The sequence below is a fragment of the Amblyomma maculatum genome, chromosome 3 (assembly GCF_055883805.1).
Source record: "Amblyomma maculatum isolate TAMU_Amacu chromosome 3, ASM5588380v1, whole genome shotgun sequence".
Classification (NCBI taxonomy): Eukaryota; Metazoa; Arthropoda; class Arachnida; order Ixodida; family Ixodidae; genus Amblyomma; species Amblyomma maculatum.
The window spans coordinates 206,875,829-206,947,917 of NC_139346.1; the positions used below are offsets into that span (position 1 = coordinate 206,875,829).

General features: G+C 43.9%; 1 protein-coding gene across 1 annotated transcript; it reads left to right on the forward strand.

Annotated features, from left to right (window-relative positions):
- The first annotated feature begins 37,461 nt into the window (after positions 1 to 37,461).
- On the forward strand, positions 37,462 to 44,684 carry LOC146197525 (uncharacterized). The gene is made up of 2 exons (XM_084599416.1): positions 37,462 to 37,926; positions 43,169 to 44,684. The coding sequence occupies exons 1-2, from the start codon at positions 37,504 to 37,506 to the stop codon at positions 43,916 to 43,918; spliced, it is 1,173 nt and encodes a 390-aa protein (XP_084455542.1). The 5' UTR covers positions 37,462 to 37,503; the 3' UTR covers positions 43,919 to 44,684.
- The last annotated feature ends 27,405 nt before the right edge of the window (positions 44,685 to 72,089 follow it).

Here is a 72,089-nt window from a genome sequence, read left to right on the forward strand (position 1 = left end):
TATTTTCGCATACAAAGAGTTTGCTGCTTTGTAGCCGAGCACAAGAATGGCCTTAAGAGCAGATGAAGGGGTAAATTGTTAGCTAAAGGCTCTGCAAGACATGATAACAGCGACGGCAGCTGCTTCAAACAAAAGCCGCCTGCATACCAAGACATGCTCGCTTAGCCCGGAATTTTTCATGGCATCGCAAATTTGAGGGAGATAATTACGGAAAAACAGGCAACAGTGTGTTTAAATAGTGGTGGCTGCCGCTGTCAGCGGAGCCATGAGCATGACTCAAAATATTGCGCTCCACTTACTTATAAGCGAATATTCCCTTGTCTATAAATGGCGCCCATAACACAGCGGAAGGCAGTTTTTCGAGCCGAGATTTCCTCTTTGTGTAAGGCTTTAAATACGCGTATACTCTTGCGCAGTATGAACAACAGCGTTGGAGAAACTTACACCACAGACTGGCTCTTCTAACACGGCCTCTGCATAACACGGAAAATAAAATCGCAGACCGCTAAGTTTACTGCGTTAGGTAACTATGTAGCAATAGCTGAGTGTGGATATAAGTTGCCTTTTCGGTCAATCTGGCCACAACAGGGCCAAGTATTTAGATACCACTCAAAATGCGAGAAATTGCGGCAGGGGCACGTTTAATTAAGTTATTGATTTCCTCAAAGTAGAGAGCGATAGGTTCTTTGGGATGGGATGGAGCGCGGGGTTGTAAAACCCGCATGTCGGAGAACAAATTGGTTGGCTCACATGTGTTAGATTTAGCCCGTCGCCTAAACAAGTGGCCGTGTTAAAATTGGCTTATTTGTGACCGTTCGAAGTGAGAAACCTCAGCGCTGTCTTACGGCATCCATTTAAGTCTGTTGCATAAGAAACGCACTCGTAAACCTGGGTGCAAATGAATCCGAGAAACGCAGTCGATCGATGCTCGTAGAGACTGTACCCTTGTCGTATAAACTGACTCGGTGACAGAAGCCTCAGAAGAAATATGGCTGCGACAAAGACTTCATAAAACTGGTGGGGAGCGTTCCAGTGATCAGTTAACACGAGGAAAAAATTAGCTGTGGTTTAGCTGTGGTTAAACCTGAATGGAAGCGGAAGCTTCGTTTGCCTGCTACATTATTCCGCTATTACCCCTTACCAGTGCAAGGTGCTACATTATTGGGGACACTTAAGCTCAGCCTTTAAGGGTATGACGCGAGAGCGTAAGCTACCAGCCCACATATTAATTCACGCTTCAACCAAGCCGTATGGACATGCCTGCGTGTTTTAGGAGTAACATGAATGCAAAGGGCTCCACAGTATATTTTGTGCTTCCTTCAAAATGAACAATTCAACTCGCCAAACTTTCAACCTTACTACTTCCACAGTATACTCTGTTAAATTTCATAATGCAAGAGTCCTGGCAGGTTGCTTTTGATATCATCCTCCCATATGAAAGGAGAGGCCTGAGTTGGCGCTCTGTCAGGTAGCCGCTAACACTGGAGCACCCTTTGCTTCTCGTCGTTGACCATTCTCATTCGGGTGTAGAAGACTTCTAATGGTATGGCATCGTCTATACGTCAAACTCCTGTGCATACCGCCGTCACAACGTTCGAACGAGCCTTATGTCCTAGCAACTCGCTGTTGTCGTTTGCCTGTGCCAACTACCGAGTTATTGGTCTTCTTCTTCCTCTTCTTGCGCTTCCTCTTCTTCTTCTTCTTCTTCTTCTTCTTCTTCTTCTTCTTCTTCTTCTTCTTCTTCTTCTTCTTCTTCTTCTTATTATTATTATTATTATTATTATTATTATTATTATTATTATTATTATTATTATTATAATAATTGCTCACCGCATTGCTCAGCGGGCTATGCGCACACTCGGATTCGTTTGCAGACTTTCGAGAGAGTTCCATACTCCACTTCCGTTCCTAAAACTGTACCTGTCCATATGCCTGCCGGTCTTGGAGTATGCGTCGGTTGTTTGGAATGGCACTTGCAAATCGAACTTGGACAAGGTTGACAGAGTACAAAAAAAAATTTTACGGATATTTCATTATCGCTTTCCTTGTGCAACTTCCCCCTCTCGCTCCACCAGGAGCACCCAACTGAATCTTCCTTCCCTTCACTGCCGTCGTATCAGACTTGATATCATATTTCTGTACAAACTCCTTCATGGCCACATTATGTGCCCTCAGCTCTTAGAGTACATCCTACTGCGCGTTCCGCGAAAGAGCATGAGGGAATTCAGACCATTTCAGGTTTCTCCTCTTCATTCCCACTCCCCTCTGGACAGGATGCAGTGGTTATTTAACTCTTTTTGTCCTCACCTTGACATCTTCCAAAACTCGCTCTGTTCATTTACATTGGATGTTCGTAGCGTTGTATTCTAAATAGTACTTTATCACTTAAAACTCCCACTTTCTAGCCTTAAATTGTATTTACTTCACTTTTTGCTTTTTCTCCTGTTCAATGCTGTCTGTATCGTGAACTACTTTTTATCCGTTTCTTACTTATATTTCAACTTTAAACTTTATATTCGAATCTTACTGCCCCTTGTTCAATTTTACTTCTTTATTGTATTATTCTGTATTTCTAGCCTGTGTTTTAAGTACCATGCACTTGTTGCGCCTGGAAGGGTTGTTTATTTTATGTATATTTCTATATTACTATAATCAATGTCAGTTATTTGTTGTTGTTTTTTTCTTCTATCTACCGTTCTTTTTTTTTTCTTTATTTCCTGGTGTGCTAAAATATTCTCTCACTGTGTATATAAGTGATGCTACTCATTGTTTGCTTACTTTCCGTGATACTTTTCGTCTGTCATTTCATGTATTATTTATTTCTTTTTTTTTGTGTTCTCTCTGTGTGTGTAAACATGTTTGTGCTTTTTCATTTTTGTTTCTTTTTTTTTATTTGTGCTGCAGCACAAAGACCACATGGTTGTTCCTGCGCACATTAAATAAAGATTGATTGATTGATTGATTGATTATTATTATTATTATCGGTAGACCTTACCAACCATCTAAAATCAGTTAATATTACTCCCATTTTCTCCCGGCAGCTGAAAACAAGGTACGACTCCTACTCGTCCTTCCATATTGAAGTTGATGAAGAATCCTACAGTAAGCTTGTTGAGCCTTCGATGTGGCCGATGGGTTGCATATACAAGGACTTTCGTGGGAAGCTTTACGACGATATGCTTCATCCCTCTGAACTGACGCAAAATTGCAGTGGCCCCTAATTTGGATATCTATTATCAAAACGCCCGAGGTCTTCGGACTAAGGGATCAGAATTTTTTTCTAGCGTCTTGTCCTCTTGTTATACCGCTGTTGTGGTTACCGAAACCTGGCTGTCAAGTGATATTCCTTCCAATGATTTCTTTCCAAATAATTACTCTGTTTTTCGTAGCGTCCGCCCTGAAACAGGTCCCAAATCAAGAGGAGGTGGAGTGCTCATTGCTATTGACAGTTTTGTGAAGTGTGTTCGACGTTCCGATCTGGAAACTGTTGAAGAATGTGTGTGGCTCGAGCTCACTTTAAATCGACATGAAAAACTTTTACTTGCAGCTTTCTACATTCCTCCGAATCTACCTCCTTCAGCCTATGATGATGTTCTGCTCTCAATCGAACATGTTATAACCCGTCATAGCAAACACAAACTTCTTATTTTAGGTGATTTTAATACTCCTGGTATCAACTGGAACTCACTTATTTCTTCTCACAACAATCATTACATATTAAGTAAGTGTAACGCTCTACTTGATTTTATAGCCTTTAACTCTTTGCAGCAACACAATTTCATTGAAAACTGTTGCGGTAATATTCTTGACATCTGTCTATCGAATTTTGAAAGTGTTCGAGTCTCGAGTTCAGACATACCGCTGACTCGCTGTGACAAATTTCACCCTCCTCTTCTAGTTACTACTGCTGTCTCTGCCTCACCTTCTACTAATTCAGATCGGGTGGGGAATTCGCCCCGTTTCGCGTATGCACGTGGTGATTATGTCGGTCTTTTCAATTTCTTCTCTTCCGTCGACTGGTCCCTTTTAAATGACATTAATGATTCAGATGGACAAGTCAGTCGCTTTACAGAAATAGTTCTTGATGGTATGCGTCGGTACATACCTTTGCATACTCCTACGCGTAGGAAGTTCCCTTTCTGGTTTTCAAGGGAACTAATAACGGCGTTAAAGCTCAAGGAACGGGCCCATCGTAAAGCGAAACGCCCTGGGTTTCACAATTGGGCAGATAAGTTTCGCCGTGTGCGTTCTCTTTGCAAACGCTTATACAAGCGGGACTACGACTCCTATCTTGAGTCTTTAGAGAGGAATGCCTCAAATCGTCCTAGTCAGTTCTGGCGTTACGTTCGCAAGCGTTCCATTAAATCAGATTTAAGTATCAGCTTAGTTGACTCTCAGGGTTCGGAAATTCGGGATGTTGCCGACAGTTTTGCACAACATTTTTCCTCCGTTTACAAACATCCACATTGTGATTCCGTTTGCCTCCCATCTGGTGCACTATCTAATTCCATTCTCTTTGACGAGGAGTTGATAACTGAGAGTCTTAAGCGTCTGAGACCATCTTTGTCTCCTGGACCTGATGGCATTCCAGCTGCCATAATAAAAGCCTTCAGTTATATCTTCGTACCAGTACTGACTGCCATATTTAATAACTGTTTAAAAAATGCTGCCTTTCCTCGCGTGTGGAAAATGGCACGCGTGTTTCCTGTCTTCAAGTCTGGAAACAAATCTGATGTTTCCAATTATCGTCCGATTTCTCTTCTATGTGCAACCTCTAAGCTTTTCGAATTAGCTTTGCACAGCGTACTTTCCTTCCATCTCAAACATATCATAGTACCGAATCAACATGGCTTCATGTCGGGCCGCTCTACTTCTACCAACCTAGTCACGTTTATGACGTATGCCTCTGCAGCAGTCCTTCAGAGGGGTCAGGTTGACACTGTGTACTGTGATTTGAGCAAAGCTTTCGACGTTGTTACTCACTCACTACTTCTTGAAAAACTTCTACTCTCTGGCGTTGAAGTCTCTCTCGTAGCCCTCCTACGCAACTATCTCCTTGATCGCTTCTGCTTTGTCAGTGTCAATGGACAGACTTCTTTCGTTTACCCTGCAACGAGTGGAGTTCCTCAAGGTTCAGTACTAGGCCCGCTTCTCTTCTCCGTTTTTATTAATGATGTTTCCTCGGCTATAAAGAACTCCTCGTTTCTTCTTTATGCTGATGATATAAAAATAGTCAAGGTAATACATTCTTTTCAAGATTGCGTGTTGTTGCAATCGGACATATCTGCTTTTTCTGATTGGTGTGCGATGAATCGACTTACCCTCAATTCTTCCAAAACTAGGGTTGTGTCCTTTACTCGTAAAACACATAGCTTTCTCTACCATTATTCTGTGAATTCTGTGCTGTTGGATAGGGTTGATGAAATTAATGACCTTGGTGTACTTTTTGACCGCACCCTCAGCTTCTCCTCTCACACTAAACGCATTGCTCAGCGGGCTATGCGCACACTCGGATTCGTTTGCAGACTTTCGAGAGAGTTCCATACTCCACTTCCGTTCCTAAAACTGTACCTGTCCATATGCCTGCCGGTCTTGGAGTATGCGTCGGTTGTTTGGAATGGCACTTGCAAATCGAACTTGGACAAGGTTGACAGAGTACAAAAAAATTTTTTACGGATATTTCATTATCGCTTTCCTTGCGCAACTTCCCCCTCTCGCTCCACCAGGAGCGCCCAACTGAATCTTCCTTCCCTTCACTGCCGTCGTATCAGACTTGATATCATATTTCTGTACAAACTCCTTCATGGCCACATTATGTGCACTCAGCTCTTAGAGTACATCCTACTGCGCGTTCCACGAAAGAGCATGAGGGAATTCAGACCATTTCAGGTTTCTCCTCTTCATTCCCACTCCCCTCTAGACAGGATGCAGTGGTTGTTTAACACTTTTTGTCCTCACCTTGACATCTTCCAAAACTCGCTCTGTTCATTTACATTGGATGTTCGTAGCGTTGTATTCTAAATAGTACTTTATCACTTAAAACTCCCACTTTCTAGCCTTAAATTGTATTTACTTCACTTTTTGCTTTTTCTCCTGTTCAATGCTGTCTGTATCGTGAACTACTTTTTATCCGTTTCTTACTTATATTTCAACTTTAAACTTTATATTCGAATCTTACTGCCCCTTGTTCAATTTTACTTCTTTATTGTATTATTATGTATTTCTAGCCTGTGTTTTAAGTACCATGCACTTGTTGCGCCTTGAAGGGTTGTTTATTTTATGTATATTTCTATATTACTATAATCAATGTCAGTTATTTGTTGTTGTTTTTTTTTTCTCTTCTATCTACCGTTCTTTTTTTTTTTCTTTATTTCCTGGTGTGCTAAAAAATTCTCTCACTGTGTATATAAGTGATGCTACTCATTGCTTGCTTACTTTCCGTGATACTTTTCGTCTCAGTTTCATTTCATGTATTATTTATTTCTTTTTTTTGGTGTTCTCTCTGTGTGTGTAAACATGTTTGTGCTTTTTCATTTTTGTTTCTTTTTTTTTTATTTGTGCTGCAGCACAAAGACCACATGGTTGTTCCTGCGCACATTAAATAAAGATTGATTATTATTATTATTATTATTATTATTATTATTATTATTATTATTATTATTATTATTATTATTATTATTATTATTATTATTATTATTATTATTATTATTATTATTATTATTATTAATCAACATGGCTTCATGTCGGGTCGCTCTACTTCTACCAACCTAGTCACGTTTATGACGTATGCCTCTGCAGCAGTCCTTCAGAGGGGTCAGGTTGACACTGTGTACTGTGATATGAGCAAAGCTTTCGACGTTGTTACCCACTCACTACTTCTTGAAAAACTTCTACTCTCTGGCCTTGACGTCTCACTTGTAGCCCTCCTACGCAACTATCTCCTTGATCGCTTCTGCTTTGTCAGTGTCAAGGGACAGACTTCTTTCATTTACCCTGCAACGAGTGGAGTTCCTCAAGGTTCAGTACTAGGCCCGCTTCTCTTCTCCGTTTTTATTAATGATGTTTCCTCGGCTATAAAGAACTCCTCGTTTCTTCTTTATGCTGATGATATAAAAATATTCAAGGTAATACATTCTTTTCAAGATTGCTTGTTGTTGCAATCGGACATATCTGCTTTTTCTGATTGGTGTGCGAAGAATCGACTTACCCTCAATTCTTCCAAAACTAGGGTTGTGTCCTTTACTCGTAAAACACATAGCTTTCTCTACCATTATTCTGTGAATTCTGTGCTGTTGGACAGGGTTGATGAAATTAATGACCTTGGTGTACTTTTTGACCGCACCCTCAGCTTCTCCTCTCACACTAAACGCATTGCTCAGCGGGCTATGCGCACACTCGGTTTCGTTTGCAGACTTTCGAGAGAGTTCCATACTCCACTTCCGTTCCTAAAACTGTACCTGTCCATATGCTTGCCGGTCTTGGAGTATGCGTCGGTTGTTTGGAATGGCACTTGCAAATCGAACTTGGACAAGGTTGGCAAAGTAGAAAAAAAAAAATTTACGCATATTTCATTATCGCTTTCCTTGCGCAACTTCCCCCTCTCGCTCCACCAGGAGCGCCCAAATGAATCTTCCTTCCCTTCACTGCCGTCGTATCAGACTTGATGTCATATTTCTGTACAAACTCCTTCATGGCCACATTTTGTGCCCTCAGCTCTTAGAGTACATCCTACTGCGCGTTCCGCGAAAGAGCATGAGGGAATTCAGACCATTTAAGGTTTCTCCTCTTCATTCCCACTCCCCTCTGGACAGGATGCAGTGGTTATTTAACTCTTTTTGTCCTCACCTTGACATCTTCCAAAACTCGCTCTGTTCATTTACATTGGATGTTCGTAGCGTTGTATTCTAAATAGTACTTTATCACATATAACTCCCACTTTCTAGCCTTAAATTGTATTTACTTCACTTTTTGCTTTTTCTCCTGTTCAATGCTGTCTGTATCGTGAACTACTTTTTATCCGTTTCTTACTTATATTTCAACTTTAAACTTTATATTCGAATCTTACTGTCCCTTGTTTAATTTTACTTCTTTATTGTATTATTCTGTATTTCAAGCCTGTGTTTTAAGTACCATGCACTTGTTGCGCCTGGAAGGGTTGTTTATTTTATGTATATTTCTATATTACTATAATAAATGTCAGTTATTTGTTGTTGTTGTTTTTTTTTCTCTTCTATCTACCGTTCTTTTTTTTTTCTTTATTTCCTGGTGTGCTAAAAAATTATCTCACTGTGTATATAAGTGATGCTACTCATTGTTTGCTTACTTTCCGTGATACTTTTCGTCTCAGTTTCATTTCATGTATTATTTATTTCTTTTTTTTTTTTTTTGTGTTCTCTCTGTGTGTGTAAACATGTTTGTGCTTTTTCATTTTTGTTTCTTTTTTTTATTTGTGCTGCAGCACAAAGACCACGTGGTTGTTCCTGCGCACATTAAATAAAGATTGATTATTATTATTATTATTATTATTATTATTATTATTATTATTATTATTATTATTATTATTATTTTCTTTTGTTTTTCTTTTTTCCAAGATGGCGCCCAGTAAGGACGCATGTGCGCTGTGCTCCCGCCCGTTTTTTGGCAAGCAGCAGTTTTTACGATGTGCCGACTGTGCGAAACGTGTTCACACGAAGTGCGTCACCTGGGCGGATGACGAGCTGCAACTTCTGAAGTCCGGCTCTCGGCCATTCTTGTGTAATTTGTGTGCGTCGTCGTCGTCTGACGGTGTTAGGCTTAGCGACGGTGGTGCTAGAGTCCCTGGTGCCCCGCTCCTGCCCAGCCACCCGACCGGTTTTCCCCCTTCAGCCGCGACCGGCGAACATGGCGGTGAGTTTGCCTCGCTACGGGCTCTCCTCCTCGACGCGCTTGAGGGAATCTCTTTTCTGAGCGATGAGGTTGCCCAGCTACGGGAAGAGAACGAGCGCCTTCGTGTAGAGAACTCGCGGGCTTTCGTACAACAAGCCGAGGTTATCGCCTCTCTACGTGCCGATGTTCACGGCCTACGCCAGGAGCTTGTGCGGTGCGCTGCTTCGCAGTGTGAGCGTCCTCTCGTCGAGCGTCCTCTCGTTGTCTCCGTGGGCAATCCTACCCGTGAGGAGCAGCCATCGGTGGACTACTCCGCCGCTCTTCATCGAGGGATGACTCCTGGAGATATTACCTGTTCATCTTCTGCCTCTGCTCCTCGCCGTGCGGTTGACTTACCCAGTGCGATGAAGAAGCACCGAAGTCGAGCCATTACTGGCGCGTCGAGCTCATCTGTCCTGAACGTTGCCATTTACCAAAAGAAGCGTCCGAAGACTATTTTCGTCTCTAAACTCAGTCCCGATACTACATCGGTAGACCTTACCAACCATCTAAAATCAGTGAATATTACTCCCATTTCCTGCCGGCAGCTGAAAACAAGGTACGACTCCTACTCGTCCTTCCTTATTGAAATTGATGAAGAATCCTACAGTAAGCTTGTTGAGCCTTCGATGTGGCCGATGGGCTGCATATACAAGGACTTTCGTGGGAAGCTTTACGACGATATGCTTCATCCCTCTGAACTGACGCAAAATTGCAGTGGCCCCTAATTTGGATATCTATTATCAAAACGCCCGAGGTCTTCGGACTAAGGGATCAGAATTTTTTTCTAGCGTCTTGTCCTCTTGTTATACCGCTGTTGTGGTTACCGAAACCTGGCTGTCAAGTGATATTCCTTCCAATGATTTCTTTCCAAATAATTACTCTGTTTTTCGTAGCGACCGCCCTGAAACAGGTCCCAAATCAAGAGGAGGTGGAGTGCTCATTGCTATTGACAGTTTTGTGAAGTGTGTTCGACGTTCCGATCTGGAAACTGTTGAAGAATGTGTGTGGCTCGAGCTCACTTTAAATCGATATGAAAAACTTTTACTTGCAGCTTTCTACATTCCTCCGAATCTACCTCCTTCAGCCTATGATGATGTTCTGCTCTCAATCGAACATGTTATAACCCGTCATAGCAAACACAAACTTCTTATTTTAGGTGATTTTAATACTCCTGGTATCAACTGGAACTCACTTATTTCTTCTCACAACAATCATTACATATTAAGTAAGTGTAACGCTCTACTTGATTTTATAGCCTTTAACTCTTTGCAGCAACACAATTTCATTGCAAACTGTTGCGGTAATATTCTTGACATCTGTCTATCGAATTTTGAAAGTGTTCGAGTCTCGAGTTCAGACATACCGCTGACTCGCTGTGACAAATTTCACCCTCCGCTTCTAGTTACTACTGCTCTCTCTGCCTCACCTTCTACTAATTCAGATCGGGTGGGGAATTCGCCCCGTTTCGCGTATGCACGTGGTGATTATGTCGGTCTTTTCAATTTCTTCTCTTCCGTCGACTGGTCCCTTTTAAATGACATTAATGATTCAGATGGACAAGTCAGTCGCTTTACAGAAATAGTTCTTGATGGTATGCGTCGGTACATACCTTTGCATACTCCTACGCGTAGGAAGTTCCCTTCCTGGTTTTCAAGGGAACTAATAACGGCGTTAAAGCTCAAGGAACGGGCCCATCGTAAAGCGAAACGCCCTGGGTTTCACAATTGGGCAGATGAGTTTCGCCGTGTGCGTTCTCTTTGCAAACGCTTATACAAGCGGGACTACGACTCCTATCTTGAGTCTTTAGAGAGGAATGCCTCAAATCGTCCTAGTCAGTTCTGGCGTTACGTTCGCAAGCGTTCCATTAAATCAGATTTAAGTATCAGCTTAGTTGACTCTCAGGGTTCGGAAATTCGGGATGTTGCCGACAGTTTTGCACAACATTTTTCCTCCGTTTACAAACATCCACATTGTGATTCCGTTTGCCTCCCTTCTGGTGCACTATCTAATTCCATTCTCTTTGACGAGGAGTTGATAACTGAGAGTCTTAAGCGTCTGAGACCATCTTTGTCTCCTGGACCTGATGGCATTCCAGCTGCCATAATAAAAGCCTTCAGTTATATCTTCGTACCAGTACTGACTGCCATATATAATAACTGTTTAAAAAATGCTGCCTTTCCTCGCGTGTGGAAAATGGCACGCGTGTTTCCTGTCTTCAAGTCTGGAAACAAATCTGATGTTTCCAATTATCGTCCGATTTCTCTTCTATGTGCAACCTCTAAGCTTTTCGAATTAGCTTTGCACAGCGTACTTTCCTTCCATCTCAAACATATCATAGTACCGAATCAACATGGCTTCATGTCGGGCCGCTCTACTTCTACCAACCTAGTCACGTTTATGACGTATGCCTCTGCAGCAGTCCTTCAGAGGGGTCAGGTTGACACTGTGTACTGTGATATGAGCAAAGCTTTCGACGTTGTTACTCACTCACTACTTCTTGAAAAACTTCTACTCTCTGGCGTTGAAGTCTCACTCGTAGCCCTCCTACGCAACTATTTCCTTGATCGCTTCTGCTTTGTCAGTGTCAATGGACAGACTTCTTTCGTTTACCCTGCAACGAGTGGAGTTCCTCAAGGTTCAGTACTAGGCCCGCTTCTCTTCTCCGTTTTTATTAATGATGTTTCCTCGGCGATAAAGAACTCCTCGTTTCTTCTTTATGCTGATGACATAAAAATATTCAAGGTAATACATTCTTTTCAAGATTGCGTGTTGTTGCAATCGGACATATCTGCTTTTTCTGATTGGTGTGCGATGAATCGACTTACCCTCAATTCTTCCAAAACTAGGGTTGTGTCCTTTACTCGTAAAACACATAGCTTTCTCTACCATTATTCTGTGAATTCTGTGCTGTTGGATAGGGTTGATGAAATTAATGACCTTGGTGTACTTTTTGACCGCACCCTCAGCTTCTCCTCTCACACTAACCGCATTGCTCAGCGGGCTATGCGCACACTCGGATTCGTTTGCAGACTTTCGAGAGAGTTCCACACTCCACTTCCGTTCCTAAAACTGTACCTGTCCATATGCCTGCCGGTCTTGGAGTATGCGTCGGTTGTTTGGAATGGCACTTGCAAATCGAACTTGGACAAGGTTGACAGAGTACAAAAAAAATTTTTACGAATATTTCATTATCGCTTTCCTTGCGCAACTTCCCCCTCTCGCTCCACCAGGAGCGCCCAACTGAATCTTCCTTCCCTTCACTGCCGTCGTATCAGACTTGATATCATATTTCTGTACAAACTCCTTCATGGCCACATTATGTGCACTCAGCTCTTAGAGTACATCCTACTGCGCGTTCCACGAAAGAGCATGAGGGAATTCAGACCATTTCAGGTTTCTCCTCTTCATTCCCACTCCCCTCTAGACAGGATGCAGTGGTTGTTTAACACTTTTTGTCCTCACCTTGACATCTTCCAAAACTCGCTCTGTTCATTTACATTGGATGTTCGTAGCGTTGTATTCTAAATAGTACTTTATCACTTAAAACTCCCACTTTCTAGCCTTAAATTGTATTTACTTCACTTTTTGCTTTTTCTCCTGTTCAATGCTGTCTGTATCGTGAACTACTTTTTATCCGTTTCTTACTTATATTTCAACTTTAAACTTTATATTCGAATCTTACTGCCCCTTGTTCAATTTTACTTCTTTATTGTATTATTCTGTATTTCTAGCCTGTGTTTTAAGTACCATGCACTTGTTGCGCCTTGAAGGGTTGTTTATTTTATGTATATTTCTATATTACTATAATCAATGTCAGTTATTTGTTGTTGTTTTTTTTTTCTCTTCTATCTACCGTTCTTTTTTTTTTCTTTATTTCCTGGTGTGCTAAAAAATTCTCTCACTGTGTATATAAGTGATGCTACTCATTGTTTGCTTACTTTCCGTGATACTTTTCGTCTGTTTCATTTCATGTATTATTTTTTTTTTTTGTGTGTTCTCTCTGTGTGTGTAAACATGTTTGTGCTTTTTCTTTTTTGTTTCTTTTTTTTTTATTTGTGCTGCAGCACAAAGACCACATGGTTGTTCCTGCGCACATTAAATAAAGATTGATTGATTGATTGATTATTATTATTATTATTATTATTATTATTATTATTATTATTATTATTATTATTATTATTATTATTATTGTAGCACTTATTCGATCCGCACGACGGCAGTACTTTCAGCAGCAGTTCCAACGATCTTATAAAAATCCTGCAAAAATGTGGTCTCTGATTAAACACCTTCGGGGAAACGATGGGAACCTGTCTTGTTCGGACGTTTCGGTAGACGAACTTGTGTCGAAAGGTGACGATTTCAATAAGTTAAAGATCCCCAGGTGGTCGAAATTACTCCGTAGCCCTCCACTACGGCTCCCCTTTCTCTCTTTCCACTTTCACTCCTACCTTCATCCCTTCCCTTACGGCGCGGTTCAGGTGTCCACATAACAAGTGTGACAGATACTGCGCCTTTCCCTTCCTGTGAACCAATTATTATTATTATTATTATTATTATCAATAAGTATTTTACGCTAGCGGCCGAAATGGCAGCAACACGGCAAAGCTTTAAATGTACTCTAAAACATTCTTCATCAGCTTCCGCGTATCTTCCAAGGCTATCAAAGGAGGATCTTTCCAGGCTAGTGTTTAGCTTCCGACAAAACAAGCCCGCCGGAATAGATGGTATATCCGCTGCACTGATACAGCGGAATTTTCCCGCTCTCTCGGACATACTGCTTTTCTTAATTAATGGGTTTTTGGAAAACGCTGTAATACCTGAAGATTTGAAAACTGCTATCGTAAAACCGCTGTTCAAGGGTGGACAGAAGAATGCTATCGACAACTACAGAGCAATTTCTATCCTGCCGATTTTATCACATATACTAGAGAAATTCCTATTTGAATCTATGACCTCCTTCTTAGACAAATTCGGTGCCATTTCAACCCGTCAATATGGGTTCATTAAGGGAAGAGGTACTACATTATTGCTTGAGGAATTTGCTGATGAGTTGTACGCTGCTTTCGATGAAAATACGTTTAGCTGTGCTCTTTTCCTATACGTTAAGAAAGCCTTTGATACGGTTAATCATACTATTTTATTAGAAAAACTGTACCTTCTGGGCTTTCGAGGTCCTTTTTATGCTGTTTTAAAGAATTTCTTATGCGGACGTTCACAAGTAGTCAGAATTAACAGCCAAATGGAACACAGTGGAAAGCTCCCTGTAAAAGCGGTTGTACCACAGGGATCCATTCTATCTCCATTGCTCTTTAATATATTTATAAATGATCTGAGCTCAGTAACATCCAAGTGCTCGATTTTTCAGTACGCTGACGACACAGTTCTGCTCACGAAGCATATAAACTACGAGACGGCAGTGAATATGTTGCAGGAAAACATTAATTATGTCATGAAATGGTTTTCCGATAATGGAATCTCGGTGAACATAAACAAAACGAAAATGATATGTTTCAGAAATCCTTTAAAGACACTACTTATAGATCGACAAGTATTCTTGCATGATCATGATTCCCTCCCCTGTTGTTGCAAGCCAATAGAATATGTTAACTCGATCAAATATCTCGGTGTTGTTTTTGACAGCAGCTTATCTTGGCATGACCACTTGGCATATCTGTGTGCTAAGCTGCGGAAAGTTACGTGGTTACTCTTCAATATGAAGTCTTTGGCGCCGATGTCAGTAAAAAAAACTATAATTCATGCACTCGCGTACAGTGTTCTCAGATACGGCATTACTACATTTGGGCCATATCCTTCACGCTGGCATTGCCGTATTGATAGTATATTAAAAAACATGAAGAGCATTGCATACAATTGTCACATACCATCCGGCACGGACGTCTTTCAGTTCCTAGGCCTTCCGTCATTTCATTCTCTTTTTGTGCAGACCGTTGTTCACCGGCATTTTTGGAATTCTGACTTTTTAATTATTAATACTCCTGAACAGAAGTTAAGGAAAACATTACGTTATTATATACTACGAAGTGTAACTAGATACGGGAAAGCAAGGCGCTGTGCTTATGTACCTGATATCTTTAATGAGTTACCGGATGAAATTTTTGCGGTAACTTCTATGCGTAGCCTAAAGATGCATCTGAAAGCCCTTTGTTGATATTTGTATTCTTTTGTCAGAGTGAAGTTATGCTTAAAAATATATTGGTTAATTCATTTATTTTTATATTGACGTCTACTCTGGGTTTAGAGTTGAATTTCTCAATACTCATGCTGTTAACCTGTTTTTTCCACCTTTTTTTTTTTTTTTTTGCTCTCGCTTGGGTGTAGCGAGAAGCGTTGCTATATCTACTGCCTTTTTTGTAGTCTTGGCCGTAACTGCCGGGCCCAGTCCCTCAAGCCTCTTGTTGGCTTATGACGGGCCTGAACCATATTGTATCATCTACAAAGTGGCAATAATAATAATCAATCAATCAATCAATCAATCTTTATTTAATGTGCGCAGGAACAACCATGTGGTCTTTGTGCTGCAGCACAAATAAAAAAAAAAGAAACAAAAATGAAAAAGCACAAACATGTTTACACACACAGAGAGAACACCAAAAAAAATAAATAAATAATACATGAAATGAAACAGACGAAAAGTATCACGGAAAGTAAGCAAACAATGAGTAGCATCACTTATATACACAGTGAGAGAATTTTTTAGCACACCAGGAAATAAAGAAAAAAAAAAAAGAACGGTAGGTAGAAGAGAAAAAAAAAAAAAAAACAGATGACTGACATTGATTATAGTAATATAGAAATATACATAAAATAAACAACCATTCCAGGCGCAACAAGTGCATGGTACTTAAAACACAGGCTAGAAATACAGAATAATACAATAAAGAAGTAAAATTGAACAAGGGACAGTAAGATTCGAATATAAAGTTTAAAGTTGAAATATAAGCAAGAAAGGGATAAAAAGTAGTTCAAGATACAGACAGCATTGAACAGGAGAAAAAGCAAAAAGTGAAGTAAATACAATTTAAGGCTAGAAAGTGGGAGTTATATGTGATAAAGTACTATTTAGAATACAACGCTACGAACATCCAATGTAAATGAACAGAGCGAGTTTTGGAAGATGTCAAGGTGAGGACAAAAAGAGTTAAATAACCACTGCATCCTGTCCAGAGGGGAGTGGGAATGAAGAGGAGAAACCTGAAATGGTCTGAATTCCCTCATGCTCTTTCGCGGAACGCGCAGTAGGATGTACTCTAAGAGCTGAGGGCACATAATGTGGCCATGAAGGAGTTTGTACAGAAATATGATATCAAGTCTGATACGACGGCAGTGAAGGGAAGGAAGATTCAGTTGGGCGCTCCTGGTGGAGCGAGAGGGGGAAGTTGCGCAAGGAAAGCGATAATGAAATATCCGTAAAAATTTTTTTTGTACTCTGTCAACCTTGTCCAAGTTCGATTTGCAAGTGCCATTCCAAACAACCGACGCATACTCCAAGACCGGCAGGCATATGGACAGGTACAGTTTTAGGAACGGAAGGGGAGTATGGAACTCTCTCGAAAGTCTGCAAACGAATCCGAGTGTGCGCATAGCCCGCTGAGCAATGCGTTTAGTGTGAGAGGAGAAGCTGAGGGTGCGGTCAAAAAGTACACCAAGGTCATTAATTTCATCAACCCTATCCAACAGCACAGAATTCACAGAATAATGGTAGAGAAAGCTATGTGTTTTACGAGTAAAGGACACAACCCTAGTTTTGGAAGAATTGAGGGTAAGTCGATTCATCGCACACCAATCAGAAAAAGCAGATATGTCCGATTGCAACAACACGCAATCTTGAAAAGAATGTATTACCTTGAATATTTTTATATCATCAGCATAAAGAAGAAACGAGGAGTTCTTTATCGCCGAGGAAACATCATTAATAAAAACGGAGAAGAGAAGCGGGCCTAGTACTGAACCTTGAGGAACTCCACTCGTTGCAGGGTAAACGAAAGAAGTCTGTCCATTGACACTGACAAAGCAGAAGCGATCAAGGAGATAGTTGCGTAGGAGGGCTACGAGAGAGACTTCAACGCCAGAGAGTAGAAGTTTTTCAAGAAGTAGTGAGTGAGTAACAACGTCGAAAGCTTTGCTCATATCACAGTACACAGTGTCAACCTGACCCCTCTGAAGGACTGCTGCAGAGGCATACGTCATAAACGTGACTAGGTTGGTAGAAGTAGAGCGGCCCGACATGAAGCCATGTTGATTCGGTACTATGATATGTTTGAGATGGAAGGAAAGTACGCTGTGCAAAGCTAATTCGAAAAGCTTAGAGGTTGCACATAGAAGAGAAATCGGACGATAATTGGAAACATCAGATTTGTTTCCAGACTTGAAGACAGGAAACACGCGTGCCATTTTCCACACGCGAGGAAAGGCAGCATTTTTTAAACAGTTATTATATATGGCAGTCAGTACTGGTACGAAGATATAACTGAAGGCTTTTATTATGGCAGCTGGAATGCCATCAGGTCCAGGAGACAAAGATGGTCTCAGACGCTTAAGACTCTCAGTTATCAACTCCTCGTCAAAGAGAATGGAATTAGATAGTGCACCAGAAGGGAGGCAAACGGAATCACAATGTGGATGTTTGTAAACGGAGGAAAAATGTTGTGCAAAACTGTCGGCAACATCCCGAATTTCCGAACCCTGAGAGTCAACTAAGCTGATACTTAAATCTGATTTAATGGAACGCTTGCGAACGTAACGCCAGAACTGACTAGGACGATTTGAGGCATTCCTCTCTGAAGACTCAAGATAGGAGTCGTAGTCCCGCTTGTATAAGCGTTTGCAAAGAGAACGCACACGGCGAAACTCATCTGCCCAGTTGTGAAACCCAGGGCGTTTCGCTTTACGATGGGCCCGTTCCTTGAGCTTTAACGCCGTTATTAGTTCCCTTGAAAACCAGGAAGGGAACTTCCTACGCGTAGGAGTATGCAAAGGTATGTACCGACGCATACCATCAAGAACTATTTCTGTAAAGCGACTGACTTGTCCATCTGAATCATTAATGTCATTTAAAAGGGACCAGTCGACGGAAGAGAAGAAATTGAAAAGACCGACATAATCACCACGTGCATACGCGAAACGGGGCGAATTCCCCACCCGATCTGAATTAGTAGAAGGTGAGGCAGAGAGAGCAGTAGTAACTAGAAGCGGAGGGTGAAATTTGTCACAGCGAGTCAGCGGTATGTCTGAACTCGAGACTCGAACACTTTCAAAATTCGATAGACAGATGTCAAGAATATTACCGCAACAGTTTGCAATGAAATTGTGTTGCTGCAAAGAGTTAAAGGCTATAAAATCAAGTAGAGCGTTACACTTACTTAATATGTAATGATTGTTGTGAGAAGAAATAAGTGAGTTCCAGTTGATACCAGGAGTATTAAAATCACCTAAAATAAGAAGTTTGTGTTTGCTATGACGGGTTATAACATGTTCGATTGAGAGCAGAACATCATCATAGGCTGAAGGAGGTAGATTCGGAGGAATGTAGAAAGCTGCAAGTAAAAGTTTTTCATATCGATTTAAAGTGAGCTCGAGCCACACACATTCTTCAACAGTTTCCAGATCGGAACGTCGAACACACTTCACAAAACTGTCAATAGCAATGAGCACTCCACCTCCTCTTGATTTGGGACCTGTTTCAGGGCGGTCGCTACGAAAAACAGAGTAATTATTTGGAAAGAAATCATTGGAAGGAATATCACTTGACAGCCAGGTTTCGGTAACCACAACAGCGGTATAACAAGAGGACAAGACGCTAGAAAAAAATTCTGATCCCTTAGTCCGAAGACCTCGGGCGTTTTGATAATAGATATCCAAATTAGGGGCCACTGCAATTTTGCGTCAGTTCAGAGGGATGAAGCATATCGTCGTAAAGCTTCCCACGAAAGTCCTTGTATATGCAGCCCATCGGCCACATCGAAGGCTCAACAAGCTTACTGTAGGATTCTTCATCAATTTCAATATGGAAGGACGAGTAGGAGTCGTACCTTGTTTTCAGCTGCCGGCAGGAAATGGGAGTAATATTCACTGATTTTAGATGGTTGGTAAGGTCTACCGATGTAGTATCGGGACTGAGTTTAGAGACGAAAATAGTCTTCGGACGCTTCTTTTGGTAAATGGCAACGTTCAGGACAGATGAGCTCGATGCGCCAGTAATGGCTCGACTTCGGTGCTTCTTCATCTCACTGGGTAAGTCAACCGCACGGCGAGGAGCAGAGGCAGAAGATGAACAGGGAATATCTCCAGGAGTCATCCCTCGATGAAGAGCGGCGGAGTAGTCCACAGATGGCTGCTCCTCACGGGTAGGATTGCCCACGGAGACAACGAGAGGACGCTCGACGAGAGGACGCTCACACTGCGAAGCAGCGCACCGCACAAGCTCCTGGCGTAGGCCGTGAACATCGGCACGTAGAGAGGCGATAACCTCGGCTTGTTGTACGAAAGCCCGCGAGTTCTCTACACGAAGGCGCTCGTTCTCTTCCCGTAGCTGGGCAACCTCATCGCTCAGAAAAGAGATTCCCTCAAGCGCGTCGAGGAGGAGAGCCCGTAGCGAGGCAAACTCACCGCCATGTTCGTCGGTCGCGGCTGAAGGGGGAAAACCGGTCGGGTGGCTGGGCAGGAGCGGGGCACCAGGGACTCTAGCACCACCGTCGCTAAGCCTAACACCGTCAGACGACGACGACGCACACAAATTACACAAGAATGGCCGAGAGCCGGACTTCAGAAGTTGCAGCTCGTCATCCGCCCAGGTGACGCACTTCGTGTGAACACGTTTCGCACAGTCGGCACATCGTAAAAACTGCTGCTTGCCAAAAAACGGGCGGGAGCACAGCGCACATGCGTCCTTACTGGGCGCCATCTTGGAAAAAAAAAATTAATAATAATAATAATAATAATAATAATAATAATAATAATAATAATAATAATAATAATAATAATAATAATAATAATCAATCAATCAATCAATCTTTATTTAATGTGCGCAGGAACAACCATGTGGTCTTTGTGCTGCAGCACAAAAAAAAAATGAAAAAGCACAAACATGTTTACACACACAGAGAGAACACAAAAAAAAGAAATAAATAATACATGAAATGAAACTGAGACGAAAAGTATCACGGAAATTAAGCAAACAATGAGTATCATCACTTATATACACAGTGAGAGAATTTTTTAGCACACCAGGAAATAAAGAAAAAAAAAGAACGGTAGGTAGAAGAGAAAAAAAAAAAAAAAACAGATGACTGACATTGATTATAGTAATATAGAAATATACATAAAATAAACAACCATTCCAGGCGCAACAAGTGCATGGTACTTAAAACACAGGCTAGAAATACAGAATAATACAATAAAGAAGTAAAATTGAACAAGGGACAGTAAGATTCGAATATAAAGTTTAAAGTTGAAATATAAGCAAGAAACGGATAAAAAGTAGTTCAAGATACAGACAGCATTGAACAGGAGAAAAAGCAAAAAGTGAAGTAAATACAATTTAAGGCTAGAAAGTGGGAGTTATATGTGATAAAGTACTATTTAGAATACAACGCTACGAACATCCAATGTAAATGAACAGAGCGAGTTTTGGAAGATGTCAAGGTGAGGACAAAAAGAGTTAAATAACCACTGCATCCTGTCCAGAGGGGAGTGGGAATGAAGAGGAGAAACCTGAAATGGTCTGAATTCCCTCATGCTCTTTCGCGGAACGCGCAGTAGGATGTACTCTAAGAGCTGAGGGCACATAATGTGGCCATGAAGGAGTTTGTACAGAAATATGATATCAAGTCTGATACGACGGCAGTGAAGGGAAGGAAGATTCAGTTGGGCGCTCCTGGTGGAGCGAGAGGGGGAAGTTGCGCAAGGAAAGCGATAATGAAATATCCGTAAAAATTTTTTTTGTACTCTGTCAACCTTGTCCAAGTTCGATTTGCAAGTGCCATTCCAAACAACCGACGCATACTCCAAGACCGGCAGGCATATGGACAGGTACAGTTTTAGGAACGGAAGTGGAGTATGGAACTCTCTCGAAAGTCTGCAAACGAATCCGAGTGTGCGCATAGCCCGCTGAGCAATGCGTTTAGTGTGAGAGGAGAAGCTGAGGGTGCGGTCAAAAAGTACACCAAGGTCATTAATTTCATCAACCCTATCCAACAGCACAGAATTCACAGAATAATGGTAGAGAAAGCTATGTGTTTTACGAGTAAAGGACACAACCCTAGTTTTGGAAGAATTGAGGGTAAGTCGATTCATCGCACACCAATCAGAAAAAGCAGATATGTCCGATTGCAACAACACGCAATCTTGAAAAGAATGTATTACCTTGAATATTTTTATATCATCAGCATAAAGAAGAAACGAGGAGTTCTTTATCGCCGAGGAAACATCATTAATAAAAACGGAGAAGAGAAGCGGGCCTAGTACTGAACCTTGAGGAACTCCACTCGTTGCAGGGTAAACGAAAGAAGTCTGTCCATTGACACTGACAAAGCAGAAGCGATCAAGGAGATAGTTGCGTAGGAGGGCTACGAGAGAGACTTCAACGCCAGAGAGTAGAAGTTTTTCAAGAAGTAGTGAGTGAGTAACAACGTCGAAAGCTTTGCTCATATCACAGTACACAGTGTCAACCTGACCCCTCTGAAGGACTGCTGCAGAGGCATACGTCATAAACGTGACTAGGTTGGTAGAAGTAGAGCGGCCCGACATGAAGCCATGTTGATTCGGTACTATGATATGTTTGAGATGGAAGGAAAGTACGCTGTGCAAAGCTAATTCGAAAAGCTTAGAGGTTGCACATAGAAGAGAAATCGGACGATAATTGGAAACATCAGATTTGTTTCCAGACTTGAAGACAGGAAACACGCGTGCCATTTTCCACACGCGAGGAAAGGCAGCATTTTTTAAACAGTTATTATATATGGCAGTCAGTACTGGTACGAAGATATAACTGAAGGCTTTTATTATGGCAGCTGGAATGCCATCAGGTCCAGGAGACAAAGATGGTCTCAGACGCTTAAGACTCTCAGTTATCAACTCCTCGTCAAAGAGAATGGAATTAGATAGTGCACCAGAAGGGAGGCAAACGGAATCACAATGTGGATGTTTGTAAACGGAGGAAAAATGTTGTGCAAAACTGTCGGCAACATCCCGAATTTCCGAACCCTGAGAGTCAACTAAGCTGATACTTAAATCTGATTTAATGGAACGCTTGCGAACGTAACGCCAGAACTGACTAGGACGATTTGAGGCATTCCTCTCTGAAGACTCAAGATAGGAGTCGTAGTCCCGCTTGTATAAGCGTTTGCAAAGAGAACGCACACGGCGAAACTCATCTGCCCAATTGTGAAACCCAGGGCGTTTCGCTTTACGATGGGCCCGTTCCTTGAGCTTTAACGCCGTTATTAGTTCCCTTGAAAACCAGGAAGGGAACTTCCTACGCGTAGGAGTATGCAAAGGTATGTACCGACGCATACCATCAAGAACTATTTCTGTAAAGCGACTGACTTGTCCATCTGAATCATTAATGTCATTTAAAAGGGACCAGTCGACGGAAGAGAAGAAATTGAAAAGACCGACATAATCACCACGTGCATACGCGAAACGGGGCGAATTCCCCACCCGATCTGAATTAGTAGAAGGTGAGGCAGAGAGAGCAGTAGTAACTAGAAGCGGAGGGTGAAATTTGTCACAGCGAGTCAGCGGTATGTCTGAACTCGAGACTCGAACACTTTCAAAATTCGATAGACAGATGTCAAGAATATTACCGCAACAGTTTGCAATGAAATTGTGTTGCTGCAAAGAGTTAAAGGCTATAAAATCAAGTAGAGCGTTACACTTACTTAATATGTAATGATTGTTGTGAGAAGAAATAAGTGAGTTCCAGTTGATACCAGGAGTATTAAAATCACCTAAAATAAGAAGTTTGTGTTTGCTATGACGGGTTATAACATGTTCGATTGAGAGCAGAACATCATCATAGGCTGAAGGAGGTAGATTCGGAGGAATGTAGAAAGCTGCAAGTAAAAGTTTTTCATATCGATTTAAAGTGAGCTCGAGCCACACACATTCTTCAACAGTTTCCAGATCGGAACGTCGAACACACTTCACAAAACTGTCAATAGCAATGAGCACTCCACCTCCTCTTGATTTGGGACCTGTTTCAGGGCGGTCGCTACGAAAAACAGAGTAATTATTTGGAAAGAAATCATTGGAAGGAATATCACTTGACAGCCAGGTTTCGGTAACCACAACAGCGGTATAACAAGAGGACAAGACGCTAGAAAAAAATTCTGATCCCTTAGTCCGAAGACCTCGGGCGTTTTGATAATAGATATCCAAATTAGGGGCCACTGCAATTTTGCGTCAGTTCAGAGGGATGAAGCATATCGTCGTAAAGCTTCCCACGAAAGTCCTTGTATATGCAGCCCATCGGCCACATCGAAGGCTCAACAAGCTTACTGTAGGATTCTTCATCAATTTCAATATGGAAGGACGAGTAGGAGTCGTACCTTGTTTTCAGCTGCCGGCAGGAAATGGGAGTAATATTCACTGATTTTAGATGGTTGGTAAGGTCTACCGATGTAGTATCGGGACTGAGTTTAGAGACGAAAATAGTCTTCGGACGCTTCTTTTGGTAAATGGCAACGTTCAGGACAGATGAGCTCGATGCGCCAGTAATGGCTCGACTTCGGTGCTTCTTCATCTCACTGGGTAAGTCAACCGCACGGCGAGGAGCAGAGGCAGAAGATGAACAGGGAATATCTCCAGGAGTCATCCCTCGATGAAGAGCGGCGGAGTAGTCCACAGATGGCTGCTCCTCACGGGTAGGATTGCCCACGGAGACAACGAGAGGACGCTCGACGAGAGGACGCTCACACTGCGAAGCAGCGCACCGCACAAGCTCCTGGCGTAGGCCGTGAACATCGGCACGTAGAGAGGCGATAACCTCGGCTTGTTGTACGAAAGCCCGCGAGTTCTCTACACGAAGGCGCTCGTTCTCTTCCCGTAGCTGGGCAACCTCATCGCTCAGAAAAGAGATTCCCTCAAGCGCGTCGAGGAGGAGAGCCCGTAGCGAGGCAAACTCACCGCCATGTTCGTCGGTCGCGGCTGAAGGGGGAAAACCGGTCGGGTGGCTGGGCAGGAGCGGGGCACCAGGGACTCTAGCACCACCGTCGCTAAGCCTAACACCGTCAGACGACGACGACGCACACAAATTACACAAGAATGGCCGAGAGCCGGACTTCAGAAGTTGCAGCTCGTCATCCGCCCAGGTGACGCACTTCGTGTGAACACGTTTCGCACAGTCGGCACATCGTAAAAACTGCTGCTTGCCAAAAAACGGGCGGGAGCACAGCGCACATGCGTCCTTACTGGGCGCCATCTTGGAAAAAAAAAATTAATAATAATAATAATAATAATAATAATAATAATAATAATAATAATAATAATAATAATAATAATAATAATAATAATAATAATAATAATAATAATCAATCAATCAATCAATCAATCAATCTTTATTTAATGTGCGCAGGAACAACCATGTGGTCTTTGTGCTGCAGCACAAAAAAAAAATGAAAAAGCACAAACATGTTTACACACACAGAGAGAACACAAAAAAAAGAAATAAATAATACATGAAATGAAACTGAGACGAAAAGTATCACGGAAATTAAGCAAACAATGAGTATCATCACTTATATACACAGTGAGAGAATTTTTTAGCACACCAGGAAATAAAGAAAAAAAAAGAACGGTAGGTAGAAGAGAAAAAAAAAAAAACAGATGACTGACATTGATTATAGTAATATAGAAATATACATAAAATAAACAACCATTCCAGGCGCAACAAGTGCATGGTACTTAAAACACAGGCTAGAAATACAGAATAATACAATAAAGAAGTAAAATTGAACAAGGGACAGTAAGATTCGAATATAAAGTTTAAAGTTGAAATATAAGCAAGAAACGGATAAAAAGTAGTTCAAGATACAGACAGCATTGAACAGGAGAAAAAGCAAAAAGTGAAGTAAATACAATTTAAGGCTAGAAAGTGGGAGTTATATGTGATAAAGTACTATTTAGAATACAACGCTACGAACATCCAATGTAAATGAACAGAGCGAGTTTTGGAAGATGTCAAGGTGAGGACAAAAAGAGTTAAATAACCACTGCATCCTGTCCAGAGGGGAGTGGGAATGAAGAGGAGAAACCTGAAATGGTCTGAATTCCCTCATGCTCTTTCGCGGAACGCGCAGTAGGATGTACTCTAAGAGCTGAGGGCACATAATGTGGCCATGAAGGAGTTTGTACAGAAATATGATATCAAGTCTGATACGACGGCAGTGAAGGGAAGGAAGATTCAGTTAGGCGCTCCTGGTGGAGCGAGAGGGGGAAGTTGCGAAAGGAAAGCGATAATGAAATATCCGTAAAAATTTTTTTTGTACTCTGTCAACCTTGTCCAAGTTCGATTTGCAAGTGCCATTCCAAACAACCGACGCATACTCCAAGACCGGGAGGCATATGGACAGGTACAGTTTTAGGAACGGAAGTGGAGTATGGAACTCTCTCGAAAGTCTGCAAACGAATCCGAGTGTGCGCATAGCCCGCTGAGCAATGCGTTTAGTGTGAGAGGAGAAGCTGAGGGTGCGGTCAAAAAGTACACCAAGGTCATTAATTTCATCAACCCTATCCAACAGCACAGAATTGACAGAATAATGGTAGAGAAAGCTATGTGTTTTACGAGTAAAGGACACAACCCTAGTTTTGGAAGAATTGAGGGTAAGTCGATTCATCGCACACCAGTCAGAAAAAGCAGATATGTCCGATTGCAACAACACGCAATCTTGAAAAGAATGTATTACCTTGAATATTTTTATATCATCAGCATAAAGAAGAAACGAGGAGTTCTTTATCGCCGAGGAAACATCATTAATAAAAACGGAGAAGGGAAGCGGGCCTAGTACTGAACCTTGAGGAACTCCACTCGTTGCAGGGTAAACGAAAGAAGTCTGTCCATTGACACTGACAAAGCAGAAGCGATCAAGGAAATAGTTGCGTAGGAGGGCTACGAGAGAGACTTCAACGCCAGAGAGTAGAAGTTTTTCAAGAAGTAGTGAGTGAGTAACAACGTCGAAAGCTTTGCTCATATCACAGTACACAGTGTCAACCTGACCCCTCTGAAGGACTGCTGCAGAGGCATACGTCATAAACGTGACTAGGTTGGTGGAAGTAGAGCGACCCGACATGAAGCCATGTTGATTCGGTACTATGATATGTTTGAGATGGAAGGAAAGTACGCTGTGCAAAGCTAATTCGAAAAGCTTAGAGGTTGCACATAGAAGAGAAATCGGACGATAATTGGAAACATCAGTTTTGTTTCCAGACTTGAAGACAGGAAACACGCGTGCCATTTTCCACACGCGAGGAAAGGCAGCATTTTTTAAACAGTTATTAAATATGGCAGTCAGTACTGGTACGAAGATATAACTGAAGGCTTTTATTATGGCAGCTGGAATGCCATCAGGTCCAGGAGACAAAGATGGTCTCAGACGCTTAAGACTCTCAGTTATCAACTCCTCGTCAAAGAGAATGGAATTAGATAGTGCACCAGATGGGAGGCAAACGGAATCACAATGTGGATGTTTGTAAACGGAGGAAAAATGTTGTGCAAAACTGTCGGCAACATCCCGAATTTCCGAACCCTGAGAGTCAACTAAGCTGATACTTAAATCTGATTTAATGGAACGCTTGCGAACGTAACGCCAGAACTGACTAGGACGATTTGAGGCATACCTCTCTAAAGACTCAAGATAGGAGTCGTAGTCCCGCTTGTATAAGCGTTTGCAAAGAGAACGCACACGGCGAAACTCATCTGCCCAATTGTGAAACCCAGGGCGTTTCGCTTTACGATGGGCCCGTTCCTTGAGCTTAATAATAATAATAATAATAATAATAATAATAATAATAATAATAATAATAATAATAATAATAATAATAATAATAATAATAATAATAATAATAATAATAATAATAATAATAATAATAATAATAATAATAATAATAATAATAATAATAATAATAATAATAATAATAATAATCAATCAATCAATCAATCAATCAATCAATCAATCTTTATTTAATGTGCGCAGGAACAACCATGTGGTCTTTGTGCTGCAGCACAAAAAAAAAAATGAAAAAGCACAAACATGTTTACACACACAGAGAGAACACAAAAAAAAGAAATAAATAATACATGAAATGAAACTGAGACGAAAAGTATCACGGAAATTAAGCAAACAATGAGTATCATCACTTATATACACAGTGAGAGAATTTTTTAGCACACAGGAAATAAAGAAAAAAAAAAAGAACGGTAGGTAGAAGAGGAAAAAAAAAAAAAAAAAACCAGATGACTGACATTGATTATAGTAATATAGAAATATACATAAAATAAACAACCATTCCAGGCGCAACAAGTGCATGGTACTTAAAACACAGGCTAGAAATACAGAATAATACAATAAAGAAGTAAAATTGAACAAGGGACAGTAAGATTCGAATATAAAGTTTAAAGTTGAAATATAAGCAAGAAACGGATAAAAAGTAGTTCAAGATACAGACAGCATTGAACAGGAGAAAAAGCAAAAAGTGAAGTAAATACAATTTAAGGCTAAAAAGTGGGAGTTATATGTGATAAAGTGCTATTTAGAATACAACGCTACGAACATCCAATGTAAATGAACAGAGCGAGTTTTGGAAGATGTCAAGGTGAGGACAAAAAGAGTTAAATAACCACTGCATCCTGTCCAGAGGGGAGTGGGAATGAAGAGGAGAAACCTGAAATGGTCTGAATTCCCTCATGCTCTTTTGCGGAACGCGCAGTAGGATGTACTCTAAGAGCTGAGGGCACATAATGTGGCCATGAAGAAGTTTGTACAGAAATATGATATCAAGTCTGATACGACGGCAGTGAAGGGAAGGAAGATTCAGTTGGGCGCTCCTGGTGGAGCGAGAGGGGGAAGTTACAAAAGGAAAGCGATAATGAAATATCCGTAAAAATTTTTTTTGTACTCTGTCAACCTTGTCCAAGTTCGATTTGCAAGTGCCATTCCAAACAACCGACGCATACTCCGAGACCGGGAGGCATATGGACAGGTACAGTTTTAGGAACGGAAGTGGAGTATGGAACTCTCTCGAAAGTCTGCAAACGAATCCGAGTGTGCGCATAGCCCGCTGAGCAATGCGTTTAGTGTGAGAGGAGAAGCTGAGGGTGCGGTCAAAAAGTACACCAAGGTCATTAATTTCATCAACCCTATCCAACAGCACAGAATTCACAGAATAATGGTAGAGAAAGCTATGTGTTTTACGAGTAAAGGACACAACCCTAGTTTTGGAAGAATTGAGGGTAAGTCGATTCATCGCACACCAATCAGAAAAAGCAGATATGTCCGATTGCAACAACACGCAATCTTGAAAAGAATGTATTACCTTGAATATTTTTATATCATCAGCATAAAGAAGAAACGAGGAGTTCTTTATCGCCGAGGAAACATCATTAATAAAAACGGAGAAGAGAAGCGGGCCTAGTACTGAACCTTGAGGAACTCCACTCGTTGCAGGGTAAACGAAAGAAGTCTGTCCATTGACACTGACAAAGCAGAAGCGATCAAGGAGATAGTTGCGTAGGAGGGCTACGAGAGAGACTTCAACGCCAGAGAGTAGAAGTTTTTCAAGAAGTAGTGAGTGAGTAACAACGTCGAAAGCTTTGCTCATATCACAGTACACAGTGTCAACCTGACCCCTCTGAAGGACTGCTGCAGAGGCATACGTCATAAACGTGACTAGGTTGGTGGAAGTAGAGCGACCCGACATGAAGCCATGTTGATTCGGTACTATGATATGTTTGAGATGGAAGGAAAGTACGCTGTGCAAAGCTAATTCGAAAAGCTTAGAGGTTGCACATAGAAGAGAAATCGGACGATAATTGGAAACATCAGTTTTGTTTCCAGACTTGAAGACAGGAAACACGCGTGCCATTTTCCACACGCGAGGAAAGGCAGCATTTTTTAAACAGTTATTAAATATGGCAGTCAGTACTGGTACGAAGATATAACTGAAGGCTTTTATTATGGCAGCTGGAATGCCATCAGGTCCAGGAGACAAAGATGGTCTCAGACGCTTAAGACTCTCAGTTATCAACTCCTCGTCAAAGAGAATGGAACTAGATAGTGCACCAGATGGGAGGCAAACGGAATCACAATGTGGATGTTTGTAAACGGAGGAAAAATGTTGTGCAAAACTGTCGGCAACATCCCGAATTTCCGAACCCTGAGAGTCAACTAAGCTGATACTTAAATCTGATTTAATGGAACGCTTGCGAACGTAACGCCAGAACTGACTAGGACGATTTGAGGCATACCTCTCTAAAGACTCAAGATAGGAGTCGTAGTCCCGCTTGTATAAGCGTTTGCAAAGAGAACGCACACGGCGAAACTCATCTGCCCAATTGTGAAACCCAGGGCGTTTCGCTTTACGATGGGCCCGTTCCTTGAGCTTTAACGCCGTTATTAGTTCCCTTGAAAACCAGGAAGGGAACTTCCTACGCGTAGGAGTATGCAAAGGTATGTACCGACGCATACCATCAAGAACTATTTCTGTAAAGCGACTGACTTGTCCATCTGAATCATTAATGTCATTTAAAAGGGACCAGTCGACGGAAGAGAAGAAATTGAAAAGACCGACATAATCGCCACGTGCATACGCGAAACGGGGCGAATTCCCCACCCGATCTGAGTTAGTAGAAGGTGAGGCAGAGACAGCAGTAGTAACTAGAAGCGGAGGGTGAAATTTGTCACAGCGAGTCAGCGGTATGTCCGAACTCGAGACTCGAACACTTTCAAAATTCGATAGACAGATGTCAAGAATATTACCGCAACAGTTTTCAATGAAATTGTGTTGCTGCAAAGAGTTAAAGGCTATGAAATCAAGTAGAGAGTTACACTTACTTAATATGTAATGATTGTTGTGAGAAGAAATAAGTGAGTTCCAGTTGATACCAGGAGTATTAAAATCACCTAAAATAAGAAGTTTGTGTTTGCTATGACGGGTTATAACATGTTCGATTGAGAGCAGAACATCATCATAGGCTGAAGGAGGTAGATTCGGAGGAATGTAGAAAGCTGCAAGTAAAAGTTTTTCATGTCGATTTAAAGTGAGCTCGAGCCACACACATTCTTCAACAGTTTCCAGATCGGAACGTCGAACACACTTCACAAAACTGTCAATAGCAATGAGCACTCCACCTCCTCTTGATTTGGGACCTGTTTCAGGGCGGTCGCTACGAAAAACAGAGTAATTATTTGGAAAGAAATCATTGGAAGGAATATCACTTGACAGCCAGGTTTCGGTAACCACAACAGCGGTATAACAAGAGGACAAGACGCTAGAAAAAAATTCTGATCCCTTAGTCCGAAGACCTCGGGCGTTTTGATAATAGATATCCAAATTAGGGGCCACTGCAATTTTGCGTCAGTTCAGAGGGATGAAGCATATCGTCGTAAAGCTTCCCACGAAAGTCCTTGTATATGCAACCCATCGGCCACATCGAAGGCTCAACAAGCTTACTGTAGGATTCTTCATCAACTTCAATATGGAAGGACGAGTAGGAGTCGTACCTTGTTTTCAGCTGCCGGCAGGAAATGGGAGTAATATTCACTGATTTTAGATGGTTGGTAAGGTCTACCGATGTAGTATCGGGACTGAGTTTAGAGACGAAAATAGTCTTCGGACGCTTCTTTTGGTAAATGGCAACGTTCAGGACAGATGAGCTCGATGCGCCAGTAATGGCTCGACTTCGGTGCTTCTTCATCTCACTGGGTAAGTCAACCGCACGGCGAGGAGCAGAGGCAGAAGATGAACAGGGAATATCTCCAGGAGTCATCCCTCGATGAAGAGCGGCGGAGTAGTCCACAGATGGCTGCTCCTCACGGGTAGGATTGCCCACGGAGACAACGAGAGGACGCTCGACGAGAGGACGCTCACACTGCGAAGCAGCGCACCGCACAAGCTCCTGGCGTAGGCCGCGAACATCGGCACGTAAAGAGGCGATAACCTCGGCTTGTTGTACGAAAGCCCGCGAGTTCTCTACACGAAGGCGCTCGTTCTCTTCCCGTAGCTGGGCAACCTCATCGCTCAGAAAAGAGATTCCCTCAAGCGCGTCGAGGAGGAGAGCCCGTAGCGAGGCAAACTCACCGCCATGTTCGCCGGTCGCGGCTGAAGGGGGAAAACCGGTCGGGTGGCTGGGCAGGAGCGGGGCACCAGGGACTCTAGCACCACCGTCGCTAAGACTAACACCGTCAGGCGACGACGACGCACACAAATTACACAAGAATGGCCGAGAGCCGGACTTCAGAAGTTGCAGCTCGTCATCCGCCCAGGTGACGCACTTCGTGTGAACACGTTTCGCACAGTCGGCACATCGTAAAAACTGCTGCTTGCCAAAAAACGGGCGGGAGCACAGCGCACATGCGTCCTTACTGGGCGCCATAATAATAATAATAATAATAATAATAATAATAATAATAATAATAATAATAATAATAATAATAATAATAATAATAATAATAATAATAATAATAATAATAATAATAATAATAATAATAATAATAATAATAATAATAATAATAATAATAATAATAATAATAATAATAATAATAATAATAATAATAATAATAATAATAATAATAATTATTATTATTATTATTATTATTATTATTATTATTATTATTATTATTATTATTATTATTATCATCAATATTTTCTTCTTCTTCCTTTCTTCTTCTCACGGACAGGCACGGTGAAATGGGGAGACTGTGTTGTAGAAAACTAAAAGCGCCCCGAAATAAGATCTGCCGGCGCCCTATTTTTACGGTGAAGTTTGGTTATTTGCGGAAATAATAAATAACTACTCGATGAAAAATTCACTAAAGCACAATTATGGATTGTTATATCGCGCACAGAAAAGAAACTTCCCTGCAATGGAAAATTTCTTCTACCGTCCGCGCGAAGACTAGAATATAAATGCTGAAAAGCGAATTTCTAATTTAGATTTAGCTACGGTAGTTCTTAGGTTACCACACCAAACTTGTTCCGTCAACAAAAGTGTATGCTAGCTTCGTATTTCTTTTTTTTTTCTTCCAATTTTAGTGCATTACGATTGTATCAATATAGATAAAGATTTGTACCTAATGCCACCATATTTTTTTTTGTTTATTTCTCCTTCGGGCAACATACAGGTATTGCCCACGAGACAAGACAAAAGGAGGTGCTAAACCTCCTGACTGGGTCTTGTCCTCGCTCTAAACGAATCATCGCTCTAAACGAATTAATCGTGACATGTGTATAAGACCGTTTTCTGCTGAATGTGACTTTTTCAAAATCTAATTTTTACCCGTTCCAGAAAAATATGGAACAACCTACCCCACCAATGTATAAATAATGTGTCCCTTGATGCTTTTTATACCAGAGGTAAATCGTTTTTTTTCAATAAATGTCACTTTCGTAGAGTTTTTGTTCCGAGTCTCCTCTGTTTGTTCACTATTATCAACAATTGCATAGCTTGTACATATCCGGACTCTTGGTACGATGATCGCTGTATGCAGTGTATCCTTTTCCTTTTGGAGCACCATACCTGTCGTTTGTACTTTTTTTCCACTCCTGTCAGAGCCTGAGAAAGGCTTCCGGTATTGTGAAATAAATAAATAAATAAATAAATAAATAAATAAATAAATAAATAAATAAATAAATAAATAAATAAATAAATAAATAAATAAATAAATAAATAAATAAATAAATAAATAAATAAATAAATAAATAAATTTTTATGCAAACGTACGCCAAAGCATCTATGCCGGGCATTATTGTTGCTGCAGTTTTGACAATTTTTGAAACGTTCTGATTGCAATAATGATGCGGCATACACAATTTTAGCAGCTGCGGTCTAAAGGCAGTCAAAGTTCGACTTCAATTTTTGACGTCTTCTTTTCCCTTTGCAGTTTCCCTTGAGTTCTTGCGGCAATCTAACCGAACAAAAACTATTCAAAGGAAAGCTATTGATTTTGAAGCATGCAGTTATGGCAACGTTATTTATTTACAGGTGTTCGATCACAAAGGCATTATAAGTAGAACGGGGAAGTTTTGACTACCGTTTAACAAACAGATAACGGTAGATAACATTTACAGAGAACACTTCCTATCTCTGATTTCAAAATTTCATTCACTGTACATTGTTTTATGTTTTCAGTGCCAACAAATCCGCATGGGACGCTGCCGGACGTCGCAATCATTGTAATGAATGTGATATGGCCGGCCTGGCCAAGCAGCTTATTTCAACCTGGTCAATTCAAGCAAGGAAGTTGGCTGAGTGCCAACAGGTGGTGCTTTATTTTGCATTGTTACTGCACGGTTTAGCTGTTCTTCCACTTTCCAAACATTTTCTGCTTGAATGTAATTTAATTATAAGATGCTTTTATTTACAGGTGCCATCTGCGAAAAGAGAGACGTTATTATGCACGCTGCTGAAGTCCATATCTGTAAAGCAGGTTGAGAGCTTCTTCCCCTACAACCGATCCTCGAACCTGGGACCCATAAACTCCTCGCCAAGGGACGCAAAAACAGGAGCTCTGAAGTCTGAAAAAGTTCTGTCTAAAATTTTCCACCCTTGTACCACTTGCACACCTAATAAATCGTCTTCCAGCGAACCTTTCATGTGTATTATTTTTTGTGCATGGATATTCTTGGCATGTTGCATTTAGATAAAAAGCTGCTTGCAAAATATCTGCATTAAAGCAAACTCCACCATGTGTTATAGACGGATGTTGGCTTTAGAGTTGCCTATTCGCCATTACACACAAAAAAGCAACTAACTGTGGTACTGATTATTGAAGCACTCAGCACTATAATGTGCAGGATTATCAATTACTATGTATGGCTGGATGCCAATAAGGCAAAACGAATGGGCAAGCTTGGGTGGAAAATATCGGGTAGCCGATAAATCTGGCTGGATGCCAGTTGCGAAAATCCAGTGAACAAGCTTGTATGCAAGGTATTGGATGGCCAGTGCGCTTGACTGGATGGCCGTGATATAACACCCAGTGAGTGAGCTTGGGTGGAAGATATCTGGTAGCCACTGATTGCCGTTGAATTCCAATAAACATACTAATATGCCAATACTGGTCTTAATAGGAAAGCCAATCTAATAGATTGGCTTAAATCATGGATTGAGTAGCGCACTGATCATACGCCATGATGTACCATTATTGGTACCTGTATATCCCAATATTGGACTAGTGGCGGTCAATTAATGGCGTGCTGCTTGGTGATTTTCCTTCCTTGAAAATGGTTCCGTGATTACGTGATTCCCTCTATTTCTCGAAACGGCATCTTGTTCTGTGAGCAGTTTCAACAGACTAGAATTTTTATTACTGTAAAGGGTACTTCTCCTTTGTAAGCTCGTATATAAGGTGAAGCCCACTTTTTGAAAGTGCCAAGAGGAGCGTAAAAAATACTGTTTTCCACAAGTGAATACACAAGACATGTATTTCCTTAAATTAAATGCCTTTGAACTTGATGCAGCCTATGTGCCCTTCCATGGCTTTAGTGGATTCAGCGTAGCAGGCAGAGCCAACGCGGAACACAGCGGAAAATAAAAGTATGGTGATAGCAAGGAGAAAAGCGATGAAAAAGGGTAAGCCGCTAGCATGAAGATAAATGCTGTGTAAGAGGTTCATACGAAAAGCGTAAGGTGGAAGGTATATGGCGAGGGTAAACGGCAGCGCAAGGTGGAGAGTGAATGAGGAGGCTAGAGGGCGAGAGTGGCGGAATCTGTCATGCTCCCTCGGCAGTTGCAGCTGCTGCGAAACGTTTCAGCCGAGCATCGTAGCCGTTCGTTAGTGCGTGTACCGTATGGGATTGCCCGTGGTTCAAGAGCCTCAGTAGCTGCGCTGACAATTCGCATTAGCGAGTAAACGTAATCATGGGCTGCTTTTTTTGTTTTGTTTTTGCCGAGAGTTCTTTATTCCGGACGTTCCGTGTTTCTCGAGATCATGGTGCCGGTATCTTTTCAGGCAAAGCCTCCATCTTTATCGACAGGAAAAAGTGGCAGCGAGTTTTCTTTCAACCAAGTGACCATCTTGAACAAAGGGAGCTGCCTCCCTGCTAGCCTACGCTTAGCTAAAACGTCCACACCTTCAGTTCCTTCTGCCGATAAAGATGGAACCTTTGCTGTTCTAAGCCGAGACGTCTATATGTCGAAAGCATCGGACCGCGTCCTTACGGTGTTGGACAAGCGCAGTGATGCTAGAAGTTCGAAAATTAAGAGTAAGGCGAAAAGGCTAGCACTCAAGTTGAATTTGAATAAGTTGGCGACGATTAAGAACAGCAAAAAGGGTAGCCTAGGAATTTTTTTCTCGGAAAAAACACATAAACCTGACTGGCCGATTCGTGCAATAATATCAGAGACAGAGACATGACAGAAGCATGCCGCAAAATATTCTCAACAAAACCTTAACGTTCTGTGTATTGATGACCCTTTTAGAATAAAACATTGCCCACGATTACGTTACTTCCTAACGCGAAATTTGAGCGCAGCTCATCAGCTGTTTCACCTTTTAGATAAATTGAGGCAAATATTTCGAGCAAGACACGTATGTACAATTGCAGACAACTTTTTTTTTTAATTTTTCACGCGTATTTCTTCAAGAAACAGTCCACTAACAGTTCTTGGCTGTCATGAAAGAAGTTTTGGGGTCGGAGAAATGAAGAGAGCAATTAAGTTATCGGGAGGTTGCGGGAGGCAGCGCGTGGGTCCATAGGAACGTTGCGGAACGAACAGATAGCAGCGACTGACTGATGCCGCTGACGCCGCTAGCGAGTGAAGCCAGTGAGAACGGGATGCACGTATCGTGATCCGCTGATAGCGAGCCGGCGTTTCGGCAACCGGAGAGCACCCTCGCCGCCACGCAGGAAGAGGGGGGGGGGGCCCTTCTCCTCCTCTTTCTGCATGGCGGCGACGGCATGCGACGGTGTTCTACGCAGCACGTTGTCTTTACTCGCTGGAGGCGTCAGCGGCATCAGTCAGTCGCTGCCTCCGGCGACCCCCCTCCTTTCCTCGTGTTCTCCAAATGCTGCGCGCGCTCCTGCCCCCATCGTTCGCCGCTGAGTGTACCCCCCCCCCCCCCTTTCTTCCTGCGAGGCTCCGGTTGCCGAAGCGCCGGCTTGAACTGGGGGGGCTGAAAGGGGGGCGGTACGAGGCCGACGCGGCCGACGCCGACGCCGCCGCGAAACCCAGGAACGGGCGCCAAAGAGCTGCGCTCTAAATGTTCCGACGAAGTAATCGCGTTCCTAAAATGTAGTCACAATCGGGGGCTGCTGGTATTCTCTGTTGATGTTAAGGACTTGAATTACACAATTTCTCAACCCTAAATCTTGCCAGCTGTCAATGATTGCATAAAAAACACGGTGTTGTGGCAATACAGAGTGAGCGTAGAATTACAGTGGAAACTTTCCTCGAATTGTTATCGTTTTATCTTGGCTCAACTTTTGCAGAATAGAATAGGGATGTGTACACTAAAAAAAAAAAGGGGGGGGGGGGTATGTATTGGATCATGCCTAGGCCTCGTCCTCAAGAATATGCTCTTGGCTTTGCGGGGCAAAAGACTGCAGGATCGTCTAGAAGTATCCTGTGTGCCGCATTTTTAGATTTATTGACGATTATTTTGTATTTTTACAGAGTGACAAGTTTTCAATTGTTTTTCATCATTCTCGGAATTCTTTGAGCAGCCGTTAGCTTTAACTCATGAAACCTCAATTAATGACTCCATAGGTTCTTGGATATGTCACTGCACTTCAATCGATCCCCTGTATGTTGATTGTACGAGCCCAGGGCTCATAAACCCATCCTGCGTTTTGCATCAGCTCATTCAAAACCTGTCAAAAAAGCCATCGTTCATTCTGTTTTTAATAATCTCTTAAAGAAGTGTTGTGAGCATTGTATGGAACGAAGCTTTGTTAAACAAGTTGATCGCTTTACGAAAGTTGGTTACCCCTCAGAAGTTCTGACTTCGGTAGCTATTAAGCAGGAAAACTGCCTAAAATATCAGAACACTAGCCACTCCGATAGGCAAGTAGAAAAAAGGAATGTTGTTGTCATGCCATATTTTCATCAGGTGTCGCACAACCATAGAAAAATTGGAAACCGGGTGGGTGTTGACGTTGCCTTTTCAGCGCCTAAAAGCTTGCTAACATGTGCATGTGCAAGAAGGTCAATGGAGAGAACCACGAACTGCGCAGGTGTTCAGTTAGGCACGGGGATGGTTTTGTTACATGTCAGGAAGGCGTAATCTATTCCTTTTCGTGTCTTGCGGAAAGAAGTACATCAGTAAAACCGGCTGCTGTCTTGCCCGAGCCCACCAGGCTAACCTGCCTGGTGGGCTCGGTAGCTGTGCGACAGCGCAGTCTACTAATCCTCTGCTTTTCACAATGCAGGTATTTACCCTCGCACTACACCTGCTTCTCGCCGCTGTGCCGTCTGCAGCCTGCACGTCCGTCTCTCCCGTGACCCTGATGCGCCATGAAGATGAAATTTTTTGTCAACCTGCGCGATCACCATTGTTGCACCTGCCTTCACCGCCGCCAGAGTACGTCATCGAGGATCTTCATTGGCCAGTCCCATCACCAGGAACATCAACACACCTGATCTTTATAAAGAGCATGCTGTCATCACCGCCGCTCTGTGGGCTCGGTAGCTGTGCGACAGCGCAGTCTACTAATCCTCTGCTTTTCACAATGCAGGTTAGTAATAAGTTTTCTCTATTTGCTAAAAAAAACAGTAACTACTTCTTAATGCAGCTGCCGAGCCCTCAGTGCTGCTGTGATATTGTTGCCGAATGTTTGCGTTGTAGTGTCACACCAACGCTCGGTGATTGTCGACGATGACAAAGACGACGAGCGTACGTCGAAAGGCGCGTGCAAAAGAAAGAAGACGGCAGACAAAAGACGAAGACGCAAGAGACTGACGCGCTAGGTAAACGGTCGACCTGAACACCGACCTGAGCTTCAACGCACCCTTACATTTGGTGGAGGCTGCTCTTCGTTCCCTCCTCTCAAGCTGGAGCTTCGCAGCCGCACACTAGCTCGGCCATCCGCTATGCCTGAGGCAACAAGCCAGACCGCCACTCCACACTCGACTGATCCCACCGGTTCCCCTACCATCCTGTGCTCCGGTGGGCTTCGCCAGCGTGACCCCAGCTTTTTCAGTGGCGCCGACGACCAAGATGTAGACGACTGGCTATCCTCCTACGAACGCGTAAGCGCCTACAACAAGTGGGACGACACCACGAAGTTAGCCAACGTCCTCTTTTACCTGACCGATGTAGCAAATTTATGGTTCCGCAACCACGAACCCGACCTACCCACCTGGTCGGCCTTCAAAACGAGCTTTTCCGAGGTGTTCGGCCGCCCCGCTGTGCGCAAACTGCGCGCCGAACAACGCCTCGAAGCCCGCGCCCAGAATCCCGATGAATCGTTCACCAGCTACATAGAGGACATTGTGGATCTTTGTAGACGTGTTGATCCTTGCATGTCCGAAGCTGACAAGATCACCAAAATCGTGAAGGGAATCTCCGACGATGCATTTCACATGTTGACGGCCAGAAACCCCCAAACCGTCGTCGAGGTAGTTCAGCTCTGTCAGAGTTACGACGTCCTCAAAAGGCAACGAGCTTCTACCCGGCGTTCTCTCGTGAACGATCGGTTATTCGTACCTCCGACAGCATGCAGTCTCACTTCTGAACCACCTTCCCTCCTTCCTGAGATCAAGGCCTTTATACGGGAGGAAGTGGCTCGTCAACTATCGCTCCTCCCTGCTTCTGCCGCAACCACCCCATCGATAGATTCTGCACTTCGACGCACCATCCAGGAGCAAGTTGCAGAAGTTTTACCGCCAAGTTCTCAAATTGCGCCTGTGACAGCCCCGTTAACGTACGCCGCTGTCGCCGCCAGACCACCACCCTGCCCTGTCGCGTATGCTGCGCCGTTACCACCGCCACCACCTCCGCCCCGCCCTTATCTGCCTCCTCGACGTCCGGTCAACAATCCATGGCGGACCTCCGACAACCGCCCAATCTGTTATTCATGTGGCGTTCCTGGCCACGTCGCCCGGCTTTGTCGCCAGCGCACGCAGTCATACCGCAATGGCCCCCGCCTGTACAGTTACAACTACAGTTCAAACTTTGAACCTTCCCCTCCCCCTGTCCCTGCCGGCACTTCTACGGACTCATCTTATCCTGACCGCTCCTCCCACTCCTCCCGTCGATCGCCGTCTCCCCGCCGTCGTTCCCTCTCGCCGCTGCGCCGTCGCTCTCCTGCTGGCCCGGAGGAAAACTAACAGCCGCAGTTCCGGAGGCAAGAACTGCGTTTTCCTCAACTTGTGAAAGTCCTCCGTCTTCCCCGACCAACGTTATCGAAGTGTTTGTTGATGGCGTCGCAGTTCTCGCTCTTGTGGACACTGGCGCCGCTGTGTCTGTTATAAGTGCCAACCTTTGCCGCCGACTTCGTAAAGTTACGACGACTGTTTCGAAATTTTTTCTCCGAACTGCCAGCTCACATCGCATTCAACCGCTTGCGGCGTGCACAGCTCGAATTGTCATTCAGGGTGTTTTGTACGTCGCCGAATTTTTTGTGCTGCCTCACTGCTCTCACGAACTGATTCTGGGTTGCGACTTTCTCACTAGTCATCATGCCATTATTGATTGTGCCCGAGCCAGCATCGAATTGTCTCCGCTTTCACCGGCCGCCTCGTCTGATACACCGCTCTACATCGATAAGATAACTGTGGCCGAAGATACTGACATCCCCGCCTGCTCTACCGTCCTCGTGCCCGTTTCCTGCGCCGGCTTTTCTGATTCGACAGTTCTGTTCACTCCGACTCACGCAGCTAATCGTCGCCATTGCTTAGTCCTGCCTTTCGCCCTTCTGACTTTCTGTGGTGGCTACAGCGCCATATACGTCTCTAACCCGTCGCCTTGTCCGTCAACGCTTCTTCGGGGAGAACGTCTTGGTCATGTCGAGTCCTTTGATGACGCTATGACATCTGCCGTCTCAGAAGACCCAACCCCACTGCAACTCGATACTATTGACTTGCCCGCTTATGTACCGAACGACGACTCCACTGCAGCTTTTTCTGGCTGTCTGGATGCCAGCCTTTCAGCAGATCAACGCGACCAGCTCGTCAGCTTGCTGCAGCGCTTCCGTTCCTCATTCGACCTTCCTCGGACATCTTTGGGGCGCACATCCGTAGTCACTCACTGCATCGACACCGGTACGCACGCCCCGGTACGCCAGCGCCCTTATCGGGTATCGGCTGCTGAACGTCAAGTCATCACCGAGCACGTTAATGACATGCTTCAGCGTGGCGTCATCCAGCCTTCGCACAGCCCTTGGGCTTCTCCAGTTGTACTCGTGAGGAAAAAGGATGGCTCTATACGGTTCTGTGTTGATTACAGGCGTTTGAACAAGATAACGCGAAAAGACGTATACCCCCTTCCACGTATTGATGACGCTCTGGATTGCCTTCAAGGTGCCGAATTCCTTTCATCTCTGGATCTTCGCTCGGGCTACTGGCAAGTACCCATGGCAGCTGACGATCGACCAAAAACCGCCTTTGTGACACCTGATGGTCTCTATGAATTTAACGTCATGCCGTTTGGATTGTGCAACGCGCCGGCCACCTTCGAGCGCATGATGGACACAATCCTGTGCGGACTCAAGTGGCATGACTGTCTTTGTTACCTAGACGATGTTGTCGTGTTTTCAAAAGATTTTACGTCACATTTGGACCGTCTCGAGCGTGTGCTAAAGTGTTTGACTGATGCCGGCCTGCAACTAAATTTGAAAAAGTGCTGCTTCGGGGCTCGCCAGCTTCCTATATTGGGACACGTTGTTTCGAAAGACGGTGTTCGACCAGATCCTGCGAAACTCCGTGCAGTAGCTGAGTTTCCACGCCCAACTTCCCTAAAGGAGCTGCGTAGTTTTATCGGGCTGTGCTCGTATTTTCGTCGCTTCGTACACAATTTCGCTTCGATCATCTCGCCGCTGACTGATCTCCTTGCCGGTGACGCCATTCTTTCGTCTTGGACATCCGACTGTGATGAGGCCTTTTCGACACTTCGGCGCCTTCTAGTGTCGCCTCCGATTCTCCGCCATTTTGACCCTACGGCGCCTACCGAAATTCACACTGATGCCAGCGGTGTAGGTCTCGGCGCTGTCCTTGCACAACGAAAGCCCGGCAACCCAGAGTACGTTGTTGCTTATGCCAGCCGTACCTTAACAAAGGCCGAAAAGAATTATTCTGTAACCGAAAAGGAGTGCTTGGCCATCATTTGGGCCATTGGGAAGTTCCGCCCATATCTCTACGGTCGTCCCTTTTCTGTTGTTACGGACCATCACGCACTCTGCTGGTTGTCCACCCTTAAAGACCCATCCGGCCGTCTTGCTCGTTGGGCCCTCCGCTTACAAGAGTACGACATTCAGGTTACCTACCGGTCAGGCCGTAAGCATTCTGATGCCGACGCCCTGTCTAGGCCACCTCTTCAATGTAGCTCTGACTCGACAGCTATCACCATAAGTGACTCATTTTCGCTAGAAATTGCCGACATGCCCAATGAACAAAGGCAAGACCCTTGGATCGCTTCTCTTCTCACGCTTTTATCTACACCTTCTCTGCGCCCAGCTTCACGAACGCTTCACCGCCAAGCTCGTCACTTTTCCATCCGCGACGGCATGCTTTACCGCCGAAACTACCTTTCCGACGGACGCAAGTGGCTCCTTGTCATTCCTCGGCATCTCCGTTCGGAAATATGCGCCGCTTTTCACGCCGATCCTCAGTGTGCCCACGCCGGAGTGTTGAAAACTTACACTCGTCTTCGCCTCCGCTATTACTGGCAGGGTATGTACCGCTTCGTGCGTCATTACGTTCGCGCATGCCAGGAATGCCAACGCCGCAAAAACCCTCCACACCACTCCACCGTTCCGATGCAGCCCTTGCCCTGCCCCAGCCGACCATTCGATCGTGTTGGTATTGATCTTTACGGGCCACTACCAGTCACTCCAGCTGGTAACCGTTGGGTCATCGTGGCTGTTGACCACCTTACCCGCTACGCAGAAACATCTTCCTTACCTTCTGCGTCGGCGCCAGACGTTGCGTCTTTCGTCCTGCATCATCTCGTTCTGCGCCATGGTTCACCTAAAGAATTGCTCAGTGACCGTGGCCGTGTTTTTCTTTCTGAGACCATTGAAGCCCTTCTTCAGCAGTGCCGCATTGTCCACCGTTCTACCTCGGCCTACCATCCGCAGACAAATGGCATGACAGAACGTTTTAACCGCACCTTAAGTGACATGCTGGCCATGTATGTCGCGTCCGACCACTCAAACTGGGACCGGCTTCTCCCATTCGTCACGTACGCTTATAATACTGCCATACAAAGCACGACCGGCTTCTCCCCCTTTTTTCTTCTATACGGCCGTGAACCCACCTCAACTATGGACACGATACTTCCTTATCGCCCTGACACCTCCGAAGCGACCACCGTCTCTCAAGCAGCAGCATATGCAGAAGAATGTCGCCAGTTGACCCGCTCATTTACAACCCAGAACCAAGGTCACCAGCAGTTCCTTCGCGCACCGTCTTGTCCAGCTCCTTCATACACCGCAGACTCCCTCGTGTGGCTTTGGGTTCCTGCCACCCCTTCCGGCCTCTCTACCAAACTTGCTTCCAAATATCATGGCCCATATCGGATTATTTGCCAGACCTCTCCGGTGAACTACGTTATAGAACCGCTTGTACCGACACCGGATATGCGTCGCCGCGGGCGTGAAACAGTGCACGTTGACCGCCTCAAGCCCTGTTACGACCCGCCTGTTGTGTCCACACCATGAGTCGGCAGGATGCCTCTTTTTTCTCCCGGGGATAATGTAGTGTCACACCAACGCTCGGTGATTGTCGACGATGACAAAGACGACGAGCGTACGTCGAAAGGCGCGTGCAAAAGAAAGAAGACGGCAGACAAAAGACGAAGACGCAAGAGACTGACGCGCTAGGTAAACGGTCGACCTGAACACCGACCTGAGCTTCAACGCACCCTTACAGCGTGTTATCCGTCTTCTCTTGCTATTGTCAGGGGATGTTGAAACTAACCCCGGCCCCGACCATACCGACAGCGTACTTTCCGAGCTCCAGAAACTAACTGCCGGCCAAGCTACAGTAATCTGCGATCTACAGGACATTAAAATACAACTGAAGACTACTGAAACAACCTTAAGTGACTTAAACAAACGCATGGACGCTCTGGAATCACGCTACGCTTCACTTTCCACTCTCCATTCCGAAATAGACGCCCTGAAAACTCTGAACTCTGAACTTACCTGCAAGATTGACAAGCTGGAAGCACGTATGGACGATGCTGAAAATCGCTCTCGTCGCAACAACCTCATATTTTACAACATACCCGACACTAACCCCGCTGAAACATATGCAGACTCGGAAGAAACAGTCATTCGCCATTGCTCCACCCAACTAGATTTTGCCATCGAACCTAATCTAATCGAGCGTGCTCACCGCCTTGGACGCCACTCCACTGATCGTAAAAGGCCGATTATCGTGAAATTCACCTCATCCAAAACCAAAGAAAACATCCTTTCCTTAGGCACCAAACTAAAAGGCACTGACTACAGTATTGGCGAAGATTTTTCCCTTCCTGTACGTAACGCTCGCAAACATCTTGTAGCCTTTGCCAGATCGGTAACCGACAAGTTCTCCTTGCGCTTCAAAACTTTACACATTGGTCCCAAACGATACACGTTCGATGAATCCTCACAAACCGTAAAAGAGGTAAAATAGCAACCACCTCATCACCAATCGACAGGCTGTTCTAAACATGCACAACAAGCACTTTCATTGTCAGCGATCTTTACTAACATCCGAAGTTTGATTTCAAAGCGCGACATTATTTCCAATATCGTCACATCATCCTCCAGCAACCTACTAATCTTGACAGAAACGTGGCTGAGTAGTGACGTTTCTGATAGTGAAGTCCTTGCCGACTTGCCCAAATTCCGTGTTTTCCGTAAAGATCGTCCAGATAGAAGGGGAGGGGGGATACTTATTGCAACTGCACAGGAGCTATCATGCACGGCCATTCACCTTTCATCGGATATTGAAATATTATGGGTCTTGTGTCATGCCTCACCAAAGTCAGTTGTGATAGGCGTTTGCTACAGGCCTCCTAGCAGCCCAGACTTTCCTCAAAAACTTAATCACGCATTAAATGAAATTAAAACCAAGCACCCTAACACATGCACTATCCTATTCGGAGATTTTAATTTTCCCAGTATCGACTGGCATAATCTAACCGCTACAGGTAACAGGGATGCTAATGATTTTCTTGACGTTTGCCTTAATTTTAATCTCGTTCAACTAATATCCGAACCAACCCGTGTAACGGATGTCTGCGCTAACATTCTCGACCTAATATTAACGGATAGCCCTGAATGCGTTCATTCTATCACCTATCTACCAGGTATCAGCGATCACCAAGTCATACATGCCGGCTTCACGATTAAACCATCTTCACGCGCAACATGTAAGCGAACAATCCGACTTTACGATAAAGGGAACTATATTGCTATAAATAATGAACTTGTGCATTTTTACCAGATTTCCAATTTAACTTTCATCAAAGATCCGTCCACGAAAACTGGTTCATGTTTAAGAAGAAAATCGAAGATTTGGTCGACAGGTTTATTCCCAACATAAATATACGAACTAACCCTCAAACCCCTTGGTTCACAAACACACTCAAACGTCTTGAAAATAAAAAGAAGCGTCTTTTCCGTTCGGCCAAGTCACGCCCTAGTCAAAACGCTTGGAACAAATATTACGCAGCTGAAAAAACGTATTTATTAAACATTCGAGAAGCTAAACGCACGTTTTTCCATACCGATCTGCCCAAAATGTTGACTACTAACCCTCGAAGGTTCTGGCAGGTCATTAACCCCCAGCACACGCGCACTATTTCCCTCACCGACGCATCAGGTGCTACCATCTGTGAAACTGAATGCGCCAATATGTTCAACACAGCCTTTTCATCCATATTTACTAATGAAACAGATCCGATATTTCCTTCAAACCCGGTTATTATCCAGGATACCATGCCCTCTCTTACATTTTCTTCAACAGGAATTTTGTCACTAATAGAAAACATTAAACTGTCATCCTCGGCTGGAATTGACAATATCAGTGCCAAAATACTGATTAACACCAAAGGTATATGTTCATCCCTGTTGTGCTTGTTATTCACTCAGTCACTCCTCAAAGGTCAACTGCCCAAAGAATGGAAACATGGGAAGGTTGTTCCAGTCTACAAATCAGGTAACAAGAACTCACCGCTAAATTACCGTCCCATCTCGCTAACTAGTATCCCTTGCAAAATCATGGAACATGTCATCTATACCCACATCATGGCATTTCTTGATTCCAACGACTTTTTCCATCCTGCTCAGCATGGTTTTCGCCGAGGTTACTCCTGCGAGACCCAACTTTCTACATTCATTCATGACCTGCATGTTAACCTTGATTCTAACCTACAAACTGATGTCATATTTTTAGATTTCGCTAAAGCTTTTGATAAAGTACCTCATAAACGCCTACTGATAAAACTTTCCCGATTAAATTTACACCCCGATATATTGAAGTGGATTGAAGAGTTCTTAACTAATCGTTCTCAGTTTGTCTCCGTTAACAATGTGAACTCTAACTCACTCTTAGTAACGTCAGGCGTCCCCCAGGGGTCTGTGCTTGGCCCGCTACTCTTTCTAATATACATTAATGATCTGCCCTCAAACGTAACATCTAGCATACGTATGTTTGCTGACGACTGTGTACTGTATCGTGCTATTCTCACCACCGCTGACCAATCTTCTCTTCAAAACGATCTTAATGCTGTTCAAGACTGGTGTAACGAGTGGCTAATGGAACTTAACCCACGTAAGTGTAATCTTTTGTCTATTAACCGTCGCCGTAACCCTCTTGTTTTTCCTTACGTAATCTCTGAAGTTCCCGTACAGCTAGTTCCATCATATAAGTATTTAGGCATAACAATTTGTAGCGATCTTTCTTGGAGTATGCATGTTACTAACATAATATCGTCAGCTAACAGGACGCTAGGTTTCTTAAAGCGCCATCTTCATCATGCTCCCGAACACGTAAAGTTATTAGCCTACAAATCATTCGTCAGGTCCAAACTAGAATTTGCATCGCCCATTTGGAATCCTCATCAAGCTTACCTCATTAGTGCCCTCGAATCTGTTCAAAATCGCGCCGCTCGTTTTATTCATTCATCATATTCTTATGAAATCAGCGTTTCCTCCTTAAAAACAGCATCCGGATTATCCCCCTTATCGCTCCGTCGTCGCATTGCCAGCCTATCTTTATTTCACAAACTTTTCCACAGTCCTATGCGCATCGCACCTTATATTCTTCCCCCCACACGCATATCTCATCGCAACAGCCATCAGCTACAAGTTGCCCGTCCACGTTCACGTACCGTCACGTTTTCAAATTCCTTTTTTCCTCGAACAGCTGCAGACTGGAACGGCCTTCCGGACAACATTGCTCTCATCACTTGCACACCACAGTTCATCGATAGTGTCAAAACTTTCCTGTTATTGTGATTATGTATTTTTGCTCTTGCCACCCCTTATGTAACACCTCTTTTTAGGGGCCTTTAAGGTAATAAAATGAAATGAAAAAAAAAAATACTAAAATAACATTGTGATAATGTTGCGCGTGTGGCTACTACTGGCCGTGTAGTTAAACATTGCAGAGACTGCAAACGAGACGGTATTGAGAGCGGAACTTGTGAACCTATTCTGATTGCACAGTCATCGGGAAAAACCGTGACGCCCTAACGAGGCAGATAATAGAGGCTCATTTGACTGAAAGACTGCCGGAGGGTTGCATTAGCGCACCATCAGTGGCACTATCCCCAAACAAAATCGAATATATCGAGTGGGAAATTCGACACGTGCTTCTAGCGATTGACCTTTTCTCTGTAGCTTTTTTTTGTATATTTTTGTACAAATTTTAGTTGGCAGTCAGCACTTTTGTGTCCTCTCCTCTAATCGTTTGTGCCGTCTAGTGCTATTATGGATGTCCGAAACCAACTGGCCCAACGTATTGTTTTGTGGAATCTTTTAGCATCCTGAGGGACTTTCCTTGACAGATTACCTGACAGCTTTATGGGCAAGGCTGTTCGCAACCTCACTGCTTGTGATACCTATCTGTGAGGGCACCCATCAGAATCTTATAGTAAATCATCTGCTTTGCAGATTATGCACCAAGAGAACAGAGGTAAGAAACAAGGCACCAGGAAGGAACCCGCGCGTTTTAACATTTGGGGGGAGCTAGGAGGTGAGGCGAATCCGCCAGGATCACAAGAGGTTGATCCGGATAAGATTGTAGCTTCTGTAAAGCCCCTTCAATAGCAGCGCTTTCGGCAGCGGTGGATGACACGACTGCAGAAAACCGTACAGTCCAGACTGTATTCAAAGAAGAAATGTGGAAAGCTACTACGTTAGCTTCTCTGACCTTGTTCACAGAACCATCACTGAAATTTTAACATGGCGGGCATACTCTCTTTCAAAATGTTTAAGTAGGAGCGGACACGTTGCTGCCAAAGGAGAACCGCGGTTAACGTGAGCATGAGGTATAGTGACCGTATAGTCAAGGCTAGGAAATAGCCAGGGTGATTTTAACCGCTTGCTTTGCCTTCCAAACTTAAGGCTTATGGCACTAAGAGAACTAAGTTCCAAGTAGGTTAATGTCTCAGATCTCTTTTGGATCCGCAAAACAAAGCTTGCTCAGCTACCGTCTTTGCGAGGCAGCCAAGTTGAATGGGTAACCTTTATAAAATAACAAAGCTAAGAGGTTTCGATAGTGACTCATAAGTACCGCATTGTTGGCTGCCACATTCTCTGCAAAATTTTGACACGTTCAAGCTGTGATTCCGAGCGAGGAATTAAATGTAGTTGGTGCATCATTTAAATAATCAGCAGTGTTTCGTAAAGCCTGACCATCAAAGAAAGGTGGTTTTCCCATCGCTCATTTGCAATTCTTGTGAAGACAAAGACTGACACTCGGGTTCACAGCTTGTCGCTACTGTAGAGGGAGCCAATAATGACGCCCGAAAAGCGCATCCAAGAGTAGCCAAGGTATGTATTTACCGCGAATAACGTCTTCCTATACCTGTACAGAAGACGACGCCGGATTTTTCCACTCATAGAGGCAATCCCACACCTTGAAGGTAATCTTGTACCGGAAGTGGGGCTTGTCAAGCTACCGAGGCTAATCGCTTATTTCAGTAGCCAGTAAACCTTTCGAAACTGTTAAAAATTGGAAAGGTAAAAGGTTTGCGCAAAGTCAGTGACAGAAACTAGTTGTCTAATTACAGACTCATTTTTTTTTCCTTAAAATTAAGCACCTTTTTTATTTCAGAACCTCTAGAAAAAAGTTCTTTATTCTCGTGTGCTCTGTGACATACATAAAAAAATATCAACTGATCAGAAATGCATAATTCAGGTTCATGAAATAGCTATCTGCCGAGACGGCTCTTTTCACAAAGTAGGAAATAATATTAGACGCGTTTGAGCTTGAAATGCGCTCATTGGGCATTTTATAAATTATTTTGTGGCATTCAAGATACCATTAATCATAAAACCTTGTTATTAAAGTATGTTATTGCGTCTACCAGGGCGTTTTTAAGCAGGTAATGGAATGTAGTCTTCAATGTCATTGCCAGCAAGTTGCTATCAATATTCATGTGTCTGACACGAGAGCAGTTTGCCATGAGTAACTCTGAGAAATGTTTTCGGGCCACAGCAGTTTTCTTTTTGAGCCAAGAATCTAGTTGACACTGACAGCACATTTATCGTGTACGTTGATGGCCCCAGCATACCTTCAATGGGGCCTGATATCGAGCGCCTGATTACGAGCGCTAATTTGCTGCTAAATAAATTACAATGCAGACAACGTGCAATGAAAGCATTCCAAGCTTAATACAATTTTCGAGCGCTATCATCCTTGTCGCTTGCATCCGACAGACTGGCCTTAACTTCCGGGAAGCGATCGAAAATGGCAGACCGAACAAGGCCGAGTATTCACGCTAGCACAGAGACACCAAAACCTGCCTGCCCCTAGCTCCAGACTTCTCGGCAGCTAATTACAACCTGCTTTCGATTAATGATGCTCTGAGTCAGTAAGCTTCACTATTTTTCTATGCACTGCTGACATACAAAGTGAGGTGTCTCGTCCGCATCCTTGTCTCCCATGTAGTATACGACTATTTAAATTTCTCTCGCACCTTGCAGAAGTAACAAAAAGATGAAAAAAGAAAACAGGAGGAAAACATGTCTCCTAGGGCTCCGCAAGGCAGATCGGTGTCGATGAGACGTTCGATCATTTGCCGGAGCGTATGCGTTGTGTGCACGCGAATGTGTTTCCTTGCCTATTTGCGGATGTCAACATCTGAGAGCGTTACCTCGAAAAATCAATTTTTACCTCAAGGACGTTGACTAAAGTCTATAGCGGCAATTTTTGAGTACGTATTTCCGAGCAATTTTGCTACTAATTGGATAGAATAATTTTTTTAAAACGGAGACCCTGGCCGAACCTCAAGTTTTGAGTGTTCATGGCACACAAAGGGGCAGGATTACCATAAGGGGAGGGGGGGGGGGGATGTTGCGGCATAGACTTAAATTCCGCCTTTAAAGATATCAAGCGCCAGTGTCAACGGCTTCCTTCCTCGGATCCCTTTGTGGATCCTCGTTCGCATGGATCAACTTTGCAACTAACTCAATCAATTGTACTTTCATTTCTGCCTGCATTATCTCACTCATGTTTTTTGTTTATCATACAGTCGCAAGCTACCGAATCATAGAAAAGATCCCCCCGAGGCAAATATCAGCCCCTCTTAATTAAACCAAGCCATTCCAACTTGCTTGTGTACCCTGTCTGAGTCGGAATGCAAATTTGCTGGATGGTTCGATTTCCCTCACCTTTTCATTTGAAAAAAGAAGCCTGAGTTGGCAACTCGTGACAAAATTTCCGCATGTGATTTCGTGACATCAAAAAAGCCCTGCGAACAATCAGTGCGCGGCCTTGTCAACTGCCAAATACCACCTGCCGAAGGTTTATCATTATAGCTTTGAAGATTCGATAGCATCATCACATCGGCACTTTCTGCAACACCTAACATGTTATATATTTGTGTTCTTTAGATTTTCGATGTTGCGAGAAGTGGAGAAGAGAGCTTGCTTAGAATTTTCTGCATAGAGGTGCTCATAAGTTTGGACAAAACTGTTCATGATGCACACACATACAAAAAAGTGCTTGAATACCTACAAAATGAAACAAGCTACGTGGTGGCTTCAAAGGTTGTGCAGAACGCACAGCGAGGTGTCCGCGTCTCTTCCGCCCCATTAGCAATGGATGGGACAGGAAGGGTGGAGAAGCCTAATTAGTCGGACTTCTATAGCCTACGCGGGCCCGCGCAATCACGCCAACTCATTTATGCATGCGCCTTCCACGGGACGGGGGTCTGCTCACAGTGCTTTTTTATTTATTTATGATCCTGTACGCCACATAAAGGTATGGCAGCAGGGGATAAAAATGGCAAAATACTGCGGAACAACCTCACACATAAATACAAAACGTCTATAAGACATCAAACAGTGGAGTATTCCAGTCGCGAATCTAGCAGAAAAAAAAAAAAAAGAGACAGAAAGAGAGAAAATGGGCGGGGGGAGGGGGGGGGGGGGGGTTATTTACTGAGTTCACGTTGTCAACACTTGCACGAAGTTTGCGAAGCATGATGGGCACATTATGCGAATTTGTCGATACCAGCACCGAATAAGGAATTTTGATATGGCGATATAAGCTTGCGTACGTGAACTTTGGAGTAATTTACGACACCCGCGGGCAAATTATGAACTTGTCCTGGGCTTTGCCGCGAGGCATGGGCCAAGGATTTTGAGGAAATTACCTTATGCCATTGCAGATTAAGGGACGCTTGAATATTCTAAGAATCGAGTGCGACATCATTGCCGTCTGGGCATTATGCGTTGTTGCTAGAAGTAATTAAACATTTTAATTAGTAACGCTAATACGTACTACTAAGTAGTGCAGATAAGTAGTAGTGATAATTAGTGGACTAATTTCAACTGGGTTCATGTAGTATAATGTGTGGTTGATACCCGTTCGAAGGAATGAGGCTGTCAGATAAGGCCTATAAAGTTTAATCCATCTCACCGAACGAAAGGGTAAAACGAGAAAAAGAAAATGGAGACACGGTATGAAAGAGACACTGAACAATGGTAGCAGGGGGAAGCCTCATTTCGCAAGTCGAGCCAACGTTTCGACAAGTGGACTTCGTTTGGGCCCAGACGAAAACAAGACACCTTCGAACCAGACGAAGAACAACAACAGTATGGAGAGTGATGTCTGCTTATCAGGCCGCCGATTTTTTGACAGGCCATTGCATTGAAAAAGGTATAGGCACCAAACACGGCGAACGTCGCAGCATTGCAAGTCACTACATTTAGCGTTAGGGGTAAGAGTAAATGGTGGCGGCAACGTCTGTTAAGGCACCTTTTAAGGAAAGGGAACGAGCCATTGGCAGCCGTCTAGCTGCGCTCTGATACGAGATGAAAATATTCTGGAGTCATTTTTGACAAAATTCACAGTGATCGTCAGCCATTCAAGGGGTGAATACTGAGGGCGTACGATATTTCTGAGAAAAGCACTTGAGATGTCTGCTGTGTCGTTTTGCATAGCTGATGAGGGGCCACTTATATGCTCGAACCTCGCAATTTCGGGTGTACAAGAGCGCACTGTTTGTGTTCTTGCGGATTTTTTGAGATAGCCCACGTTTCTTCATGTAAATTAGGCGGCCATTTGGGAAGAAATCACGAAATTTCCTATTGAATGACTGCATCCGCGTTTGAGGGATGAAGATCGAGCGAGATTATGAGACCGGTGCTGGTTTGTCTACTGTAGTCATGGTGAAATGCGCAACAAACACGACACAAAAGTAAGAGGAACACGTATCACGGGACGAGCGCAATCCTGGTTTACTTATAAATTTGGCATGTGAATGCAACCCTGGGGATGTCAGGGAACAAAGAGGCGACAGTAGCCATTTCACACGCTGTCGTCGTTCCTCTAGTGCTCAGCTCAACAGAGATTGTTTCTGGAAACAAGTTTGCCAGTGTGTTTGACCATTGCATGATATCTATTCCGATAGAATCTAGAGCCGACGCATATATGCCCCTCGTTGGTAGCTCTGGAATGTGAATAAAAAAACTGCCTGCTCTAGGATGAAATTTTTGAACATGCGGTATCTACTTGCTTGAAAGACATATAGTCATGCGATTACATGTCAGTTTTTCAAAAGTGCGATTTATTTAAACGCGAGGAAAAAAATTAGAGATGGTCTAGCCGTGCTTATCACGGATGTATATGCGGACAAATTGTTTAGCATTTTTATTTTGCATTGTTTAGCAATCTCGATTGCTATTAGTGCTGTTTGGAATTAAAGACGTTTATCAAAGTTAAGCTGGAGTTATGCATCTCTTTATTTACAGTTTACTTACATATTGCCGCACCTGAATCACGACGACACGATTGAGCAAACAGGTTTACTGGTCTAGTCTTGATTATGTTTTACGCAAATAAATAAATATAAGTATTTAATTTTAATTAGCCTTATGCAGACATGCCTAGTGTAAATTAAAAATGATTAGCCATGCATATAGCAATAAGCCTCTACTTGTTAATCTTAGCTACAACTCTAAAGTAATATGGCTGTTCGAGAGGCTTCGCAAGCGCACGCAAAATCCAAGACTGCAGCTACTAATCCGCCCGCAGTAAGACCGCAGTATCGAAGCGCCGGCAAGGACCACGTTCCTGAAACGACATCACCATCATCAGCTCGGGCGTACTTTAATTCAGCTGCATTGGCTAGAGAGGATTACTCTAGAAGCCTGCATTAGGAAATCAATAAAGTCAACGCACATTTTTAACGGTGCGACTGAGAGGTATAAGGAGGCCTTGGTCAGGCCTAGATTCCATACGTTTCCAGATTACCATCCGTCCTTTTGGATGATGAGTGAAAGAAGGCACACTGTTTTTGCGAAAGAAATATGGAAAGTTAAACTTTTTACGCATCCGGTATTCTCGATGCTTTAAATTCCCTGTTACTCAGCAAATCCATCGTCGGCGCTGGCGTCGGTGTTGTTGGCGTTGTGAGCGAAAAATCCAGAGCATGCCTAAGGCAGGTGGTATAGTTGGCAGTGACGTGGTAGAGCTCCGATTGGTCGATATATTGTGTGACGTCACAAGACCACATGACACGGCCCGGTTGGCAGGCACTACCAAATCAGGCTTCTGCAGTAGAGGGATGACCTATCACTTTTTCACGAAATTAAGCTTTCTTTATTGATTTGTGCGGTTAGAAATGTCTTTATCCTATTAGCAGTACTAGTGACCTCTATAAAAAATTTGTCCGTATCTTGCGCTTCTTTTAATGGAAATTGTCCAAGCATAAGATATGATGTTCGATTTCCTCCTTTCACATTATATTTGAGGCATACTCTATTAACGACAAAAGCACATATACTAATCGGCTGACGACAGTTGGAGGATATCGCACTATATTATTGATTACAAACTTTTCCCCAAAGTTATTTGCTGCCTTATGCAGCTGATTATCATGAAATTAATAGGCTCACATGAGTGCTGTGGTATCGGAGGCCGGAGACTCCAAACACATGATCCATGTTACACTTTCAGCATTGGAGGAAGCATCAGATGAGGTTGGCCATCCTGCTCTTATTGAACTTTCAAAGGTGTTTCATAAAGTTATCCCGATTCTTTTTTTTGCTGTCGTAGACCAACCAAATATTGGCGACCTTTTTCTATAAGGCCATAAGGTTGTGCTATAGCCTATATAAAGGTTGTCTCATGTAACTTGTGCAAGATTTGAAAAACGAACCACATTTCGGACACGAACCAAATGCATGATGCAGAAGAAGAAGAAGAAGAGAATGAGAAGCTACGTCGGCTTTGCTTACGCAACCTATCGGGTTTAACTAAAGCTAAACCCCAGCTAATTTTTTTAAATCTCGGCTCAAGTTACAGATAACAATCTGCGTACAAGACTAATTGTTTTCCAGGCGCTAACCAAACCTATTTTACTCAAACCGTCTGATCGCCAAGGTTGTCCTCTGTTGTCGTGTTTTTTTCCTGCCTGAACCCCTCTTATAGCGTAGCTATCCTCTGCGCCGCACTGGCTCAATGTGAAATTAACTATCTAGGCGGTAATTCGTAATTCAGAGGTCAGCATATCTAGAGACCCCTCTTGAAGTTAGGGTTATCTTCCTGTACCAGTTCTGTCTAGCGATGCCGGCGCCGATGGTTATACGTCGATTTTGGTTTGTAAACATCTTCAGCAGTTACTTCATTCGGAACCCCATGACTCTTTTTAACTGCGTTCAAAACTATTCCAAATTCTGTCTTAGCTTTGTGTGGCCTGTTCCGAAACAGTTCTGTCATCTTTTCTTCTGTTGCATCAGCTACAGGAGGCAAGACATCGCGCAAGAAAAATTCGGGATTGCTTAAGCTCCTCTTTTAAGGGTACGGCACGAAAGCGTCGATGTCTCCAGCCTGAGGCTTCCGCTTGCGGACCTGTGCACGCACTTTGCTACTCGCTTTATCACTAATCTCTCAATTTTTCTTCCTTCTATTATCTTACGAATGCTCATTAGAATTTGCATAGTAGCTCTCAGCTATTAGATTACGTAGCGTGCCTGACTCGGTATGCAATGGTGCCGCCGGATTGAATTCCAATCTGGCCCTTCCATCTTAGAGCAACAAAACGCGTTGGCAGCTCCTGCCATGTCAAGTAGTCTCGTGACGTCAACCCGACCGCCACTCATTAGCCGGCCATTTCACCTACAATGCCGGATTCTCTGTAGAATAGAGCCTTTAATCACATCGTGTTAAAAGTGGTGTCGTGATTGTTAAGCCACCATGTTGGCGCACGGAAGAGCCGCCTGCCAGCGCTGGAAAGGTAGCAAAATGGGAGGATGGCTGTGCCCAATTGCTCTTGTAAGGGAGGGGAGAAAGAGACGCAACACAAAGGCTGACATGACGAAAAACGTACATCAGTCATACTGATCACCCTAAAATCAAGAAAGAAATTACAAGGGTTCCACGCTGCTGAACCAAATATTGAGAGAAAGCATTAGCTGCGGGTGACCGAGCTTTCTTCTTCTTCTCTTTTTCTTGTTCCTCAGCCCACTTATAAAGCCCCGCTTTAACCAAACCGTATGAACGTGCCTTAGTGGCCTATAGGGGTAACGTGAATGCCAGGGTCCTGGCAGGCTAATTCTGACATAACCGTCCTATGTGAAACGAGAGACCCAAGTTGGCAGCTCCTGCCAGCCCGTGTGTCACGTGAGTAAGACGTGGTTACCGGCCACGCTACGCTGAAGGCTCGAAACCTAGAGTAGTATTGCTTTCGCAATAAAATAATGTTCAGGGTACACAGCCAAATATAGATATTTCATATGTGTCTCCACAGTCGGTCATTTTTACACACGCCATAAGTACAGGCTGTTTCAGGCTTAGAGGTTAACTGGAAGCGCTTGATCTCCGCGATTCGGGAAGCACCGCCGAAGACGGAACTACTGGGGGCAAAAGTTTCAAGGACACGAGAAAAGCTAATGCGGCGTACAGGTGCCACATTATTTGGCGATCTCTTGATTTCGCTAGCTGATGTTACAACATGAGAATCCGTCCTTCAGGCCGTTAAGTCTGGTCCCCGGGCACCAGCTGACAGAGCTATTGGATTAGATTCCTGATGGTGCGTCCGGGACACTTTTGTCCTCCTTTGTGCATTCGAGGAAAATAGCCACGGAAGAGCTATGCATATCACCGGAAACCCAATCTGCGAGTGCGAACGTCTGCACTCATTCCTACAGCCCTTCGAAGTCAGCGGCTATGGGACCGCGGCGCCATCTTGCTCTCATATTTCCTCTAAGTTTGTAACAGCGTATGCATTGCTAAAGTATTCCTCGTCGCATCAATCGTAATCATCGCCCGTGCTTTTGTTTTATTCGGTAATTAAACACTTATGTTCTCCTCGTACTCTGAAAGCACTTCTTTCGTTTTCTTTCGCATTCATGACCGAAATATGGCTGGCCCCTACAATGGAAGAAGCCAATAACAACAAAACGGACACACTTGGCTGTCGGTATGATTTTTAGCAGAGTAGCGGCTTTCTTTTTCGTTCACACCCATCCAGTGCACTACGTAAAAAGTTTCGTTTGCTGTAATCTTTTCTAATGCTGTTGCTTCATTATGCGCTGCGAAGCTCCAGTGGACGATATACGTACGAAATTCACGGGGTGCTCACTTGTCATTGATTAAGCTCCAGGAAGACGAGGCAGAGCCTCTCTTTGTATAAAGCTCAATGGTGTGCTGCAAACACAAGGCGAAGATCAGGTTAGGGCGCGCGACGACAAACCAGAGAAAGGAGGACGTCGGACTTTCCTTTGTTTGCCTCTCCGATCAGGAGTAAGAGTCCAAAAGTTGCGAGTAAGAAATATGCGCACACAAAGCTAGTCTTGGTATGCGAGAAGAGGTAAAAGAAGTAGTGGGATTGGGATGGCGAGAGAGTGGGAAGGGAACTCGATGGTTCGTGGACAACGCAAAAGCATAGCTGGTCCCGTGCACACTTCCAACGACAGGAACGCGCGAACAAGCGGCAGGGTTGGAGATTCGCTGTCAGACAGGAGGCAAATCCGGCACTCCTCGCGCGCGATACCGCATTAGCTATTAACGACACAACTGCGCTTGTTTTTGTTCGGTCACGGCAGCGAGGCCCGAAACACGAGCACAGTCGATGGGGAAACGACATACGAGTGGGGCTATCCTTAGCCTGTAGCCATCATTTTCTGATGCATAGGGCAGAAGTACAATTTGCGTTAAATCATGATTAAGGAGATTTTGTAGCTTACTGGTGGAGCTGTAGAGCTTATTTGCGTAGTAGTGTGCGGCCAACTGTGCAGACTGTTTCACTTCAGTCTTTTAGCATTTTGTGATGCTCTTTTGTGTATTTGTAATTTGCACGCCCAGTAATCGGCCTATAATGGTCTCTCTCCGTAATAAAACATTTTTCCGTTGCATATTTGAATTCCAACAAACACTTGCTGGCGTTAACTTGGATATTCGAAAAAAAAAATGGCAGTGGCTTAGCTCTGGTTAAGCCTGGTAAATTGCGTTAGCAATGGCCGCATGGCTACGCTTGTGTGTTCACTTGTGGCGTGGCTTGTGTGGTTCGATAGTTTGGCTATAGAGTAACACATGACACACAATGGTTACGACTGTTTTTCCGGCGATTCTTCAGCGCGCTGCATTCGCTTAGTAGCATTGCGGCGTTCCTGCGCAGTCATGTGTTCATTAGTAGCCGACGAGGTGGAAGCACTCGGAGAGATACAACGTAGTCGCCGAGCTTCATCTTGTGCACGACGCTCAACACGACGTTCTTCACGTTCTTCCACTGTCTTTCGTGCACGTTGCCGCTTCCTTGCCGCAGCTTGTCGTCGACACCTCTCTTTAGCGGTCTGCATAGCAAAGCAGTCACGGCGAGGCCGAAGCAACGGTTAACCATCCGTTCGGCGCGGCAGCGGCGCCGCTGCAGCGCGCGGGGCTTTAGCACGGCGCGCCGACGGTGCTGCCATTTGGCGAGGCTCGGCTGAAGCGGTTGCTCAGCTCGGCTGTTCAAGGTCAAGCGTGGCGTCCGCCGGGGATACGCGACGGCTCGAAACCTAGCTCAGTATTGCTATTGCAATAAAAAGGGGTATCTTATTCCACCGTGTCGGCCTCGTAACAAGCTCCGCCCCCCTTTCATCCCCCCAGTTCGAGCCGGCGCTTCTGATTTTCTGACTTCTGATTTATTTATAGGAAGGGAAAGGCGAGGTAACTGTCTCACTTGTTTTCCGTGGACACCTCAACCGCGCCGTTAGGGAAGGGAGGAAGGTGGGAGTGAAAGTGGAAAGAGAGAAAGAGGAGCCGTAGTGGAGGGCTACGAAGTAATTTCGACCACCTGGCAGCAACCGGAGCCTCGCAGGAAGAGGCGAGGGGGGTACACTCAGCGGAGAACGATGGGGGCATGAGCGCGCGCTGCAACCGGAGAACACGAGAAGTGTGTGTGTGTGTGGGGGGGGGGGGGGAGGTCTCTGGAGGCAACGCTAGCAGGGCTAGCAGCGACTGACTGATGCCGCTGCAGCCGCTAGCGAGTCAAGACAACGTGACTGCGCCAGCGTGGCGGCGAGGGTGCTCTCCGGTTGCCGAAACGCCGGCTCGCTATTAGTGGGTCACGGTGCGTGCATCCCGTTCTCACTCGCTTCACTCGCTAGCGGCGTCAGCAGCATCAGTCAGTCGCTGCTATCTGTTCGTCGTGCAACTTTCCTATGGGCCCACGCGCTGCTTCCCGCAAATTTCCGATGACTCAATTGCTCTATTGTTCTCTCCGACCACAAAGCTTCTTTCATGACAGCCAAGAACTGTTAGTGGAGTGTTGCTTGGTGGAATACGTGTGAAAAATTGAAAAAAAAAAGTTGTCTGTTGTAATTGTACATACGTACCTTGCTCGAAATGTTTGCCTCAATCTATCGAAAAGGGGAAACAGCTGATAGGATGCGCTCACATTTCGCATTAGGAAGTAACGTAATCATGGGCAATTTTTTTAAGGACGCGATCATGCAAGGGGTGCTTTGAGGTTGGGCCAATTTTCAGTGACGCTCGGCAGCACAACTAGCTACGCCTGCCGCTGTACCCTCTTTCTTTTCATTCCCTGCGTCCGAGCAGATGCCACGTTACGTAACATCCGGTAGCGATGAAGCGCTACGTGAAGTACAAGCGCCCTGCAAAAAGAGAAAACGAACTAATATTCGCTGCTGCATTGCAGCCTCTTTGAATGTCTCCTCTCCCGCTGAGATGTGCGCGGCTTCCTGCATTATTTTTTGCTCATGCAGCTTTCAACTGTTGGGTGAAAAATAAAGGCCAAAATTAAATATAAAGTGATCACACTGAAGAACACGTACGCTGGGAACGGCAGGTGCATATTCCCCGGCAATCACAGCAGTGAACGATGCCACACGTGATGGCATCCAAACAAGAGCGCCACCTCTGAGTTTAAAAGATCGGCTTGGTCAAGGTAAAAAGTAGTTGTGCAGTTCAGGTGATAATGAGCAGGCTAGAATTTCTTCGGCGCTGGTCGGAGCAGGACGATGCGAAGTTCCTGCAGCGCTGCATCTGAGCATAAAAAAAAAAAGGAAGATTTTTTTTTTTTTATATATGAGGTTGCACAGAAAAGGATCCAAGACCTCTCATCGACAGCAACCTAACTTCCTCCGAGAGCCTTCACGAAGTTTCATTTATTTCGTAGGCCTACGTTGCTGTCTGCTACAGAAGCGCTGGTCGTTTCTAACAGCCAGAAATATATACGATACTGCAGTCAATACAGTCTGCGCTGAAGCGGTCAGTCATTAACAGGCCGAAAATAGGTAACGGTATTTAATGGCCCCTGAACTGCAACAACGTGACTGGATGCGGCGAATAGAACTCAACCAGCCGTAAAAGAAGATAGAGTTTTATCTAGAAAGATAAAATACATGCAGTAAATAGGTTTTCTTGTTTTTTGTGTACTCATTTTATTTAAGTCAAATTCATCTTATACTCATCTTCTTTAAATTTTAAAACAAATTTATTCTTTGCTTTCATGCTCCACGTTTGTCCGCGGTATAGGTGCTGCGTGTCTTGAGGCTCTCGCGAGTCAACAATTGTTTTTTTTTTTTTTGCCTGCTTTAGTTGACAGATTATTTTGTCACCTATTTGACTGTTTTAAGCTGCCAGTATCTAAATGCTTCACTGTTTTGTAGTCTTTCGTGTTACTGTTCACCCATCATTTAACAGTTCAGCCTTGTAGAGAGGCTGAAAACTATCGTTTCCAATGATGCGGTGCAAATAAACTAGTCATCCACACAAAAAATGCATGGTTATTTATTGGTGATAATTTGGGAAGTATCACGTGTAAATTGCTCTACAAGAGGTTCATGCCGATATGGACGCGTGTCGGCCGCCAAGAGAGCTCACTGAAATCTAACAGCCAACATTCTAGTACGGTTCTCTATATCAAATGGGTACAAGTAAAATACAATCGTGCCTACCACAAAATGAACTCTGCGGAAACTCATAAACCTCACTCCCGACAGCTGACGCTTTGAAAGCTGCGAAAATAAAAGAAAGGTGAGAAAGATACGTGCGCTCATCTCGAGAACGAGAAGGTAAAGTAAAATATAAAGCGCCTGGAAAGAAAGGCGTCGGAGTCAGTGGAGACAAGTTTCGGACGTTCGAACATGAAGAGGACCGAGCAGGGCACTCCTGACGGAGTCGCCCCTTCTCAGCGCAGAGAGGGATAAAAGCACCTCTCTGATTGGTCTATCGATCCCGACAGCGGGAGTCAGGAAATCGCAGCCGCGCGCCCCGTGGCCGCGCCAGTTGATTCTCGAAGGCCCACAGCGTAGAGCGCCAGGCGCGGGACGCTGCCGCTGCACCTCCTCCGGCTGCTGCTGCTGCTGCTGGCCGCACTCCTCGCGCAAGGTGTTGCTTCCCAGGCCCGAGCACCGCGTGTCAAGCCGCGTGCCAGCGCCGGGCGTGGAGCTCCGAGCGTCGTCGCCAACGATAAGCACACGTCGCCTCTGACTCCCGTACGCGCCGGGATTGTGACCCTTAGCGCGACCATGCGGCGTACATCTGAGTCTCGGGTGAGTGTTGTCGTCTGCTCGAGCAGACGCTACTGGCAGCAAGCGAGAATGCTTCGGTCTCGTGCTCAGCGCCGGCAAAAGGCCACGGTTTCGCGCCTGGAATGATAACCGTCTACAACATGCTCAGGAAGCGACGTCACTAAGTGTTCACACTGGTAGACTAACATAAAAAGCCTATTTTACAATAATTGCATATGACAGCTCTCCCTAATTTCGTGTACAAAGTCTTTGTTCCGAAACAAACATTTCAAGAGGCGTCATAACCACGGTGTGGACACTTTCGGGCCTGCACTCTAATTCTTTTCTTAAAAATCCATTAAAAGTTCTTACCAACACAGCCTAAACGCGTGATTTATTGAATGCAAAAAGAAAACGGCATAAAGCACAGCCTTCGTTAAAAATATGCTGGCCACGAAGCTAGGCTTTCAATTGCGACAAATGACTTTTTCCATGTTGTCAACGATCCAGCTCTTTCGAAGGTGCAGCGTGACAATCGTCCTTATGTCTTCAGAGTTCAGGAACTCTATAGCTACTACAAAAGCCGCAAACATAACATCACAAATATTTGAGCCAGTTGGTATTGGTACATTCTTTAAAACATTTGCAGCATGAAAAAAAAACGATGAAAAGAAGAAATAGACATGATAGGACGATTGCGCCCTATAGCATTCGTCCTCTCGTGTCTGTTTCTTCTTGCCCTCGTTTTTTTTTTTTCGTGCTGCGAACGTTTTACAAAATGGGCCAAACCTGGCCTTTGGGCAAAACATGCGACATGTAAATTTTTCGCGAATGTTGGTGCCATCGCCCAGTCACGGAGAGGACATTCAGAAATTTGAAGCATATTCTAGGAAAAAAAATTTTTTTTGAGCGTGATTTTTCAATGTATTGTGTAGCATCACGATAACATCGACGCATGCCCACCATATCTTCCCTCAGCGATATTCAAGGTTTTGCTATTAATTTTCAATAACGTGTCCAGTTGTTTTTTAATGAAAGCCTTAATTACTCGTTGTGAGAGCAGAACAGACTTTAGAAGCAAAATGTTAAACGCATTGGTGGTTGAGACCATTTTTATCAATGCGTCCGTAAACGTATCTTGCGCTATTCAGCAGTTGTCTCACAATTACTGAAAAAGGTCCCAACATAAGTTTTTATGACAGTCTTACGTATTCGTTATGAGCGCATGACAAACTTGATTGAGATGTAAAATTTTGCTGTGGTTTGGAAAATTATACCATTTCTATGTATATGTTCATTAAAGGTATCTCAATATTCCACAGTCTCCTCACATTTATTTTCAAAAATGCAGCCTATTGACTTTCTACAGCAAAAGGAACTTGAAAGCAAATTTTGCAATACATATCAGAGGCTTAGACTATTCTCATTCGCGTGTGTGAAACAGTATATTAGAATATCCCACCCTTGCCTCGTAAAAGGGGTGTCCACAGGCAGACAGACAGCAAAATTTTATTAGACGTAGGAATTCAGGGCGCGCAGGCCCCAGGGTCCCCGCACGACCCAACTGAAATTCAAGTGTTTATGTCCCTCAGGATCATAACACTGGCAGCCCGGCCGGTGGCGACGGTTTGCATGGCCGGGTCCACCGAACGCAGCAGGGTCTCCCAGTCCTCTAGGCCCCGCGGGGGAGGGTCCACCTTGCAAAGGGAGAGGATGTGGGGGGAAGAGGCAATGGGTACAAGCAGGAGTGTGGAAGGAGGGATGGTAGTGGGAAATGATAAGGAGTGAAGGAAGAGTGTGCTTGCAGTCTGTGCCATAGTGGTGCGTGTTTATTGTCTAGAGAGGGGTGGGGTGGGCTCTGTAGGCCTGCGTCAGCTCGCTGAATGAGTGCATGCGCTCCTTCCTAAATCCCGGATTAGAGGCCACCTGAGCTCGGGTTAAAGAACCACGAGCTGAAGGTTGGCAGCCTCGTTTCCGGGATTCCCGGAGTGCGCAGGCACCCATATCTGCTCCACATGGCGGGCGCTAAAAGCAGGGACATGGACTCGGCCTCATGCAAAATTTAGAATGGCTGTTTTTGAATCGGTTAAAATGTACTGGGCTTCCGTGCGGGTTATGGCTAATGCAATGGCAGCTTACTTCTGGGAAGGTGTCTGGGGGGGGGGGGGGGGGGGGAGGTAATATGATGAGAGGGGATGAGGAGGAATCCACAACTGCTGCGGTCGCTTCATCACCCCTGCATGTAGCGTCCACCCTTACGGCGTCCGACTCACCGCCTTAATATCGGCGGAACGCCTTTGCACGGGCTCTGCGACGCTGATCATGGTAGGATGGATGCATTTTGTCTCACAATCCTCGACTTACACACGCAGGAAATTTTCGTTTGGTTTGGTTTACAGGGGTTTAGCGTCCCAAAGCGACTTAGGTTATGAGAGACGTCGTAGTGGAGGGCTCTGGAAATTTCAACCACCTTGTGTGCTTTAACGTGCACTGATATTGCACAGCACATGGGTGCCCTACTTCTCGCCTCCATTGAAAAGCGGCTGCCGCGGTTGGGATTCGACCCTGCGTCCTTGCGCTCGTAGTCGAGCGCCCTGAGCACTGAGCCACCACAGCGGGGAACGAAGGTGGTTAACATCCCGAGAGCACTGTAGGACCTACACTACAGAAATGCGAGTGTCTGAGCGTTGGTACTGCACACGGTGCATCGCGTTTGCTGTCGCTATCATTATTAACTAAATGCACCATCATAATAACAGCTAATGTCATTATTATCACTAACTGCAGCTTCACAGTCATTACTGCTGCCATCTTCCGACTAGAGAAGGAGAAATACGATGTGCTTCTCACGATCCCGGGCGTTGCGCTAAACAAAAGGCAATGCAGTGCACATCACTAAGAGTAAGTGCCACTGCGGTTCGAACTTAGCATGTGAATACAATGCGCTTAAATGAACAATCATCCTGCAAAAATTGTCTTTTGCAGAGTCAACAGATTGACAATGTCGGTCTACCATGCGTGGTTTCCGGAGGTTGTGTAATCCAATTAGGAAGCACGTATCCACAGGCTCATCCGCAAATGGTAATGAACAATTAGAGCCTTGTTAACTAGATATGCCCTATTTCGCATCATGTTGATCACATGCTGTTTATTATAATAATCTGTAAATGGTTCATACACATAGAAAATTGTTTAAATATAATAAATACCATGTTAAAAAAAAAAAAATGCCGGGCACGGCGCGCTGGTTAAAGCGCTCGGCCGGGGATCTGATGGGTGGATGTTTGATTCCCGGTGGAAACAGGGTTTTTATTTTCCAGGTGACTGACAGGTGAAGTGCACACTTTCTGTGGACGTCACTCATAAGCTGTTATATCGATACCGAAATAAAACCGCTGAGAAAATGGCTGTTATTACAATATGCGGACGTATGCTGACATCGTCGTCCGTGAAGTTGAAGTCATCTTCAACCACATGCAATGATGTATGCAATGATATAACGGCTTACCATTTTTTATTTTATTTATTTATCGATATTCTCAGGGTAGAATCATTGCGGAGGGGAATGTGTTAAATAAAGATATATTAGAAAGCGCAGCAATAAATAAACTATATAATATAACGGGAGTTTTTCGTAGCCGAAGGACTGATCAATGTAAAAAGCAGATTAGAGCGCGCGCATGGCATACGGTGCAATGAGACGATTACAAAACATTTTGCAGATACGCGTTTTATGACAACACATTTTAATGAAGGCTTACAAGGAAGTAAGACATGGAGGGAGTAGTCTTTAATATAAAGAAAAAGCTTGTTAGCATACTGTGTGTTGCGCACCGCAGACTGACTATAATGGAAGTTGGGTGATCATTGCAAGAGGAGGAAGGCGGTTAAAGACATTCGATGTGGACGGAATGAGTGGTTCCGGGAATGTTTTGGTATCACTTGTGATTGTAGCAACTCTCCTCTCCCTCGTCCTCGTCAAATCGACTGTATTAGCACGATCTAATTGTGCAGACATATATGAAGTTTGAGTAGTTCATAATAGAATATGCAGGGGAAAATCTTATGAATAGGCAAGGCCGTGCCAGCTTATGTCGGGATGCAAGTGGTAAGAGGTTTAGGTTAAATGTTTTAGGTTTAGCTGTGTTGTTTTGAATCATTTAAATCTCGTTAGTAAATGCACCTGAATTCAAATTGACGATGCATACTCCAGTTGTGGACGGACCAGTAAATGTCGCGTTTTAAATGTCCTAGCATGCGGCTAGCGTTGTGGATGATGAACTTGTCGTGAGTTTGCCAGCTGAAGCCTAGAAGTGGCGGGTTCAAGAAGCGAAATTGTTAAGCGAAATTGTTAAGCGACATTGAGTAGACTTACCCGCCAAATTTACATATGGTTCTTCCCGTAATACTCTAACCGAAACAAGGCTGCAAGATGTGAACTCTGTTTTCGATCAGAAACTTAAAAAGAAAAAAAGATATCTATCTCGCTTCACTTTATTTACCGCATACTTCAACCGTTACTAATTGACTATGCAGACACGTGCCATTCGCATTTCCCTCTCTATTAGTTATTGTGTATTTTGTTTCCAGTGGGTCCAGAGTCAGCTGGGAACCAATAGACGTTGCGCATGCATCCCATACATTTTTTTTTTTTCCTCCCTTTGATAGGTCTACAACAATGGGCAGCATGAATGCAGGGTTTGTGAACGCTCGGTGAGAGATTATTTTTGCAACAGGGAACAACATTAGTCAGCTAATTATTTTTGTACTGACTTGAGCATCTGCAAAGTAACGTGCATCGCGCGAGAAGCCACAGAAAAAAAGATAAGCGCAGTTGATAAACACTGAGCTCATTGCTGGTTGAGATGTAATTAGTAAAAGTATCTCTAGATAGTCAAAAGTAGTTTCGCCTTTAAAGGCAGTCAAAATAATCTTCTGCCCCAACTTCATAAACGTAAATTTGGTACCGCCGCCCTCCACGAATTCCCCCTGGTAATAATGAGCAAACTTTCCGAACTGCAGCTGATCGTGCGATCTCCGCGTAATTTTCTCGCAACTAATATCTCTCGGGGAGGTATCCTGTATTTTTCATTAGTTTTTCTTCAGGATTCTCGTTTGAACTAGGCCAGAAGTAGAAAGACGTCGGTAAACTTTTGTCAAAATGAAGTCGCAAACTTTTTTCTTACGTAACGAGTTGCGTTGCCTAGTGCCGTTTTGCAGACGCTCTGCAGATGATATGCTCTCAAATAATTTCTAGCGATAACCTCTCGGGTGAGGGCCGACCACGTCTTTCACTCGTCTTGTTGCGTAAGTGAAAAATAAAGCCATTCAGAAGCTCAGGTAAAGTAAAGAACTCTAAAAGAAAACTCGCAGAAAAGAAAATCAGTTTTCAATGCAAGAAAATAACCTCTTGAATTTCGAACAAGTAAAAGATTTTCTTTCTAGCCTGAAACAGTGTGGAAGGGCTGACAGTGCCAATAAAGGATATTGTGAAAGAAGCGACCAAATGATAACTGTTACGTAAAAGGCCAATCCCCGAATTGTTCTTTTTTACTTTTAGCATGCTGCGCGCACTTATAACGGTGTGTCACGCGTAGAGAACAGTTTTCATTCAACTCGCGCAATGCATTCAGTATAAAATATATATCAAACCAGCGTATAAATTATTCAATTAACCAATCAATCAATCAATCAATCAATCAATCAATCAATCAATCAATCAATCAATCAATCAATCAAGCAACTTGTTTACCACTGAGTCAAATCTGCTGCATTGAGCACAAAATGGCGGTTTGCCGTCACAACACCGTGGGATATGGGTTGTAGCAACCTCTGGCGGTTGTTTTGTTATATACCCAAACACCAAAACACATAGCAAGGCGCATGCGGCAGTTAGCCCGCTTAAGATTGGTGCTTAGACGCTCACCGGGAACGCTGAAGGGGGCGGTACAGCGCACATTATAAACTTTAAGCGTAACAAATATCACTGACGCAAGCTGCGAGCCGCCAGCGCGCATGTGCAGATCGCCCTCAGACATGGTGTGCCAACCATCAGCGGGCGAATCGGTCGCTTCGGGACCATCTGCGCGTGAGTGTCGGCGTCTCGCGGTTAGTCGCGACCGTATAAACCACGTCCTAGAAGACAATATTATGCATCCGCTCGTGACATCCAATGGACCCACTCGGTGAGATCGCACTCGCTGCACTGAAATAAATTCGAAACCCTTCCCGTCAGGAGTGCCTCCGAGAGGTACGCACCAACTGATTGACCACCAACGGAAGTGAACGTCGAGACCGGCATTCGTGAAACGGCGCTTATGAGTGCGGCTTTCCGTCGTTATCCACAGCGCTTTGCAACCTATTCAGCAAAAGCAGCAGGAAAACGAACTTAATATGGTATTGACACAGACCCCAAAATAAAGTTACAAGTTATTCACGGATATAGGACAACCCAGTCAGAAGCGAGGAATAACTTAGGGGAGAACTTAAGTAAGTCAGCTATAGAGGGGCCAAATGAGGTTAGCGGGCGGATTTATGTGTCCGCCTCTTGCATAACAGCCAGATTGATTCAATAGCAGTATGCGGCTGCTATAATGCAGGGTATCAACTAATATCGCTTTCCTGTATAAATTACCATCGAATAATTCTTTATTTGATTTCATCCGATGCTGTCTGCCCGCCGCCAGATTGCCCTCCGTACTAGAATCACTGCAATATAACAACCGCGAACATTTCGGTGGCAGGAAAATCGCACCTTCCAGCACAACATTTCCATGGATGCAACAATCTGGTTCGTGATCCTTGTCGCCCCGGGCGCGCCGTTTTTGTAATTGCAAATAATCTCTCTCACAAAAACAGCGTCTCAATATTTCCTAAACAGAAAATTCCTATTTCTCCTGCGTAGCCCAAATAAAACTCGCCTCAGGGATGGCAGGGCCAGAAGGAATGGATAGATAGTGGATTCCTTTTTGCATAGCGCTGTTGTCAAGCGCCACCTTGCCAAGCTGAGAATAAACGTAACAGCATTCTATTATCATCTGTTACGACATTAAAATGCGAATTACATGGGCTCAAAACATATGCAGTGATAAGTTCGAACAGGATTGTTTAGTTGGCATAGTGGACCCAACTTCCTGCCTAGTTTAACCGGTTCAAAAAGCTGATCATGATGATTTACCGAATAGCGCCACTTCCAAATCTGCCCTCCATCTCTCCTCTTTGCATCACTGCGGGCTTCATACTTATCACTTGTTTATCGGCGGAGTCTGATTTGGTTGCCAAAGAACTGCAATTTAGGAAATAATTATTTAGTCAAAAGGACGAGCAACAAGTCGCCCTACTGCACAAAACTGACTGCACAAAACTGCCGCAGCTTTTCTTTCATACATTTTTGTTGCGCCCAACTGTTGGGCACCTTAACTCACGCAGCTGACTTTGCGATCGAAGAAACAAACTTCAAGCGCTGAAGTGCTCCTTCATGGAAGACTAGCCTGCAGAAAAGGTGCTTTCCGCTGCCCAAAAAAAAAAGTTCCGCGCAAGAAAAAAAAAAAAGAAAGAAAAGAAGACTTTGCAAAGAAAAAAGAAAAAGAAAGAAAGGTGAAGAACTTTAAGCTTTCTCGTTGTCGATGTAGGGCGAAGACACCGTCTTATAATCTCTCTGGAAAACAAGCGCGCTACTCAAGCTATCGCATAATGTTTAGCAGCAGCTGGATGAAATTCGGTGTCCGGTGACGCATCGCTTGTCATTGTTCTTAGCCTTTCCTTCATGCCTTGAAGTATTAACTTTTTCCCCAAAGTTTGCATTCAATGGGAGGGAAGGGTTAAGAAGGTGAACTTCTTTCTCTTTACACGTCAAGCAGCGGAACCTACCAGACCGCTGGGCAAAGAAAAAAAAAAGATAAGAAAACAAAAGCAGACGTATTAAATGTGCCTAGTGACACTTATTACGACATCGCTGAAAAAAAAAAAAAAAAAAGAAAACCTTTTGGGCTGCCATGGATCTCTAGGTTATATATCACTAAATTTTCTCTGATCATAGAAAAACATTGGTAGAAAGTTTATTCTTTTATTTGGGAGCAGACAAGGCTAGAGGATGGTAAACGAAAAAAAAAAAAAAACTTTTTGCGCAACAAGCCTTTGTTTTGCGTAGCGAATATGTTGAAAATGTTTTGGGCAGAAAATACAATATGTTGTGTAATGAAGCCTTGGCGATACGCCCAATGGCCTGGAGCTGCTGCCAGCATTAGAAACGCACATCACTCAACAAACTCCCGTATAATGGGTCAGTTCAGTTCAGTTCAGTTTATTACCTTAAGGACCCCCGTGGGGGTATTACATAAGGGGTGGATTATACAAAAAAAAAAATAAGTACAATGGTTGCCATGTGGGTTCAACATACAATATGATCTGTTAGTGCTTTGGAAAAGTTGGATGGGCAGGTGATAGCGGCGATGCTGTGGGAAAGGCCGTTCCAATCTAATGCTGCTCGGGGGAAGAAGGAGGCAGCGAACGTGGTCGTATGGGTCCGAGGCCGGGCAACTTGAAGAATGTGACCAGTGCGATGCGATATGCGAGCTGGTGATGTGATATAGCCTGCGTAACCGTGGGTGCTGTAAAAGAACTTATGAAACAGGTTTAGGCTGGCAATGCGGCGACGAATAACAAGGGTTGATAAGGCGGATTCTGCTTTTAAAGACGACACGCTGACTTGGTATGAATAGGTATTGTGGATGAATCTAGTGGCACGGTTCTGGACGGATTCGAGGGCATTTATGAGGTATATTTGATGTGGATTCCATATGGTGGATGCATATTCTAGTTTCGGTCTGATTAGCGATCCTCCTTGCAAGAGGGTCCTCCTTGTTCGTCATTTTTCTCTTCGCCAACGTGCTAGTTTACTTGTCTTGGGCTACGGACTGAAAAGTCTCATTATACAGCCCACGCTATCGGAAAGCGCTGCTTCAAATTGTGACATTTTACATGATCTAGAACTACAGTGATTCAGCAGCGTGTATATATATATATATATATACGCAGCCCTTCACAGTTGGATCAGTGTATATATATGTATATATATATATATATATATATATATATATATATATATATATATATATATATATATATATATATATATATATATATATATATATATATATATATTCAGCAGCGTGTATATATATATATATATATATATATATATATATATATATATATATATATATATATATATATATATATATATATATATATATATATATATATATATATACACGCTGCTGAATATATATATATGTATATATATATATATATATATATATATATATGTATATATATATATATATATATATATATATATATATATATATATATATATATATACACTGATCCAACTGTGAAGGGCTGCGTCTTTTCAGTATGAATAGCAGAAACAACTTAATCATTCAGCACTGAGCGTGCTGCACCCCCGGAAACTATGAGAAACTGTACATTTCTTGTATATAGCAACTGATAACAGAGTGATGCTGAGAATTTCACTTGTATCGCGTTATATACGCCCGAAATGGCATGCATATAAACATTCGATTCATCTTTAATGCAACCCATATTTAGTTCTTTTTCTTAAGTATGTATATACCCTAAGAACTCATGTTATCTCTGTATTTGTAAGCAATCTATAATCATGAAGGCATATGATTAACTGCTGCGGTTTATTGCACAAAACCAGCAAACCAGCGGGTAGCACCGGTCTAAGTCTAATATCGTAGTTAAATGGGGTTGGTTGGGCTGAGCAGATGTACTACACCATCCGGAAAGGGACGGTAAGCCAATGTTCATTGGGGTAACGTACCTGCATTTATTCATTATTTACAAGAGTGAATAGGATAATAGCTATAAAGCAGCACGCGCTCAACAATCACTTCGGTAGTTTTTATTATATATTTTTGCACATTAGGCGAAGTATATATGTCACGTGGAGGATCACTGCGTATGCCAAACTGTTTTCAGAAAAGTTTAGAGCCACATGAGTGCGTAGGGATCCATTTTGTTTTTTCGCATGAGTTGGGGAAAGCCGATGAGCGCAGGTTGCGTACATGCTGGGAAAGCGACAGAGAGCGAGAGAAAGCCGACAATCGAACTGCGTGCATTCGTCCGTGCACACCAACTTATATCCGCTTACTGGGCGGCGCGCCCGGGAGGATTATCCGTGCTTTGCAACTCGCAGTCGTCATGTATCGTTGGGGCGTGGAAGATGTACGATGCTCCGGAAGAGACTTGCAAAGGGATTGGACGCGGGATGGTGAATTTTCGCGGTTCTTAGCGGAGGCGGTGAGTATGCACGTCGCTCGGACGTACACACAAGCAAAAGAAAGAGTTTCAAGATCTCTTTGTCAAAGGGCGACGGAATAAACATCTAAAAAAGGAAACGGATGTTTCAGTTTAGATTTTAAGAAAATTTTTCGCTTCAGAAATCGTCGTGATAAAACTGTCATCCATTTCTTTCGCTCATTTTTGTTGCATGTGGCTCTGCAAGACAGCTTACGTACAAGGCTGCTCACGAAAAAAAAAATCTGTTTTGACGGAACCAAACGCTCAGTAACTCTCTCGCTTCTTCTCGTTTGCGTTTGCTCTACAGGGGTTTTAAGGACCCAAAGGGAGATCGGGTGTGAGGGACGCCGTAGTAAAGGACTCCGGAAAATTCGACCCTTTCGAGTTTCTTAACGTGCACTTGCACTCTCCCTTTTCGTGGACACGTATACTGCGTATACTGCTTAGTGAGGGAAAGGGGGAAGGTGAATGCGAAAGAAGAAAGAGAGAAAGAGGGGTCGTTGCTGATAGCTTCGTAATAATGTTGATGACCTGAAAATTATTACCGCGAAATAATCGCGTCTCTTAACGGGTTAGCTTCAAAAACTCTATTGGAATCCTGGACCCTTCGATGCCCAGTTGGACAGGCTATCCCTAGGCCATGCAAGCTCTTTTGTATAACTAAGGTAGGAATGTATATTCATGTCGTGTAGTCTGTCACGTATGGAATATCTTACAATTTTATGCTAATGAGTAAGCGAGGAATAACAGAGGTACAAGTAAATATTATGGAGGACACCTGAGGTCTGCATCTGAGAGTATCACGCGATAGCGTTAATGGCTTCCGTATCCCCTTGCGG

What these genes read in the sequence shown, in the direction of transcription:
- LOC146197525 (XM_084599416.1), top strand. Translation starts at nt 37,504, where the DNA reads ATGCAGGTATTTACCCTCGCACTACACCTGCTTCTCGCCGCTGTGCCG. An exon ending in CCGAATGTTTGCGTTGTAGT is followed by an intron (nt 37,927 to 43,168) that starts GTCACACCAACG and finishes GCACCCTTACAG; the next exon opens with CGTGTTATCCGTCTTCTCTT.